Source organism: Macaca fascicularis, chromosome 13 (assembly GCF_037993035.2).
Source record: "Macaca fascicularis isolate 582-1 chromosome 13, T2T-MFA8v1.1".
Classification (NCBI taxonomy): domain Eukaryota; kingdom Metazoa; phylum Chordata; class Mammalia; order Primates; family Cercopithecidae; genus Macaca; species Macaca fascicularis.
Genome location: NC_088387.1, coordinates 56,891,156 through 56,956,566, shown reverse-complemented (window position 1 = coordinate 56,956,566; position 65,411 = coordinate 56,891,156). Strand labels below are relative to the sequence as shown.

Sequence of the window (65,411 nt, the reverse complement as noted above, 5' to 3'; positions counted from 1 at the left end):
CTAAGATTTTCCTGCCAGGGCAGTCAGGACATCCTGATCAAATTCCTTATATTCTAGTGTGGCAGGATCTTGTGGAAAACCCACCACCCTGGATAACTCCATTCATCCCTGAGCCCTGCAAAGTCCTAGTAACGTGACCTACAAGACAAAAGACTCCCTCTGCTCCCTCGGCCCCTGTGCTGCCGGACAGCCAGGACCCCCTAACGTTAGAACCCACATTTCCCCCACCATATCCGCACCTTATCCCGCAGGACCCAGTCCCCCAGGGTGGTGCTTCCGTAGAGGGAAACCAAGAAGCGGAAGCAGCCGAGAGCGAAAGTAACCTGGGGGGGCCGGCCGGCCGAACACGAGGCCGCGTACAGCGGGACCAAGCTTCCCGACTCCCTGACTCCACTGTAGCCCTGCCTCTCAGAGAAATAGGATTGCTCGATGATACCGGGCTCTCCCGTCTCATGTATTGGCCTTTTTCCACCAGTGATTTATACAATTGGAAGTCCCAAAATGCTCGGTTCTCAGATAATCCCAAAGATCTAACCTCGTTGTTAGACAGTGTCATGTTTACTCACCAGCCGACCTGGGATGACTGTCAACAGCTCCTCCGAATCCTGTTCACAACAGAGGAGCGGGAAAGAATCCAAGTTGAGGCCAGAAAACTGGTTCCAGGAGATGACGGCCGGCCAACTGCAAATCCTGACCTCATTAATGCGGCTTTCCCTTTGACCTGGCCCAGATGGGACTACAACACGGCAGAAGGTAGGGGACGACTGCTCATTTATCGCCAGACTCTAATGGCGGGTCTCCGGGCTGCAGCTCGCAAGCCCACCAATTTGGCTAAAGTATATTCTGTGTTACAAGGTAAGACAGAAAGCCCCACTGTGTATTTAGAGAGATTAATGGAAGCCTTCAGACAGTTTACCCCTATGGACCCGGAAGCACCGGAAAATCAGGCAGCGGTAGTAATGTCCTTTGTAAACCAGGCAACACCAGATATTAAAAGAAAACTCCAGAAATCAGAAGGTTTAGAGGGAAAGCAGATTCAGGACCTCCTTCAGATGGCCCAGCGAGTTTATAATAATAGGGATACTCCAGAAGAAAAACAGTTCAAGGCAACCAAAGAAATGACCAAAGTCTTAGTAGCAGCTTTCCCCCAGGCAGGAAATGGCCAAAACAGAAAGCAGAAAAAGCAAGGCCCTAGGCAAGGATTAGAAAAAGATCAGTGTGCTTATTGCAAGGAACGTGGCCACTGGATTAAAGACTGCCCAAAGAAACGGAGACCAGCTAACCCTACCTCCGTACTCGTTACCCAGGACTCTGACTAGGGAGGACGGGGTTCGGACCCCCTCCCCGAACCCAGGGTAACTTTGCAAGTGGAGGGGTCCCCAGTTCGCTTCTTGGTCGATACTGGGGCGGAACGCTCAGTCCTAACCAAACCAATTGGAAAAATATCTAAGAAAACATCCTGGGTGCACGGGGCCACAGGCATCAAAAAATACCCCTGGACAACCCAGAGGACTGTAGACTTAGGAACGGGAAAAGTCTCCCATTCCTTCCTAGTCATCCCAGAGAGCCCCTGCCCTCTACTAGGGAGGGACTTGCTGACAAAGATGGGGGCCCAAATCCACTTTGAGCCAGAAGGGCCCAAGATAACTGATTCCCAAAACAGGCCAATATCTATCCTGACTGTCACCTTAGAAAATGAGTACCGACTCCATCAAGAGCAAAAGCCCCCCGATCAGGGAATTGACTCTTGGCTCCAGCGTTTCCCTGAAGCATGGGCAGAAACTGGGGGCTTGGGGCTAGCTAAACATCGACCTGCCATATTTGTGGAAGTTAAGCCAGGGACGGACCCGGTTCGGGTTCGGCAATATCCTATGCCCCTGGAGGCAAGAGAAGGAATTACGCCCCATATCCGCCGACTCCTAGACCAGGGAGTCCTACGGGCTTGCCACTCATCCTGGAATACTCCACTGTTACCTGTTCGTAAACCCAACAGTACGGACTACAGGCCAGTACAGGATTTAAGAGAAGTTAATAAAAGGGTCATGGACATACATCCCACTGTGCCCAATCCATACACCCTTCTGAGTGCCTTACATCCCAAAAAACAGTGGTATACTGTTCTTGATCTAAAAGACGCTTTCTTCAGCCTTCCTCTGGCTCCCAAAAGTCAAGAACTCTTTGCATTTCAATGGACGGATCCTGAGAGGGGCATCAACGGTCAGCTAACATGGACCAGACTGCCACAAGGGTTCAAGAACTCGCCAACCCTGTTCGATGAAGCCCTTCATGAAGATCTGGGTAAGTACCGGCGGCAACACCCTGAAATAACTCTTTTGCAATATGTTGATGATCTCTTAATAGCGGCCAGGTCCCCGGAAACTTGTGTTCAAGGGACTGAGGACCTCCTGAAGACTCTGGGGGAGCTAGGCTACCGAGCCTCAGCAACAAAGGCTCAGATCTGCAAGTCGGAGGTAACTTATCTGGGGTACCTATTAAAAGGGGGGCAACGCTGGCTAACCAAAGCCTGAAAGGAAACAGTCCTATGCATCCCTAGACCCCAGTCAACACGGCAAGTGAGAGAATTCCTGGGGTCGGCAGGGTTCTGTAGGTTATGGATACCCGGATTTGCTGAGTTAGCCAAGCCCCTATACCAGGCAACAAAGGAACGGCAGCCCTTCAATTGGACGGAAGAGGCTGAGCTGGCCTTTCAGCAAATCAAAACTGCCTTGTTATCAGCCCCCGCGCTGGGGCTCCCTGATGTCTCCAAGCCCTTCCACTTATACGTGGATGAAAGTAAGGGTGTTGCAAAAGCCGTGTTAACACAGTACCTAGGCCCCTGGCAGAGGCCAGTTGCCTATTTGTCAAAAAAATTAGATTCAGTGGCTGCTGGCTGGCCACCCTGCCTCCGGATAATCGCGGCGACCGCCCTAATGGTCCGAGACGCTGATAAACTTATCATGGGGCAAGAGTTGCGCGTTATAACCCCGCATGCCATTCAAGGCGTCCTCCGGCAGCCGCCGGACCGATGGATGAGTAACGCCCGGCTCACCCACTATCAAGGACTGCTGTTAAAACCCCTCAGAATAACTTTTCTGCCCCCAACCTCTTTAAACCCTGCTTCACTGCTGCCAAATCCAGACTTGGACGCCCCGTCCCATGACTGCACTGAGATACTGGCTCAGGTGCATGGGGTGCGGGAGGACCTGCAAGATCGTCCGCTCCCCGACACAGAACTCACCTGGTTCACTGATGGCAGCAGCTACGTCCACCAAGGCCAGCGGTATGCAGGAGCGGCTGTAACGTCAGAGACTGAGATACTTTTTCAGGATGGACAGAAGCGTTCCCAACTAAGAGAGAAACTGCTCAGGTTGTAGCAAAGAAAATTTTGGAAGAAATCCTCCCCAGGTATGGCTTTCCCGTCCAAATAGGGTCAGACAATGGACCAGCCTTCGTTGCTAAGGTAAGTCAGGATTTGGCTTCCATTCTGGGGGCAAATTGGAAATTACATTGTGCTTATAGGCCCCAAAGCTCAGGACAGGTAGAAAGGATGAATCGGACTCTGAAGGAGACCTTAACTAAATTGACCATGCAGACTGGCGCTAATTAGGTAGTACTTCTCCCCTACGCTCTGTTCCGGGCCCGAAATACCCCTTACAGACTAGGCCTCACACCATATGAAATCATGTATGGCAGACCCCCACCCCTGGTCCCCAGTCTAAAAGATGACTTACTCAAACCTGAAACTGAAAATGTCTCTGAGCTCCTGTTCTCCTTACAAGCCTTACAGAAAATTCACCAGGAAATTTGGCCCAGACTACGAGAACTGTACGAGGCAGGACCTCCGCCAACGCCTCATCCGTTCCAGCCGGGAGACTGGGTCCTAGTCAAGCGCCACCGGCAAGAAACTCTTCAACCCAGGTGGAAAGGACCACTGCAAGTACTCCTGACTACTCCCACCGCTCTCAAAGTAGAAGGCATCGCTTCGTGGATCCACTACACACACGTCAAACCAGTGGACCCAACATCCGACCTTCTCGAGCCGTCTGGAGCACCGGTTACATGGACTATAGACAAAGCTAAGAACAATCCCTTAAAGCTAACCCTGCGCCGTCATCCCCATAGCCGTAACCATGTCTAGCTTACCTATGCTTTTATGCCTTATGCATCTGACTCTCCTCACTGCTGCGCCGTCTAATCCCTATGTCTGGAGGTTCTGGCTCTATGAGAACAAAACTCACCCCGGGGAAACCCCCCAAGCAGGTAAACTGCTAGCTAGCGCAGACTGCCCCCCCTCAGGGTGTAATACTATAGTTTACCTCAATTTCACTAGGTTCCAGATTGCCCAACCAGCAATACCCATGATCTGTTTTGAATATGATCAAACTGAATATAATTGTAAAAATTATTGGTGGCACCAGAGTGCAGGTTGCCCATATAGCTACTGTAAGACGCACTCTGTCCGATACTGGAGAGAACGACAAGGGTGGTATTTTTACAAAACTGAGTCTCCCGTCACTTACACTTGGATAATTAGAGACCCATGGGACTCTCGGTGGACAACCCCACAACATGGGGGAGTATATTACTCATCAACTAGTACCTGGCCCAGTAGCCATTTATATCTGTGGAGAAGTCTAGTCCAGATTCAACCCTTAATCCACACACAAATCCACAGGCAAGAAACCAAGCTATCACAAGACTTGCAGCCCTTCTCCTGGCTAACTCTATTACGGGAAGGGCTAGCATTCGCCAACCTCACTGGTTTAGGCGACCTGTCCTCTTGCTTTATGTGTGCAACCCTAGGAAGACCACCATTAACGGCTGTTCCTCTATCCTCCCCTCCCACAAACTATACAGGTTTTAACTCATCGATAGTCACGATACCCGATGTGGCCCTGTACCGTGACCCATACTAAGAGAAATACCCCTATTGTTATTCGGCATTTAGCAACAGCCTCTGTAACCAATCGGCTACATACCCTAATAGTCCCATATATGCTCCCCCTGGTGTGTTCTTCTGGTGTAATATGACTCTGTTAAAAACTCTGTCCAAAAGCATCTCTGACAGACAGTTGTGTATCCCTGTTACCCTAGTTCCCCGACTGACACTGCTAACCCCGGCAGAGTTCATAGGCTGGGCAGGGACCGCCCCAACTAAAACTGCGCGACATAGACGAGCAGTTTTTCTACCACTAATTGCCGGAATATCCTTAACCACCTCTGTCGTCGCAGCGGGGTTAGCAGGAGGGGCCCTACAACACTCCATGATAGAAAACGACAAGCTGTTACAACAATTCTCTGTTGCTATGGAAGACTCCGCCTATTCCCTAGCCTCCCTTCAGCGGCAGCTCACCTCCCTAGCACAGGTCACCCTTCAAAACCGCAGAGCCTTAGACTTACTCACGGCTGAGAAAGGAGGTACCTGTATGTTCCTCAAAGAAGAATGCTGTTTCTATATAAATGAGTCAGGGTTAGTTGAGGAAAGAGTCCAACGCCTACACGAACTAAGCTTAGAAATGAAAAAGCAACAATTCACTACAGCCACTAACAATTGGTGGAGCTCTTCAATGTTTTCCCTTCTGGCACCCCTTTTAGGCCCCCTAATGTCTTTACTACTTCTATTCACTATAGGCCCCTGTGTGGTAAATAAAATTTTACAATTTGTCAGAGAAAGGTTTGATACCATCCAACTAATGGTCCTCCGTAGCCATCACCAGCCTCTCCTGCACCCAGAAAGTGAGGCTATATTATAAGACTCTGGAAATCCAAGATTGGACATCCAGTTACTTATGAGAAGGGGGAAATGAAAGGACACAAAGATAGATGTGTACCCGCCCCCCACCCACTACACCCTTGTTCTGCTCTCTAATCTTTGCACATACCAGAGATTTCGTAAGTTCTGTGAGTACCTGGTTTTCTGCACGTACCAGAGATTTTGTTTTGCACATACCAGAGATTTTGTAAGTTCTGAGGCAAGGTCACAAGACGTGTTTAAGTAAGATAAACTCTTGCTGCCATAAACCTGCTCTCCTGCCTCAAAGTTTGAACCAAAATATCAGAAATGGCAGGAACCAATCATAGTTAGCCAAATCGCCTTGTTCAAACACTAGCCAATCATATATCTGATTTGTATAATAACTCTATGCCCACTTTTCTTAGACTATATAACATTGTTCGGAGCTGAGTGGGGGAGCTCTCCTGCCCGTCTCGTTTCACGAGCGAGGGAGAGTTCCAGGTTCGAACCTGTAATAAAGATCCTTGCTGCTTAGCTTTGACTCTGGACTCTGGTGGTCTTCTTTGGGGAATAAACGGTCTGGGCATAACAAGGGAAGTCTGCAAGAGGGTTTTGAGGAAGAGTTTCCTCACTTTCAAAAGGGAACATGATAGGCACAGTTCCTTTTTCTGTGTGGGGATGCCATTCTATGAGTATGTGATGCTGCAGCCATCTTACAACCAAGAGCCAATCGCTGAACATGGCAGAGCAGAAAGATCGGGAGAACCAAGGTCCTTGATAGTATCACTGAACTTCTGAGCTAAGCCCAGGACTACCTTTACCCCCAGACTTCTTGTAATGAGAGACAGTAAAAATTCTTATCTTAAGCCAACCTGCAATGGGTTTTCTATTTCTCATGGTAAAAATGATCCTAACTGATACATTATTCAACTTGCCAAAACAAAGTTGTCTCTCAAGCGTAATTCTGAAAATTTTCTGACACAGAACAAAATGTTCTAGAACCAATCATTACTCAGAAAATCGGTCTGTTCTGATACCTGATGCTTCAAAATTAGTTAATACCTAGATCCCAGCAAATTTATTTCAAGTTTAAAAGACTGAAAGCATTCATCATTTGGAGTGAGATGCAGGACTGAATACCCCTGTATCCAATGTGGCATTGGCCAATTCTTCCTTCAAACCCAAAGTCCCTGAGGATAGGACAAATGAAAGAGAAAGTGATAGCCGGAACTAAGGTGGAGGGAAGGCACAGAACAGCTCTGCTAAGTGAGGCTGAGGAGGACACTGCATGTTAAAACACTAAACAGAGCCTCTGAGGGCTTTGTTCATTTTATGTATTCTTTTGCCTACTCAAAGATCACTTTATTATAAAATATTGAATACAAAGAGAAAAAAGAGTTGAGATCTGAGTGCTTATACTAACTCTTCTTTTAAAACCAACAGGGAACAATATTGCTGACAAAAAGAATAGGTTAGCTTAATTTAAAAGTGTATCAATGAGGCGGGGCACGGTGGCTCAGGCCTGTAATCCCAGCACTTTGGGAGGCTGAGGCAGGTGGATCACCTGAGGTCAGGAGTTGGAGACCAGCCTGACCAATATAATGAAACCCTGTCTCTACTGAAAATACAAAAATTAGCCAGATGTGGTGGTGGGCACCTGTAGTCCCAGCTACTCAGGAGGCTAAGACAGGAGAATTGCTTAAACCCGGGAGGTGGAAGTTGCAGTGAGCCGAGATCACACCACTGCACTCCAGGCTGGGCGACAGAGTAAGACTCAATCTCAAAAAAAAAAAAAAAGTATATTAGTGAAATGATCCATCCAAAGGAATTCTATAAAGCCCCAAAGTAACAATGTGGGTCTTTACATATTAATATGAAAAACATGCAAGATATATTAAGTGAAATAAAAGTTGCAGAAGTATCTATAATGTAGGGGCAATAAATGGTTCAGGTTTTCTAGGGACTAACAAGGTTCCTGGGATATGGGACTCTCAGTTTTGAGACCTGAAAAGCCCCATGCAAACAGGGACAAACTGATCAACCTAGACAATGACATTTCACTTCTATAATGGTGACAAATATAGTCTATCAATTAAGATTTTTTTCAGGTGCAAAACACAGAAAACCATGGCTTATTTAACTTAAACAATGAGGATGTTTGCCATCATGCCCTTATAGAAGTCCACATTCAACATGTCAGCTTGGTTCTCTGGCTCACTCCCTCATAGATACAGATGGCTGTCATGGTTCTAAGTGTCCAGTTCAAATAAGGTGACATCCAGCAGAGGAAGAAAGGTCAGAATTGCATTGTGGGCCCTCTGTTAAACCAGCCTTTGGCATAGGAATTAGCTTGGATTTCCTGAACAAGATGGGGTTGTTTCGAAAAGAACAAAGGTAGGTGTTATATAGACAGCCAACAATGTCCTTTATGTATACATTTTTACATATCACATATATATGCATTGAAAAATTCTGCAAGAATATAAATAATGTTAGTAATTACTATGAGAAGGAACTTGTGCTAGTTGAGACATAAATATTTGTGATTTTTTTTTTACAATAAGCTTGTATTATCTTGGTAAGTAACAGGCATTATTTTTTACATTTAAAAATGAAGCCAACTGGGCATGGTGGCTCATGCCTATAATCCCAACACTTTGGGAAGCTGAGGCAGGAGGATTGCGTGAGGCCAGGAGTTCAAGACCAGCCTGGGCAATATAGCAAGACCCCTGTCTTACAAAAAAAAAATTTTTTTTTTAATTAGCCAGGCATTGTGCCGCTTGCTTATAGCCCTAGCTACTTGGGAGGCTGAGGTTGGGGGAGAGATTGCTTGAGCCCAGGTTCAAGGCTGCAGTGAGCTATGATCTCACCACTGCACTCCAGCCTGGCCTGTGCACAGTAAGATACTTTCTCCTAAAAAAAAAAAAAAAAAAAAAACAAAAAAAACCATCATTCAGAATTGAGTGCAGGAAAGAGGATTAATTTCACTCCAGATGTGGATGAGTGTAGATAGATAGAATAAAAACTGATGGTGGCAGGAAGAGGCCTCCATCTGTAAACCTAAGTCAGTACTGAGGTAAACAAAAACACTCCAAGATGTCATTTTTGTTCTCAGGTCAAATCACACACTGTTGAAACCATATGAGAATACCAAAACAGTGAAGCGGATACTAAAAAGATTCAGGTGAACAAATTATCATTTTTGTTTTCAGAAGAGTTATCCAGAAAATGTACAATTTTTTACTACTTATCCATTTGGAATTTGGAAATGAAAATTAGTAGCCCTAAGTAGGATACAACAGGTTTGGCACCGAGATATATAAATAGGTTTTTCTTTTCTTTTTTTTCTTTTTTTTTTTTTTTTTTGAGACTGAGTCTCGCTCTGTGGCCCAGGCTGGAGTGCTGTGGCCGGATCTCAGCTCACTGCAAGCTCCGCCTCCCGGGTTTACGCCATTCTCCTGCCTCAGCCTCCCGAGTAGCTGGGACTACAGGCGCCCGCCACCTCGCCCGGCTAGGTTTTTGTATTTTTTAGTAAAGACGGGGTTTCACCGTGTTAGCCAGGATGGTCTCGATCTCCTGACCTCGTGATCCGCCCGTCTCGGCCTCCCAAAGTGCTGGGATTATAGGCTTGAGCCACCGCGCCCGGCCTTTTCTTTTCTTTTCTTTTCTTTTCTTTTTTTTTTTTTGAGATGGAGACTCGCTCTGTCACCCAGGCTGGAGTGCAGTGACGCAATCTCGGCTCACTGCAACCTCTGTCTCCTGAGATCAAGTGATTCTCCCGCCTCAGACTCCTGAGTAGCTGGGTCTATAGGCGTGCACCACCACGCCTGGCTAATTTTTGTATTTTTAGTAGAGACGGGGTTTCACCATGTTGGCCAGGCATCTCAAACTCCTCACCTCAAGTGATCCACCTGTCTTGGCCTCCCAAAGTTCTGGGATTACAGGCATTGAGCCACTGCATACAGCCTATAAATAGATTTTAAAATTTAAAGTTAAATTAGATTTTTAAATTTAAGAGACTTATTTAAAGAAATCTTTAAGTAAGTTTTGGGGTTCTTTTTTTTTTTTTTTTTTTTTTTTTTGAGACAGAGTCTTGCTCTGTCGCCCAGGCTGGAGTGCAGTGGTGCAATCTCGGCTCACTGCAAGCTGCGCCTCCTGGGTTCACGCCATTCTCCTGCCTCAGCCTGCCAAGTAGGTGGGACTACAGACGCCCGCTCACCAAGCCCAGCTAATTTTTTTTTAGTTTTTAGTAGAGACGGGGTTTCACCGTGTTAGCCAGGATGGTCTCAACCTCCTGAGCTCGTGATCTACCCGCCTCAGCCTCCCAAAGTGCTGGGATTACAGGCTTGAGCCACCGCGCCCGGCCAGTTTTGGGTTTTCTTAATATAAAATACAGCTGTCATTTGGAATAAGTTATTTCTGTGACTTAGGCTGGAGTTTCCTAATCTGTACTCTGAAGAAATTTAATACATGTTCCATGAAAATAACATGCCAATGCTAGTTTTTCCTACCAAAATTTATTCTAGAAAAGCACATATGTGAAAAATATTGTTATTTTAATTACGTAGTAGTCTGCCTTTACCAGAAAGAGCTGGAACAATCCCTGCAGGACGTTTGCTCTGTACTCCAAGGAAGGAGCAGTGTTTACCAAATGCCTTGTAAGCTGACGGCGGCCGGCCCTGAGAGACACCTACACAGCATTCACTCTCTCTGCCTTCCTTTACAATAGAACCACGATTTTGTTCAAGGCGCCCATGGGACCAGCTACAGGACTTGTTTTTTCTTAGCTCCTTTGCAGCTAGTAGTGGTCACGTAACAGCATTTAGGTCAGTGAGATGTAAGGGGACATCTACCAAGTTGGCTTTCAGAGAAATGTTTTTCTGGTGGATAAGAAGGCACGTTTCGCCTCTTATCCTTGTCCTCCTTCCTCCTGCCTGAGATGCAGACTTGACACTTGGATGTGCAGTAGACAACTAGTGACCATGAGGACAAAAGCCACATGTTAAGGATAGTCACCCAGGGATCCAGATGAAGCTGGGGTCATTGATGACATCATAGAGTTACTGCATCTGCCTTGGATTGCTCACCTCCAAATTTTTTATCATAGGAAAACAAACACCCCTATTTAGGTAAACCATTGGTGTCAGATCCCTGTTACATGCAGCCAAATGCAATTCTAATGTATATGTACCTTGTCACATAATTTTAGCATCTGTTTTAATATCTGTGATACTGAGCAATGCATGTTGAACACTAAACAAATATATGGCACTAACTTGTTCTCCTTAGATCCATGGCTAAAATAAGAAAACTGTAAATGAAAAGAAGGGTCTTCAGGTGCTAGATGACATTTGAACCAAATGCAAATACAGAATACTTTAAAGTGGAGATGAGCAGTTGAGCTTGAACTTTCTAAAAGGAAAAAAAAAATCTAGTTGTAAATTGCCCAAAATGAAACAATGAACAGCATTCGAAGTAGCCTAATTTAAGAGGGCACAAATATCACACAGCATACAGCTCGCATCCTTGGTCCCTTGGCTGCAGTGTATCTGGGCAGAGTGGACTTTTCCCAACACACTGCACTGAAAGCATAGATCCAAAGCTGTGCCTCATACACCTCTTGGTCACAGTGATGCTGTTTCCAACATGGAGATAAGTGATTTCTAAAAGAAAATATTCAAGAAATATATAAAAGACACAAAGTAGATTAAAAACTCATTTTAAAAGTTTTATAAGAACATGTGAAATAGCAGATGTTCTGATTGAATTTTTTTCCTTAAGGAAATTTATCTAGGTGGCCCTTTTCCTGGCCTTCTTTAATACAAGTTTGCATTATAGCATATGCATATCTGCTGTTGTTCTGTCAATATTGTATTATTTTTAATGTATTCTATGGTCAAGATTAAGTAAGTTTGGGAAACATCATTCTAAACTGACAGAACTCTAGTCTAGACCTAAAAAGAAATTTAAAAACCATAGTCGAAGAATAGGTAGCAGCGCGTCCAAGGAAATCTGATCATTTTTTTTTAATTTTAATTTTTTGGGGCCCTGTGCTTCCCTCCCCTCCCCTCCCCTCCCTTTCCTTTACCTTTCCTTTCCTTCCGTTTCCTTCTAATAGTCTCATTCTGTCACCCAGGCTGTAGTACAGTGGCTTGATCGTGGCTCACTGCAGCCTCAAACTCCTGGGCTCAAGCCATCTTCCCACCTTGACCTACTGAGTAGCTGGGACTATAGGCATGTGCCACCATGCCTGGCTAATTTTTTATTTGTGTAGAGATGAGGTCTCCCTAAGTTGCCCAGGCTGGTCTCAAACTCCTGGGGTGAAACAATCCTCCCACCTCAGCCTCCTAAATTGCTGGGATTACAGGTGTAAGTCACCACATCCAATCTATGTTAACATTTATAAGGAGACTCTGCTCTTTCTCACTTTTATTTGGCTTTATGTTGTACTTTTTTTTCATAAAAAAAATCAGATTTTGAAAGTAGGTCATGTCCGTGGGAGAAAAATTCAAATAATACAGAAGTATCAAAAGCCCTTCCTTGCTGGACTCTAAATACTGTGAGAGCAAGCGTGTGCCTTTCATTCTCCTCAATCTCTCCAGCCCCTAACCCTGCACACAGTAGGGGCTCAAAGTGGCAGCTCCCCACCCGCACCCCTTTCCGCTTCCTGGAGACAACCTGGGTTAACAGGCTACGGTGTATTGCAGACCTGTCTTATGCAAAGTTTTAAAAATAAACATTTTAATTTTAGATTCGTCTTAGACTTACATAAAATTTATGGCAATAATACAAAGAGCTCTCACATTCCCACACCCACTTTTCCCTATTATTAACATCTTATGTTAGTATGGTACATTTGTCACAATTAATGAACCAATACATTATTATTATTAACTAAAGTCCACACTTTATTCAGACTCCCTTAGTTTTTGCCTAATGTCCTTTTCTGTTCTAGGATCCCCTCCAGGAAGCCGCGCTACATTCGCCATCATGTCTTCTTAGGCTCCTCTAGGCTGTGACAGTTTCTCAGACTTCCCTTGCTTTTGATGGCCCTGAGAGTTTTGAGGAGCGCTGGTCGTATATTTTGTAGGATGTCCCTCTATGGGGATTTGTCTGCCGTTTTTCTCATGAATAGACAGGGTGAGGGGTTTTGAGGAGAAAAACCGCAGAAGGAAAGTGCCATTCTCATCACATCATTATCATGGTACATATTATCAACGTGGCGTCACTGTTGATGCTGATCTTGCCTCCTATGCAGAGTTCACCATTCCTCATTCCTGCTGAATGAAGTCCTTTGCCTTTCATATCAAGGTGGGGATCTTGTTCCAGTTCTGACAGTCAGTCTCCCTAGTTAGCTTGGACACAGGCAGCCTAAACACGGGGATGACTCAAAAGAAAGACATGTGACCTTCACACTGGCCCTGGGCATGGGAGGAGGGTGTGGGGTGGAGAAGAGTCAGGATGACCCACCCACTTCTGCCACTTGCCAAACTCACAATGGATGCTTGCCAAGGGCCAAGATTGGCTGCCAAGCAGGGACGAATGCCCATTCCTTTTCCTGTTAACTAGCAATGACCTTTCACAGTGCCACTTGGATTTTTATTCCATCTCATCTACACGTGCCTTCTTGCAGATGGTGACTTACTCCCCTGCACTCAGCAACAGCAGCAAGAATCCAGGAAAGCTGCACCAGAGTACAAGAGAAAGGAAAAAAGAAAACAAGAATTTGATCTGAAAAATTCACCAGAAAATGCCTAACCTTCCCCCATGACACAGCAAGGTTTTGCTTGGATTCTTCTTTGTATTATTCAAACATATAGTAAACAAAAATTCAAATTCTTTTTCCTTAGATGGAAGTAGAGCTTGGAGTGTGTTTTTCTTTATTCTGACACATTAACTAGTTAAAGTAACAAACTAAACCATGCACAACAATAACAAATTTTGTTATATAATTGTTGTTTCAGTTAATGTTCATGAAGCATTTTATAATGTATCAGGAATTGTGCTAATTATTTTGTGCACAACATTCATTTGGTTCTCAGCAACACTATGACGTCATTACCCCCATTTTACAGAATATAAAGTGAGGCACAGAAAGGTTAAGTAACTTGCCCAAGATCACAAGGCTCCTAAGTGGCAAAAAAGAGATATACACATGTCAGACTTCCCACTTCACACTGCAGAGCCATTCGAAAAACTGCCATGCCATACTGCTACACTATTCAATAAGCCTGTACATCAGACTGATGTATCATTCAACAAACCACAACACCATTCTGCTGCACCATTCAACAAACTTGGCCATACCGCTAAGCCATTCAAAAAACCCCTATATCATACTGCTGTACCATTCGGCAAACCTCTGCACCATACTGTTACATCATTCAACAAAACACTAAACCATACTGCTATGCCAATCACACTACTCCATACTGCTGTCTCATTCAGCAAACCACTACTCTATACTGCCACACCATTCAAAAAACAACTTCACCACTGCTCCACTGTTCAACAGACTTCTATATCATACAGCAGTGTCTACAATGCCCCAGCAAATTGCAAGGTGCTGAGGATAGGAGGGTAAGTGAAACAGCGTCCGGGCAAAAAGAATCTCATTGTTGGTTCAGTTATCCCCAGAAGGGCCGGGGATCCAGAAGTTCTGGCACAACCATGAGCAGACTCAGGGGTGTGGGAGAGTTGGCTGTCTAGAGGAGTCTTCAAGTCAGGATAAAGAACTTCAGCATGTGTTGACTTTGAGACCAAAGGAAATGGCACAGAACATGACCACAATCCGAAATAACCAGTGATATTTAAAGTGTCTAGTAATGAGTTTGGTTCCAACCAATCAGAAAAGACATCCATCCACCAGGATGAAGGACCAGACAATCTTTCAGTGACAGCTATGGACAACAGGGAGGGGCTGAACATTAGTCCTGAGGCAGCCCCCAGAGATGAAGCAGTCAGTGCCCGAGAGGCCTGCATCACCACAGGATTACCTAGGTGCCTTCCCCAGCCCATCATGAGGAGGATGGTTGGGTGAGTTTTCAGCACCCATGGAGTGCTATTGTGTATGGAGAATGCTAGATGTTACTAATGTTTTCATTAATATCAAATTAGCTTGTAAATCTATAAACCTAATTCCTCCCTCCCTCCCTCCCTTCCTTCCTTTCTTTCCCGTTCCCCTCTCCTCCCCTCCCCTTCCCTCCCCTCCCCTCCCCTTCCCTCCCCTCCCCTCCCCTTCCCTCCCCTCCCCTCCCCTTCCCTCCCCTTCTGACATGGTCTCACTCTGCCACCCAGATTGTAGTGCAGTGGCTTGATCGTGACTCACTGCAGCCTCAAACTCCTGGGCTCAAGCCATCTTCCCACTGCACTCTAGCCTGGGTGATAGAGCAAGACTGTCTCAAATAAACAAAGAAACAAACAAACAAAACAACCCAAAAGCAAAGAGCTCTTGCTCCTTTCAGTAGAAAATAGAGCCTGAAATCTAATTGCTATTGGGATCCATACCAGATTCTGCCCTATGAGTACAGGTAGAGGCAACATCACTACCGCACCACTTTGCTGACAGAGAAATGTGTATTTTTAAGAGGTTTCTTTGGTCAGTGTCCAGTCAGGAAAACAGAAATCACACTAGGAATTTCCAACAGAAGAGATATAATATAGGTAATTGATTACAATGGTGTTAGGGTATCGGGGAAAAAAAGCAAAAAGAGAATGCTGAGGCAAACCAGAGATTAATTACCGAAGGGAGAAGCTACTACCTCTAGGACTGGGGAGCAAAAGGGAAGTGGTGGTGTTACTAGAAACCAGGACTTCAGAGGACAGGCTCTGCAGGACTGATGTTCGGACACCTCTCCATACATCTGGTGCTCAGTTTTCCAACGAAGGGTGAAGCTTAGTGTGATCTTGGGCTACTGAGGAAGGAGTGTGTATAGATTGTTTTGTTTATCCATTCATCTGTCAGCAGACACCTGGATTGCCTCCACTTTTTGGCTATTGTGACTAATGCTGCTATGAACATGTGTGTACATTTCTCTTCTCTTTTATAATCTTTATATAGCTTTTTAACCCCCATTCTACAAGAGTAGTTCTGCGCTATGGGAGACCTAGCATCTTCTTTCATCCTAAAATGAAGTACTTAAGTAAAACAGCCTACCAACCACATAATTTCAAGAAAATCAATATAATAAAATTTGTTTCATCATCAGTGCCCAGGAATGATCATAGAGGGCAATTTAACAAAAGAGCCAGGCCAGGCGCGGTGGCTCATGCTTGTAATCCCATCACTTTGGGAGGCTGAGGCAGGTGGATCACCTGAGGTCAGGAGTTCAAGACCAGCCTGACCAACATGACGAAGCTCCGTCTCTACTAAAAAAATATAAAAATTAGCCGGGTGTGGTGGTGAGTGCCTGTAATCCCAGCTACTTGGGAGGCTGAAGCAGGAGAATTGCTTGAACCAGGGAGGCAGAGGTTGCACTGAGCCAAGATCATGCCACTGCACTCCAGCCTGAGCGAGACTCTGTCTCAAAAAACAAATAAACAAAAACAGAGCCAGATGCTCCACATTGCACATGGTGGCCACTGTCACAAATGCAGACTGTCCCGGAAGCACTGCATTGGTGACTCATACACCACAAGTAGTGATGCTTTCTGGCATGATTTCCTAAAATAGGTAACTAACACTTAATAAAGTTTCAAACAAAGCATTTTTCAATATGCATAGCAATTGCAATCTTAGAAATTCAGTGCATATTCATATTAAGCAAGAAATATTTGATGTTTCTATATAAAACAGAATCAGATTATTGTCTCGGATAATTTTCAACAGATTATTTCCCTTGTGGATTTCATTGGAAACCCGCAAAGGACACAGAAAGATTTGCTGTGCAGGACGGTCCACTGCATTGCAGGACATCTAACATCCCTGGCCTTCAAACGTTATGACAGCTAAGAGACTCCCCCAGACACTTCCAAAATGTCCTTTAGGAGGCAGTACTGCTCATATTAAGAATCTTCTACAGTAAGTAGTCTCTGCCTATATCAGTTGTCTTCCCATAATAATGCAGTGCAACTGTGGCAGCCATGAGAAAGACCCTGCAGACTAATTAGCCTAATTCACCAATTAGTGTGCTCTGAAATCCACTGCAATGTTTGTGTCAAGGCCATGCCTCCCACAAGCAGCTCCCAGCCAATGGCTGAATGCAGTGGGGATTCAGCTGTTCCTAGGAGGCTCAAAACTCCTCTGACAGCTGGCTTTCACTTGAGGTTCCCCAATAGCTTTGCTACACCTTCCTGCTATTGCAGGACAGTCTAGGACATTTCCATTCAACCTTCCTTCCCTGTTTCCTTCACCCGGGGTCAGACTTGCATTGCCTTCTGACAGCATTCCTAGCCCACAGCTCCCTCTCTATTTTCTTACATAAGAAAGTCCCTAATAAAATCTCCTGTACATTTTATTCTATCTTTTTTTTTTTTTTTTTTTTTTGGCGGGGAGAGACAAGGTCTCCCTGTGTTGCCCAGGCTGGTCTCGAACTCCTGAGCTCAAGTGATCCTCCAGCCTCAGCCCATCAAAGTGCTGAAATTATAGGCAGGCATGAACCACTGCACCCAGCTGGCATCTGCTTCTTGGAGAACTTGGACCAATACAGTGAAAAAAAACAACAAAAAACCATGAAACCTCTGTGGCATATAATAAGTGTCTCTTGCTCATGTTTCAGGAGGTGGGGTGGGGGGCAGGAACTAGACAGCTCTCCTGACCTGGCTGGGCTTGCTCCCATATCCGCTGGCTAACTGGTTGGTCATTGGTCTGGAATGACCTCTACTATGATAGCTGGAGGACTCAGTCATGCTCCAGGTGACTCTCATCCTCTATCAGGCTAGTCCAGGCATGGTCTTATGGCAATGGCACAGGCACAAGAGAAAAGCTCAATGTGTAAGCCCATTTCAAATCTCTGCTTGTCTCAGTCAGCCATATCCACTGGCCAAAGGGAAGCATATAACTGAGCCCAGATTCAGAATTGGAGGGCCTTGAAAAGCAACATGACAAAGGGTCAGGACACAGGGAGAGGTGAAAAATGGGACTATTTTCATAATCTATCACAATATCCATGCATTTGTCTTACAAGTGAAGCACTCTTCTTTCTCAATTTTTAAAAAATTGTAACTGTCCTTACAACCTTCTATAATCACATCATTGTAGAGTCACTTGATAGAGAGGAAGCTAAACCACTGTGTATTTACCAAAAGACTCAGAATTATTCACATGAGGCTCTCTAAGCAGGAAAAGACTTCCTCTTAGCATTGCACTTAGTTGGAAGGACTTGATTGGCAGGCTTTAAAGACCTAGCTCTAGATCTTATTTTGTTCTTTTCCAAAGCTGAACTCTGTTAATTCAATGCCCTTAAAAATTCTTCTTGATTGAATAATACGGTGGGGGAGGGATTGGCTTGTTGAAATGCAGGTTCCAAGGCCCTGCTCCAGGCTCAGGAATATGCATTTTATCAGCTGCTCTAGTAATTCTTACTCCCCAGTTTTGTATTCATTCTATGAGCCTTGCAGAGTGATTTATTCTTAGTAGGAAACTACATAAACATCTGGTTGTGTTGTTGAATTAAATCCCTAGCCTTAGAACTGCCACCCACAAAACCCAGACACCAACCTAACTGGTGTTCCCATCTTCTAACTTGTCTTCTTTGGTGCTCTTATTTCACCAGACCCTTCCACAAAGAAAGTGTCAGTTATTTTATCTTTAGCTAGTCTCTAAAACCATAGAGACAGACACCTTACTTCAGTTTCATTCTGACTTTTACTCCCATTCTGACCAAATTCCTTTTTTAGTATTGACTCAAATTGTTTATCTGAGTCTGCGACTGACCTTTTGGTTCTAGGGTCATTTCTATGGCCCCTTTTTTTTTTCTCTCTCTCTCTCTTTTTTTTTTTTTTTTCTTTTTGGTTGGTAGGGATTATACTGAGGGGAGCCTAGAAAAAGGATTACTGATTACAAAGTCATCAGTACTTTGATGCCAGTATGCCACTGTATACTAAGTTGTTCACCACAGGAGAAAAAGAATTTATTTATTACTTTGGATTTTTTCTTTGCTTGCTCTGTTTGCTAAGTACTCAGATCTATTTGGAGAGCAAATATTCTTTTAAAAAAATCACATTGTACTTCCTACAAAGTTGTGTTTTGCTGATATGGAAAGAACCAAACTGGCATTTAACCTTTTTGATATAATTGTTACTTAAACTCTCTGGTATCTCTTAGGAAAAGTAAAAAGTACTCCAGAATCCAAATTTGCCTGTGATGAAGGATACAATTTTCTTTTTTCAGTCCATTCATGGCAGAAAAATAACTCCTGCTTTATGATTTTAATGATGTTCCTGATGACTCTAGTGAAATAGTGTGAAAAATATGTAATGGTCATCAGATGTGAGGATAAAGCTGAGACAACCTTTTTGCTAGCAGAAGCCGGTGTGTGAGTACAATACACTATTTGTGGATACATAAGTATATTGGGAGTGGCAGTCACTTTGACAAGAAAGGAATAAAACTATTGTTATCACTCTGTAAGTAAAAAAATCTATAGCCATTCTTTAATGAGGGAAATTGAGTCTCCTTCATGATGGATGATGCAGTCATGGTTTTAAGAACATGACTAAACCATGCCAAAAGAACTTTCTTTTCTTTTATAAATTGTATGTATTTATGGTGTAAGACATGATGTTTTGATATATGTATACATTGTGGAATGGCTAAACTATTTAACACATACATTGCTGCAAAGACTTATTTTTTTGCGGTGAGAACTCTTTAAAACTACTCTCTTAGCAACTTTCAAGTATACAATATATTGTTACTATCTACAGTCACCATCATGTACAATAGATCTCATGAACTTATTCCTCCTATCTAATTGAAATTTTATTTCCTTTGACCAACATATCTCCAATCCCCCCAATCACCAGCCTCTAGTAACTACCTTTCTACTTTCTGTTTCAATGAGTTCTACTTTGTACAATAAATTCCACGTATAAATTAGATCATATGGTTTGTCTTTCTGTGCCTGCCTTAACAAAATATCCTTCAGATTGATCCATGTGGTTGTAAATGACAGGATTTCCTTCTTTTAAAGGCTGAATAGTATTCCATTGTGTTTATGTACCACATTTTCTTTATCCATTCATCCTGTGATAGACAGTTAGGTTGTTTCCATATCTCAGCTATTGTGAATAGTGCAGCAATGAACATGGGAGTGCAGATATCTCTTCAACATACTGATTTCATATTCTTTGGATATACATCCAGGGATTGCTGTTTTCATTTCTAAGTTTTTGAGGAACTTCCACACTGTTGTCCATAATGGCTATACTAATTTACATTCCCACCAACAGTATGCAAGTGTTCTCCTTTCTCCACATCCTCTGCAACATTTGTTATCTTTCTTCTTTTTGTTAATGGCCACTCTGATAGGTGTCAGGTGATATCTCATTGTGGTTTTAATTTGCATTTCCCTGATAATTAGTGATGCTGAACATTTTTTATATACTTATTGGCCATTTGTATGCTTTCTTTGGAGATACGTCTATTCAAGTCCTTTGCCCATTTTTTAACCGGGTTATTTGTTTTCTTTCTGTTGAATTGTTTGAGTTCCTCATATATTTTGGATATTAACCCCTTCCTTATCAGATGTCTGGTTTGCAAATATACTCTCCCACTCTGTTGGTTGTCTCTTCTGTTGATTGTTTGCTCTGCAGAGCTTTTTAGTGTGACGTAATCCCATTTGTCTGTTTTTCCTTTTGTTGCCTGTGCTTCGGGGTCGTATTTTTAAAAAATCATTTCCCATACCAATGCCATGATGCTTTTCTCATATTTCTCATATTTTCTTCTAGTAGTTTAACAGTTTCAGGTCTTAAATTTAAGTTTTTAATCCATTTTGAGTTGATTTTTGTATATGGTGTGAGATGAGGGTTTTATCCAGTTTTCCCAGCACCATTTATTGAGAGACTGTACAAAGCAGATTTCTAATAGAGTTGTCTAAAGAGACACCAGAGCTAGGGCAAGTAGTGACTTATGTGTGCTGCTCTGGCCCACAAAACATGAGTATTTAAGCAGGAATGTTACTGTGGATTGAAGATGGCTGCAAATTCTTGGTTATTCCCACCATTAAGTGGTGGGGTCTAATTCTCCTCCTTTGAATTTGGGCTGGCCTTAATGATTTGCTTGACTGACAGAATGAAATAGAAGTAATGTTCTGGGACTTCTGAGGCTAGGTCAGAAGAAGTCTTGCAGCTTCTACCTACGTTTCTTAGACACTCACTTTGGGGGAAGTCAATCACTACATAAGAGACTTGACTTCACCAAGATTGCCATACTGTGAGGAAACCCAAGCTACCCACACTGAGAGAACAAGAGATGGCCAGCTAGCCCCAGCAGATCCAAACCCACTAGCCAAGGTGCCAGTCACGTGAATGAATGAGACATCTTGGACATTCCAGACTCAATAGTTGCAATGTGGGAAAGAACTGATGATCCTAATAGATAGCCACAACCTAGGCCACAAGCAGACGACCCCAAGTGAGCTGTCCCAGCCATCTCTAGCCATTAAGCCACCCCAGCTTGGGATTTCAGTCATTGTGAAACAGAAATGAGACCTCCTGTTATGCCCCATCTGAATTTCTGGCCTATAAAATCATGAGCATAAAAAAATTGGTGGTTGTTTTATGCCACTTCTTTTTGAGTGGTGGTTGTTTTATGCCAGCGTGGTTTAGGCTGGTTTGTTATGCAGCAATAGATAACTGGAACAGATGCTGAAGTTATCATTTATACTCAGTTATTGCTAAAATAATGCAGTATAACACATGACTCCGGAACTCAGTGGGTTTCAATAAGCATTTATTTTTCTCACACATGGGTCTGTGGGTTGACTGGGGTGTTCTTCTTTAGGCTGTGAGGCAGTTGGGTTTGGTCAGGCCTGCTGGCTAAATTCAGGCACACTCCTGTCTTCGTTCTGGTGCCAGGCTGAAGGGGCAGCATCTACCCAAGGCATGCTGGGTCACATGTATGCAGGAGTCCACACGCATTTGTGTGAAAACATTTTGATGCCTCTGCTTGCAGCAGATCCACTTAGTCCACTAGCCAAGGAGCTCAATGGCAAAGCTCAAAGGCAATGGGGAATGCAAACTGTTATCTAAGTGGGAGAAACAAGGGAAGAAATTTTGGCTGAACAATACTTTAGCCTATCACGGGATCAGATGATAGTAGTAGTAATGCTGTCAGGCTGGATCACTTGTAAGGTGTTGCTATAATTCAGTACTTATGCATCTAGAAACCAGGGAAAACACATATAAGTACTGTGGGGGAAAGGATCTAACACAGGAATCAACTTTGTTTTTTTTGTTTTTTGCACAAAATACCTACAAACATGAGGCATGTAACATTATCAAAAGACCAAAAAATGCAAAAGGAGAGGAAGAAAGAGGGAAAAAGGTGGCACAAAGTGAAACCCTTTCATAGAGAGATATAATAATACCACCAAATGTTGCTGAGGCCAGAAGAGGACACCTATTTCTTGGTTTGCCTCACAAGTAGGCAGAGTGGCTACAGGGCAGCCCTCTGGAGATAAAATGCCCCAAGAGACCAACTCTTTCCTAAGGAGATTTTTTGCTAATTCAATGATAGATATATGGGCATAGTATAAGGCACCCCCAAACAGTGCTCTCACACTCAGCACCACACAATAGTTCAGGGAGTTCCCCACTCCTAGTTGAGGATTAACTGACTATTATTGCAGCTTTGGAGTGCACAGGTACAGCACAAAAAGCTCCAGGCAGCAAGCAGAGTTGGTGCAAAGGGGATTCAGAAAAGCTATGGGAGGAATGTGGTATCTGAACTGGGACTGGATGGAGAGGCAAAACAATGTGGAAGCAGCACACAGTGCCACTTTTGCAGGAGGCATAGAGGGCACAAGGCTAGAGAGCAGGCTGAGGCGAGATCATGGCAGGCCTCGAATGCCAGGATGAGGAACACATTCTTAATTCAGTAGGAGCCACTGAAAGCTTTTGAACAAGAAGTGATATGAAGGAGTTGTCCTCCAATATCATTTTTCTGTGTTTCTTTAGTAACAGAAACTCCAATTTTTTAACTGGGTGCATGCCTGTGTAAAACAAAAATTACATTCCCTAACTTTTCTTGCAACAAGGTATGGTCATTTGACTCAATTCTTATCGATGAAATATAAGAGAAATAATGTGTGTGACTTTCAGGAAGTGTTTTTAAAGGGAGAAGGCATGCACTCATTTCTCCTTTTTTTCTGCTGGGTGAAAGCTGAACTTTATCCTAACATGTATGTTACTCATTAGGAAGATTAGCCTGGGGCAAGGCAAAATAAGGATGGTTGGAACAAGAGGAGCATTGGAGGTGGGAAGACTAATTAGGAGAACATTTCAATAGCCCTGATAAGAAGTGAGGAAATAAGGGCCTGGGGCTTGAGAGCCTGAGGCAGGAGAATGGCATGAACCAGGGTGGTGGAGCTTGCAGTGAGCCCAGATCGCACCACTGCATTCCAGCTTGGGCGGCAGAGCGAGACTCCGTCTCAAAAAATAAAAAATAAAAAAAATAAAAAGAAGTGAGGAAATAAGAACTGAGCCAGGGTGGTAGCAGTGGGAATAGATGGGATGGGCAGATGTGATAAATATTGTGAAAGGAGTCTCTGTGGGACTTGGCAATTGATTAGATGAGAGAAGGCGCCACAGAGGGAAGAATCAAAGTTCACTTTGAAGTTTCACACAGAGGTGACTGGGTCGTCAATTATGTTTTAACAGAAAGGATGAGCAGACTTGAGAAAGGCAACCATGAGTCTAGTTTTCAACATTTCGAGTTGGGATGACTGCTGGATATTCAGGTGGAGATGTAAAACAGGCAGCCGGAGACTCATTTCTGATGCATTATTTGAGAGTCTTTTGCATAAACGTGGTAGTCAAAACAAAGGGAAGGGCTGATTGGCAAAACACAGTGTGTGTCTGCAGGAATTACTCTTTCTTCAGTGCACATAGAGAAATGAACTGCATTCTGGAAAGCCAGATACAATATATGCAGCTCTTCATCTGACATTCCCTCCTCCCCGCCACCACACACACACACACACACACACACACACACACACACACACACACACAAAATCCCTACAAGTTCTAGCCAATAGCTGGCTGGCTCCAAGCAATAAAATACTCACTGTCTCAAAATTTGGACAGCTCCTTAAAGTTCCTTATGAAGGCATTTTGATTTGCACAAATATGTCACGACATGTTTTAAGATGACTCCTTTTTAGCAAGAAATCTATAGTAAATTGCCTTCCTCCTTAATTGAGGTTAGCCACAATTAAGTCTTCCCTTGCCTGGCACAGTGGGTGGTGCCAGCTACCAAGGAGGATCCCATAAGCCCAGGAATTGGAAAACCAGCCTAGGCAACACAGCGAGACCTTGTCCCAGAAAGAGAGGAAAGAAAGGAAAGAAAGGAAAGAAAGGAAAGAAAGGAAAGGAAGGGAAGGAAGGGAAGGAAGGGAAGGAAGGGAAGGAAGGAAGGAAGGAAGGAAGGAAGGAAGGAAGGAAGGAAGGAAGGAAGGAAGGAAGGAAGGAAGGAAAATAAAAAGACTTCACTCACGGAAGTCTTTAAAGAACAATTCACAAGCAGAATAAGAAAATATAAAAATACAATAACTGTGACACAGTAAAAAGACTCAGCAGAAGTTTCCCTTGTAACTCGCGTGGCCAAAGCAGATATCAAATAAAAGACGAAATAAACAGGAAATCCACAGAACATGAACAATGAGGAACCACTCAGGATGGCCAAACCGCCGTCTGGCTGTTTTCGCGCCAGGACTCAGGCCTGGTAATGGAAGAGATTAAAATCCAGTGGCTTGTGTTTCAGCTTGGGTTACGTGGCAGAAACCAACTGGAAGAGGTGGCGTGAGAGCTCTGTTTCTTCTAGAAGAGTTTTGCGTCTTAAACGCCCATACTGCAGACAGCTGCCAGGCGGGCGACCCAGCCCCAGGCCACACGCCCAGGAGCGCCCCAGTGCGCGGGGTGGCGCGGCCCAGGTGCGCTGGGTTTGGTGGCACCTCGAGCCCCCTTTCTGTCGCGGTACGGCTGCGTTACAGCCCTAATGAACGCGTGCGAAGGCTCCCCTCATTCATCCATCCTCCGGTCAATCCTTTGTCTCAGAGCCGGGCCTTGCTGGACACCATGGCGTACTTTACCGCACGAGCCCCTGAGGACCCCTGGAAGAAGGGATTTCCGCAGGAGGGGACGCGGCGGCAGGACCGCCCTGGGCCCCCTCACCGCGCGCGGCCCCCTGGCGGGAGAGGCCGCGAGCTCTGGAGAGGAGCGCGGGCGGCGCGGAGGCGAAAGCACCACCTGGGAGGGAGAAACCCTCCCCTCCCCTCCCACAGTCCTCAGGAGGAGGAACGCCGCTGCGTTCCAAGTTCTCCCGGGCCCTCTGGCCCCGAGGACTCAGATCCCGGCCGCGGGAGGGGGCCCGGCAGGTGCCAACGAGCCCCGGCGGGCCTTCAGCCCGCACTTCCCCGCGGTCGCCCGGAGCCGGCCTCCGTTAGCCGGGTGAGGAGGCGGCTTTTGGCGCCAGGATTGCCCGGCGCCGCCCGCGCCCCCGTGGCCTCGGGTGGAGCCTCCTGCCCGGCCGCCCCCCGCGGCACCCCCAACCCGGGTGGGGACCAGAGGCTCCCGGCGGCGGCTCCCGGGCTGTGATTGGCCAGCGCCGCAGGGGGCGGGACGGCGGGCGTGAAGTGGGCGGGCTGGGGCCGCTCACGCTCACCCTCCCGCTCCCGCTCCCGCTCCCTCCTCCTTCCCTGTCTGCGTCCTCGCTTGCGGCTCCCGCTTGCATCATCTCCAGCCGGCCGCTGCACCGGGGAGGCTGGGCGCGGCGCGATCCTCTCCGTCCGCGGCTCCAACCCACACTCCGCGCTTCTCCTCGCCTTTCTCGCACCTGTTCCTGCGCCAGGCCGGGAGACCCCCGGGGCGGCTTCCCAGAACCTGCGAAGCACAGCTGGCCGACCTCACCATCGCCGACTCACCATTCATTGGGAGCCCCGTCTTTTGCCAGAGCCCACGTCCCCTGCCACCTCTAGCTCGGAGCGGCGTGCAGCGCCATGGAGAAGAGCAACGAGACCAACGGCTACCTTGACAGCGCCCAGGCGGGGCCTGCGGCCGGGCCCGGAGCTCCGGGGACCGCGGCGGGACGCGCGCGGCGTTGCGCGGGCTTCCTGCGGCGCCAAGCGCTGGTGCTGCTCACCGTGTCCGGGGTGCTGGCGGGCGCGGGCCTGGGCGCGGCGTTGCGCGGGCTCAGCCTGAGCCGCACGCAGGTCACCTACCTGGCCTTCCCCGGCGAGATGCTGCTCCGCATGCTGCGCATGATCATCCTGCCGCTGGTGGTCTGCAGCCTGGTGTCGGGCGCCGCCTCCCTCGATGCCAGCTCCCTCGGGCGTCTGGGCGGCATCGCTGTCGCCTACTTTGGCCTCACCACGCTCAGTGCCTCGGCGCTCGCCGTGGCCTTGGCGTTCATCATCAAACCGGGATCCGGTGCGCAGACCCTTCAGTCCAGCGACTTGGGGCTGGAGGACTCGGGGCCTCCTCCTGTCCCCAAAGAGACGGTGGACTCTTTCCTCGACCTGGCCAGGTAACACTCTCCACCTCGCCCAGGGCCCAGTGGGAGACGCCAGCTCTCGGATGCCCTCCAGTTCATACACACATATGCACATACACTCCTAAGAGTTAATTCTTAGTTGGCTGCTGGTGGCGTTTAACGTTTTAAAAATATCAAAATGACGTCTGGAGTCTTTGCGTGCTGACCACACCTTTGCAAACAGCTGGGGCGCACCGCACAATCGAAAGAGCAGGCCGCATCTTTGAGCAAGAACCAGTCCCCACCGTTAAGTGGGCGTGTGTTAGGGAAGAGCCCCACCTGTTCTTTACTCATACTCTCGCGCTGCTCTCCCCGGTAAAAATGTTCCGACCACGCCCCAGTGGCTTCCCCTCATTTTCTCCCACATGGTGCCTAAAAGCTTCTGGGAGCATTGGTTAAGTTTTGCCTGTTGGGTCATCCGGCTTGCAATCTTTGGCCTTCTCTGTTACAGTCCTTGGCTGCGAAGGAAGCTGACAATTTTCTGCAGTTATCAGTGGACCCACAGATAGTAGGACTGAGGTTAGTTGAGTGAGGCATATTGCCCAGAAATATGCCTCTCCTGAAGGCTTGGGGCTTGGGACAGGTTGCTGTCCACCTCAGTAAAGACCACTGCAGAGTGTTGTGTTTCTTTTTTTTTTTTTTTTTTTTTTTTTTTTTTTTTTTTTTGAGACGGAGTCTCGCTCTGTCTCCCAGGCTGGAGTGCAGTGGCCGGATCTCAGCTCACTGCAAGCTCCGCCTCCCGGGTCCACGCCATTCTCCTGCCTCAGCCTCCCGAGTAGCTGGGACTACAGGCGCCCGCCACCTCACCCGGCTAGTTTTTTTTTTTTTGTATTTTTTAGTAGAGACGGGGTTTCACTGTGTTATCCAGGATGGTCTCGATCTCCTGACCTCATGATCCACCCGTCTCGGCCTCCCAAAGTGCTGGGATTACAGGCTTGAGCCACCGCGCCCGGCCAGAGTGTTGTGTTTCAAAGGCCTTTCTTTGTGCCGAAGTGTGAGTTCTAGAGGGGAGGGAGAGAAGCATCTTCACTTAGCTTTGCCTGCTTTTTGTAATTCTTAGAAGTTGCATTTTGTCCTTTGAGATGATGTAGTATCCTTTCTGTGACTTATCCAAAACCTTGGTCTCTCCTGGTTTCTCCATTAGCCCAAACTTCACAAATGGGAAAACTGCAGCCTGGAGGCATTTACTGATCTAACCAGGTTCAGTTGAGTGAGGAGTCCAGCTGGCTCCCTCTCCAGGTTTCTGATGATTTTGGATTCTGAGCCTTGGAGTTATTAATATATTTTGTCTTGAGTTATTGAGGCAAAGCTCCTCATTGCTGAGGTTGTGAAAAACAGCAAACCCTGGGCAAAGTGACTTGCCTTTCCACTGTTTCCATTTCTCCTTCTGGAAAATGTGATGGCTGTCTGCACTTAAGAGAGAGATTGTTCATTTAAATCAACAACAAAAATTTAGGACATCTGTATTAAAAAAAGAAAGAAAGAAAAAGAAAAAAGAAAGAAAGAAGACAAAAAAACACTCTCATGAGGGAGACCAAAAGTTCTTGACAAAAGGGCAGATAGTGGTGGCCTCTTAGGACTTTAAGTGGATCACAGCTTTTTTTTCTTTTTAGAGTCTGGATCTTGCTCTGTTGCCCAGACTGGAGTGCAGTGTTGGGATCCTAGCTCACTGCATCCCCGAACTCCTAGGCTTCAGCGATCCTCCTGCCGCAGTCTCCAGAGTAGCTGAGATTACAGGTGCACACCACCACACCCAGCTTGTTTAGAGATGGGGTTTCACTATGCTGCCCAGGCTGGTCTAGATCACAGCCTTTGTTCTGTGACTGGCGGCTAGATATTGCAGTCCAGACACTTTAAGTTTGGGAACTAACTTTTAGGTGAGTGCTGAAAGGAAGTCTCCTGAGGTTGAGAGCACCTTTAGCTTATTACCTGCAGGATGTCGGTCAGCTCTCTCAGGGAGGGAAGGCAATTCTGGGGTTAAAGGATTATTCTTTGCAGGGATCTGTGACCCAGGGAGGGAGAATGGATGTTCAGCCCTGCCCTGCTAGTGGTCCCGCACTGGGAGCCTCAATAGGATCTTTTATCTCCAGAAGAGGGGGCAGTGGTGGTAGGGGGGTACCTCATTACCTCCAGCTCCAGAAGGGACTTCTTGTTTCCTGATCATCATTTTCTAGTTTTAGACCCAAGCCCCTTCAGCTCCTGCTTCTGACATGAATGGTGTACCCAGCATCATAGCTTAGTAGTGTGGGTGCAACTTTTCAATGACTTGGGCCGCACCTGCTTGGAGGGCTAAGAGAGGCTTTGTTGTGGCTTGTTGGGGATAGGTAGTGTTTCACAATTCTTCCAACAGCCAACTGCATCTAATCCAGCAGCTCACGGATAAAGGTAGGACAGGTGGTATATCCTATTTTGCGACTGAGGAAACTGAGACAGAGATTAAGCGATTTGCTCAAGGTCATGGAGTGGCTTACAAAGAGATTAGAAGGACTGTGGGTCTCCTACCCCACAGTGCAGGATTCTCTCTATTTCTCCTAATCCCTCTTCCTACAAGTCAACATGCCTTAGTAATGTCACCTGCCTAGTCTAGTGCGGCTATCTCGGAAATGCTTTCTCTGGGTCCAGAGAGGAACCTGGTAGGCATATGACTGGGTCAAGACAAATGCCCCTTTCCTCCAGCCAGCATGGAGGCTGAGCTCCTCGGGCGAAGGAAAGTATGTGTGCACCTGCTGAGGTTTGGTCTTAGGCTGAGCAGCTTGTGAAAGGAAACTAAGTCCCAAGCCACCCGGAAATGCTTCCTGAGTTTGGAGAGTCTCTGATGTCAAATTTTAAAAATTGCTTCCTTCAAGGAAACCTCATGGATGTGGATTTCATGTGACTCTGGGCATCTTCTTTGGAAATGCAGTGCCCATTCCTTTATTCCTAGGGGCACATGAATGAAATGAGACTCTGCCAGTAAACACCTCAGTTATCCAGCAGGCCCTCTCCAGGTAGCTGCTCAGAACTTAAACACCTGGAAGAGTGGGAAAGGCCTCTGATGAGTCAGCATAGCTGCTGCCAAGGCTTTGTGCTAAAGTCCATACCCTTTCCTGATGGTAAAGTGCCCCAAAATTCCCCAGGGTCTCTCTGTCATGATTTCTAATTTGGTTTTTAAAGCTGGAACTACAAGTCAGAAAGAGATGAAGCTAGTAGGTGTTCATTACATGTGTATACATATTTTTTAATTCAGAATGTCATTGCTGAGTGGTTTGATCTCCCAGCACACAATGGATTATAAATAACAATGTAGAATAGAGAATTGGGATGAGAAGGCTGGTGCTAGAAGCACTGAGAAGGGATGGCCAACAGTAGCTGGCAGGTGGAAGAATCATAGTCTCTTCCTGAGCAGCCCGGAGTTCTGTGCCTGGGAATCCAGAACAGTATAGGACTTTCAGAATCATGTGTGACCTAAGTGGTTGACTTGTGGCTTTTCATCCAAAATGAAATAGTTGGGCACCAAAGAGACAGAAACAGGAAACTAGCCATTGTGGAACTTCTTGATCCCTAACAATGCTTACTGGTTGTGGGATATGTCCATAACTTTTCCATTCCTTGGTTTCCTCATCTTTATCATGGGAATCATGATGGTACCTACCTCGCAGGATTGTTCTGAGGGTTAGCTGGGTTGTGTCTAAGAGCTCTAAAGCTCCTCTGGGTTCTGAAGCTGTTAGAATAGTGCTGGCCCAATACACCTGTGCTCTTGTTATAACTAGAGTGATTGGGGTTTCCAGTTCACCTGAGCTAATGGGGATGGCCCTCTTTCCATAACCTGAAATAAAGGAGGCTAGATGGGAAGAAAAGGAATGTTTAGGGGAACTCAAGATGACTTGAAGCTAATGTAGTCTTTTTTCTTTTTTTTTTTTTTTTTTTTTCTTTTTTTTTTTTTATTTGAGGTGGAGTCTCGCTCTGTCGCCCAGGTTGGAGTGCAGTGGCCGGATCTCAGCTCACTGCAAGCTCCACCTCCCAGGTTCATGCCATTCTCCTGCCTCAGCCTCCCGAGTAGCTGGGAATACAGGCGCCCGCCACCTCGCCCGGCTAGTTTTTTTTAATTTTTTAGTAGAGACGGGGTTTCACCGTGTTAGCCAGGATGGTTTCGATCTCCTGACCTCGTGATCCTCCTGTCTCGGCCTCCCAAAGAGCTGGGATTACAGGCTTGAGCCACCACGCCCGGCCGCTAATGTAGTCTTTAGGTATATTGGGAACCACATGGCATCTGGAGGAGAAGTGAATAGTAACTGACTATGTTTTAGACTACTAATTAATAGATTCACACTATGGAAAATTTGGAAAGTGGAGAAAAGTCAAAACTAAACATGGAAGAGCCTTCCGTTCTGAAATGGGACAGAAGTCCCCACAGATCCTCACTGACATTCCGGTTTCTTTTTCCCCTGCCTTACATGCTTATGATCTCCAGTTCACCTCTGCTGTAAATTGAAGGGATTGAGGCAACTGGTTTCTAACATTCGTTTGGGCTCTAAAGTTTGTAGTTTTCGAATGGAGAACCAGGGCGTAACTGCCAAGGAGGCAGGTAGGGACAGAGCCTAGGCCCAGGGCCTAGGCAGCCAGAAGAATGGCCGAGGGCCACCATCTTGCAGTAGCATAGTAGGCTGTGGCCGTGTATATAGTAAATACAATTAGGATTTTATCTGTTGCCCAGTTTTCTAGGGTTTTTTTTCTCCGCTCGTGCTAATTTTCTTAATAGCAAACCATGCTCTGAGCCTTTCCCTTCACAGAGGGAGGTGTGCTGGACTTACATCCTTCTCAAGGATGGGTGTGAATAGGTATGGTGCTTCTCAAGCTGCAAAGAACACATTTCTTGAATAGGTGCAAAAAAAAAAAAAAAACTATCAGAGACTGAGATTTAATATTAGCCCCCTGTGCTTGCCTTGGCAGCACATATACTAAAACTGGAACAATACAGAGAAGACAAGCATGGCCTCTGTGCAAGGATGACACACAACGAGATATTCCAACGTGAAGCATTCCATATTTTTTTAATTAAAAAAATGGTAATATTAGCCAGCAAAGTTGAGGAGTGAGTTGTGAACAATTTCTTTTCATTATTGACTGTGGCGGGTTGTTGTAACTATGCCCGTGTCTCTCTCTTCTATAGGCAAGATGAAGACTTAGCACATCTAACAAGGATCCAAATTAATTGAGTATGTGAGAGTCGGGGGGCGGGTATAGTGTGGATGCCATAATGTAAAATGTATTTCTTATGGTAGGTCAAAATTAAAAACATGTGTGAAACCTCTAAGATACACTACTTAAATCTAGAGGCCCAAGTCAGTCCAAACTAGGAGATAATGAATGAACAAGCTTTTCCAGCGCTATCTAGTGACGAAAGGAAAATAATAGCAGCTTGTAATTTTTTTAAAAAGAAAGATTTTAACGCTTGACCATTTCTTTTACCACCCAGGAGGACACCTGAATAGTTTAGAGACAGAAAAAAGCATCAGTCTAGGGAGGTGGGTAGTGCTGAAGAGCAGACACTAAAGCCAACCACCTGGATTTGAAGCCCAGCTCTATGACGTACTTGCTGTACATGAAGAGTTGTTTGTCCTCTCTGTGCCTGAGTGTCCTTATCTGTAAAATGAGGCTAATGAGATCTACTATCTAGAATGGTTGTGAGGATTAAATGAGTTAATATATGAGTGCTTTGCTAATATTCTAGTGTGTCCCAGCTTCTCAGGGACAGCTGAGGGCTATTTGATACTGAGCATGAGTGCTGCTCTTAATCTAATTTCCCCCAAAAGTTCCCCACTCCAGGGGTTCAGCCCTACCCTTTCCAGCTGGAATCTAAAACTGGATGGAGGCCTTAAAGAGAGGATAGATTCACACCCCCATCATCAGAGTGCAAGTCCACCAGTCCCAGCCCTTCCTCAGCTCAGCCTTGTAGGGGGTACCAAGATCTGAAGGGGCACATCCCTGTTAACTGGCTCTGTAACAATAAATACTAGGGATAATAAATATTCATCAGGTGTACATACTGTGCCATATCCTGTTCTGAAGAGTCTTTGAAATTTTAATAGATTTGGTAAAGAATTTTTGAACTTAAATAAAAGGAAATAATTCTGGAACAAAATATACCCAAGCAAAAGTAAATTGTTTTGCATTCTTTTCATATAGAACAGAGAAATGTATACCACCCTTGACAATAGGATCAGAAGAACGAACAGTATCAGATGTTACAGAAAGAATGTCTTTGAAGTTTTTCACTGTGTGAATTGCATGGGTCTGCATAGCACCTCCCACCGTGGTTCTACACTGGCCAGTTCAACCTCATTTCATACTAGTTTTTCTGTTTGTTTTAAGTAATGTATTCAAAGATAGCACTGGAAAAGCTTGTTCATTCATTATCTCATAGTTTGGACTGACTTGGGCCTCTAGATTTTAGATTTAAGTAGTGTATCTTAGAGGTTTCACACATGTTTTTAATTTTGACCTACCATAAGAAATACATTTTACATTATGGCATCCACACTATACCCTCCCCCCAACTCTCACATACTCAAACCAAAACACAGGCTCCACTAAACAATATTTTAAGTGTGATACATGCTGATATTTTTGTCTAATGTATTTCATCTTTTATAAAATACTGGTTAAAGCCAATACATTGATTTAATGGTCTACTGATATTTGAGAAACTTTGGCCTAACACATATGTAATTCAAGTAGATCTCTCAGGATCAAACAATGGAAAAAGGAAATATTTGCAAACTTGAATAAGATGAGGAGCTCAGTGCTTAGAAGCATCCTAAACCCAGTGAAAGTGGGTGATGTGCGGAGGTGAACACAGGATGACCATTTGGTCCTCCTGACTTCTGGACTCTGGATTTCAGTACTGTACATCTGGGCTATCTAATACAATAGACACTAGCCACATGTGGCTACTTAAAATTACGTCAAGTGTAAATAAAACTTAAAAATCAGTGCCTTGGTAGCACTGGCCACATTTCAAGTGCTCTATAGCTGCAAGGCTGCCATATTGGACTGCACAAATGCAGACATTTCAGTTGGATGGTGCTGGCCTAGATGGAGCAGAAATGGGAGATGCTCAGTGACTGGGCATTGGTGTCTCTATGTGCTAAATGAGGGGATAGAACTGGATCACCTCTAAAATCCCTTCCAGCTCCATGTCTCTGATTTCAAAAGCCCAGGAAGCTACTGTGTGAATGTGAGGAGTTGGGAAAGTGCCTGAAGACAGAGCTCTGGGAAGAAAAATTGTTTGCGGGAGAGGCAACTGATCCTGGATTAGAAGAGAGCTCAAGAGTAAGAACCAGAGTTTACTGCAGCATCCGTGTCTGAAAGCCAAAGGAGAGAGGGAAAGCAGAGGACAGAGAAACATGTTGCTTTACTCTGGCAGCCTCGTCTCCTTGCCCTTGGTGACAGCAGGAGGGCACTGCTCCTGCTCCTGGTCTGTGGCAAGCAGATGATGAAAGTGAAGGAAGATGCTTTCTATCGTGCTTCAGCTCACTGCCACCAGGAGAGTCCTTCCCAGAGACTGTTATCTGAGAAATGAGCTGTATAATCTAAAAAAAAGTTCAGCCCACCCATTGAATGTACGTATTTTTTAGTTGGAAAATCTCTATCAGTTATTACCATATTTTTATGTTAAGTTTTTAAACAATTTCAAGGTATGATTTATATACAATAAATGCACTCACTTTAAATGTACAGTTCCATGAGTTTTAACAAATGGATAACTCATGTGACCACCACCACTATCAAGATACTGAACTTTTCCATCACCTATAACTCTTCTCAGCAATCCCCATTCTCCACCCCTGGCCTCGGGCAACTGACCTGCTTTTTATCACTATAAATTAGTTTGGCTTTTTCTAGAGTTTTATATCAACAGAATTATTCAGTATGTACTCTTCTTTATCAGTCTTGTTTTGCTCAGCACAGAGTTGCTGAGATTATCCATGTTGTTGCGTATATCACTTGGATTCCTTTTTTTTTTTTTTTTTTTTTGAGACGGAGTCTCGCTCTGCCGCCCAGGCTGGAGTGCAGTGGCCAGATCTCAGCTCACTGCAAGCTCCGCCTCCCGGGTTCACGCCATTCTCCTGCCTCAGCCTCCCGAGTAGCTGGGACTACAGGCGCCCGCCACCTCGCCCGGCTAGTTTTTTGTATTTTTTAGTAGAGACGGGGTTTCACCGTGTTAGCCAGGATAGTCTCGATCTCCTGACCTCGTGATCCACCCGTCTCGGCCTCCCAAAGTGCTGGGATTACAGGCTTGAGCCACCGCGCCCGGCCACTTGGATTCCTTTTATTGCCAAGTGGTATTTCGTTGTATGGATATTTTATAATCTGTGTATCCCTTCATCTGTTGATGGACATTTGGGTTTTTGACTATTATGAATAATGCTGTTATGCATACAGGTCCTTTTTGCAGGCATATGTTTTTATATTTCTTGGCTAAATATCTAGCAGTGGGCCAGGCATGGTGGCTCGCGCCTGTAATCCTAGCACTTTGGGAGGCCAAGGCGGGCAGATCACTTCAGGTCAGGAGTTTGAGACCAGCCTGGTCAACATGGTGAAACCCTGTCTGCATTAAAAATACAAAAATTGACTGGGCGCAGTGGCTCATGCCTGTAATCCCAGCACTTTGGGAGGCCGAGGAGGGCAGATCACGAGATTAGGAGATCGAGACCATCCTGGCTAACACAGTGAAACCCCATCTCTACTAAAAATACAAAAACAAAATTAGCCAGGCATGGTGGCGGGCGCCTTTAGTCCCAGCTACTCGGGAGGCTGAGGCACGAGAATGGTGTGAACCCGGGAGGCAGAGCTTGCAGTGAGCCAAGATCACGCCACTGCACTCCAGCCTGGGAAACAGAGCGAGACTCCATCTCAGAAAAAAAAAAAAAAAAAAGATTAGCCAGGCGTGGTGGTGCACACCTGTAGTCCCAACTACTCGGGAGGCTGAGGCAAGAGAATCATTTGAACCCGGGAGGGAGAGGCTGCAGTGAGCTGAGATCTGCCACTGCACTCCAGCCTGGGCAACAGAGTGAGACTCTGTTTCCAAAAAAAAAAAGCAAAAAAAAAAAAAACTAGGAATGGAATTGGTGAGTCCTATGATAAGTGTCTGTTTAACTTTATCAGAAACTGTCAAAACACATCACATTCTTCTGAGGAACTTGATTTTTGGGGGATAGAAGTTGCTCTTTTGCTTCTGGACCCCTCTGTTCCCATTGGATTTTGTAGACTAGATACTGTAGACAGTCTGAAAACAGGTGGGTGTGCTAGTGGCTGTTAAGTGTAGATGTTCTGGGTTAAGGACAGGGCCCGTTCTGGGTAAGATGGTACTGGGTTATTGCTTGTAAGAAGAGATTGGGCAGGACAGATAGACGGAATTAAACAAACAGTGTTGTGCTCTTTAGAAGAGAATGCATTTCAAGGCTGTGGGAAAGGCTGTGCTTGCACCAATTGAGGAAACAGCTAATCCCTGAATGATGTGAGGTATTTGCCGGGGAAATTGTTTCCCATGAGGAGAGTGGAGGGCTTCTAACCCAACTCTTTTCTGAACTTCCTGGTCCTCATGGAGAGAGAACCTTAGAGCAGCTCAGTCTGTCAACAACTGAGGATTGTTGTGTGGTGGACAGAGAGACGTTGGCACAGGGCCCCTTGCTGCTTCTGACTAGGGCAGAAAATGGAAATGAGATGCCAAACGTAGCCCCCAAGACTGAAATATGTAAGAAAGTTGCTTTGTAATGGAAATAATAACAAATGTAAGTTGTTATTCATCTATGCTCTGAAAACTAGCCAATATAAGTTGCCAGTCTGTTTCTACTTTTTAAAAAGTAAATCTAGCTGTGATAAGAATCAAACTTCTGGTCACAGTTTTGCAACAACTTAATTCAGCTAAAGATTAATTTTTTCTTCTTAAATGCAAGCATGTACTCTGGTATTCTCTAAATATACTAAAAGCAATTCAGGTTCTGTGGACAAGTTTGGGAAATGCTGTGTTGCAGGCTATATATGCTGGCCGTCCTGCGAGAGCACCCTAAGTGTTCTAATGCAGTGATTTTTGCATCTTATTAACTTTATTGGCTGCTTTATTGCTGCATAACAAACTACTACACATTTAGCAGCTTAAACAGCTTAAAATCTCACATATTTACTATCCTACAGTCTCTCTGGGGTCAGGAATCTTGGCACAGTTTAGTTGGGTCCTCTGCTTCAGAGTCTCTTACAAGGCTGCAATTAAGGTGTTGGTCAGGGCTAGGTTCTTATCCACAGGTCCACCTGGGGAGAGATTCACCTCTGTGGTCATGTTGTTGTTGGCAGAATTCAGTTCCTTGAAGTTTGGACTGAGCCTCAGTTGGCTCTTGGCTGCAGACCACCTGCAGTTTCTAGTCTCATGGGCCTTTCCAACATAGCAGCTTGCTTCATCAAAGCATGCAAGCAGAAGACAATAAGAAGAGTCAGCTAGCACAATGGAAGCTACAACCTTATGTAACCAAATCATGGATGGGACATCCCATCACCTTTGCTGCATTTGTTCATTAGAAGCAAGTCATAGGTCCACCCACACTAAAGGGATTACCCAAAGGTGTGAATACCAGGAGGCCATCTTAGACTCTGCCTGCCACAGCTGGGTTGCAGCCAGACCTGCCTACCTCTGAAACCCAATGCACTGCAAATGGTTACCTGGAGATCCGGGTGAGCAACCCAGCTTCTTATAGAAGTAAGAATTAGTGGATAAGTTTGACACAAATTGTTAAGAATGATTCAGAGTCTTTTGCTCTTCTAGACTTACTCTTCTTGCAGGAAGTGAGAACAAATGGACTGTCAGCTGGAATAGAATTTCTTGTATATCAAGACCAGCATCCTACACAGAGCCCTCAGTAAAACTATTTGCATGAACAGATTTTGGGCTCCATCAGGTCGATTGCCCTCCTTTCACAACAAATGTTTATAATATCCTTAATTCTAAGATGAAATCCATAAATAAAATGTCCCTGCCCACATAATTTCAAAATATCAATATGATGTAACTGTAATATACAAAAAAAAGGAAAATAATTATAATAAAACAATGTGTTTCAATATATGCATGCTCTAAGATAAAGTGGTTGAATGCTTGCTCCTGAACGCAGAATCATTGCTAATGAGATAATTCTAAATGCAGACTGTTACTTGACACTGGGTGTGAAATTAAGGACTAAGATTCTACAATTTGCCCTGGTGGTGTGATTTTCCAGGAAGACGAATAACATTTGGAAACATTCTGAACAAAACAAAACAAAAATCATCCCATAATTTGCAAGTCATTACATTTCTGGAAAATTCAGTGTATGTTCAAATTGTGAAAAAAGGAACCTTGTTTTGGAATTAGTTTAGTCTTCAGTAATTATAGATAAGGTTCTTATCTACAGGTATGTCATGAAGGACATGGGAAGGCCTTGAGACAATTCATTATACAGGACTCTACTGCACTGAACAGGACAAATGTGTGGGACCTGGCATTTGTCCCCACACACTCCCCCCAATTCAGGAATGCCTCAATTTTGTAACAACAAAAATGCCCTTGGATTTCACTAGTGGGCAGCACCACTCGACACTGCACACCACTGCAATGGTACCTAACCTCTAGGTGAGAGGAAAGCAATGCAGTTATAGACTTGGTTGGACACAGTTAAGCTCAGATATCAAGGAATACCATGAGAAAGACAAAAACGAAAATCAGTGGCTTCAAAGTATCTACTGTGGCCCAGCACCGCAGGCACAGTTAGGGTGCTTAAATCAAGCAAAAGATGCAGTGTCAGCTGAGGGTGGAGAGAGAATACCGTGTTAGGGTTTTAGAAGTGGACATCTCAAAGCAGATACTTTGTACACTGAATTTTAAGAATACTGATGAAGCCAGGTACCATGGCTCATGCCTGTAGTCCCAACACTTTGGGGAGGATCACTTGAGCCCAAAAGTTCAAGTCTGCAGTGAGCTGCAATCACACCACTGCACTCCAGCCTGGGCAACAGGGACCTCATCTCTAAAAAGTTGTTTTAAAAGAATACTGACAGAATGCTTTCTTTTCCAACAGAAACCTGTTTCCCTCAAATCTTGTGGTTGCAGCTTTCCATACGGTAAGGCTTGATACTTTGCTAAAAATATGAAACCTTGTTGGAAGAAATATTTAAATTACTGCTATGGAGTTAGGTCAGGTAGAACAGGGAGAGACGGTGGTGTTAACAAAACTTGGTAAGATTGGCCTAAACTTTAATAAATGGGTACCTAGAGTTAAAAAACAACAACAAAATAAATAAAGACTGAACAAATAAAACTTTCCAAAATGTCCCACTGGTTCCAAAATTTTTTTACATCACCTAAGAAATACCCTCAAATCACATTTTGGGGATGTCTTAAATATTATAGACTTAAAAAAATACACTTTTATCTTTTTTTCTGATTATAAAGATAATATGTGCTCATTGCAAAAAAAAATTAAAATACAAAGAAGTGTAAGAAAACAAAAATTGGCCGGGTGCGGTGGCTCAAGCCTGTAATCCCAGCACTTTGGGAGGCCGAGACGGGTGGATCACGAGGTCAGGAGATCGAGACCATCCTGGCTAACATGGTGAAACCCCGTCTCTACTAAGAAATACAAAAAAAACTAGCCGGGCGAGGTGGCGGGCGCCTGTAGTCCCAGCTACTCGGGAGGCTGAGGCCGGAGAATGGCGTGAACCCGGGAGGCGGAGCTTGCAGTGAGCTGAGATCTGGCCACTGCACTCCAGCCTGGGCTACAGAGCGAGACTCAGTCTCAAAAAAAAAAGAAAACAAAACAAAACAAAAATTATCCACAGACACTGTCTAGAGCTACCCATTCTTTTGGTATACCTCTTTCAGATGTGTATTTTCTATGACTGTATACACATACATTTTAAAAATAAGCATACCGTCTGGGTGCGGTGGCTCATGCCTGTAATCCCAGCACTTTGGGAGGCCAAGGCGGGCAGATCACTTGAGGTCAGCAGTTCGAGACCAGCCTGGCCAACATGGTGAAACACCATCTCCATGAAAGACACAAAAATCAGCCAGGTATGGTGGCATGCGCCTGTAATCTCAGCCACCCAGGAAGCTGAGACAGGAGAATTGCTTGAACCTGGGAGGTGGAGGTTGCAGTGAGCTGAGATCACACCACTGTACTCCAGCCTGGGCAACAGCTAAACGATGCCATCTTGCCTCACGTCCCTGGCTTTCAAGAGTGGAGGCTCAAACCAGATTAGAAACAGAGTGAGACTCTATCTCTAAATTAATTAACTAATTAATTAATTAAAAGCATACATAGTATATACACACACTACACGTGTCGCTTCATAGCCTGCTGTTTTTTTAAGGCAGTATATTGTGAATATTTTCTCATGTCGGTAGCTACCCTTCTGCATGACGCCATGGCTGTAGAGTATTCCGCTATAAGAGCATAACATAATTCTCCTCTACTAGTCCCCCGCTGATGGATGTTCAGGTTGTTTCCGGTTTTCCCCTATTTTTTGGCAATGCTGCAAGTAACATCCCTGTGACAATTCTTTATACAGAGAAGGAATATAAAGGCCTAGATTATGTGGTCTAATCTTACAAGCAAACACTTTTCTGTTTCGACTTAAACCTCTCATTTTTGTTTTGTTTTGTTTTTTGATCTGCATATAAGCACAGGAGTGACTTGTATATATAATGTGAGGTAGGAAAAAAATATAGGTGTATGGGACTTTTTTTTAGTACCTGTCACAGAGGAGGTGGGTGGGTTTGTTTGAACACCTCTGCCTTTCTGTAACACTGATAAAGCTGAGAGAAACCAGAGCCCAGCAAAAGCAGGCAGAAAGCAGGCCTTTGAGTCTATACTTCCTAATTGCCTCCTCCTGACAGTTCAGGGACCAGGTGCCCTTCAAAGGGGCCGGGAAGGACTGTCCTAACAGATTCCACTTGTTAGTACATACTGCCACAGGGAGACACCTATGTGCACCATGCAGAAGCATGTGAAATCAACCAGGGGACCAAAGCTAGAGAGACACCTCACTTCTGTTAACTGAGTCCCCCTGAAGACTCAGCTAAACGATGCCATCTTGCCTCACGTCCCTGACTTTCAAGAGTGGAGGCTCAAACCAGATTAGAAACAGACAGTAGAAGCAGTCATGCTCAAATACATTCTAGAACAAAGTGGGGCGTAAATAAATGAATGAAAATAAAATGATACAATGAAAAATGAACTTTGACATTATGGAGTTAATGCCAAGGTTATTCAAATAATATGACATATAAGGCTAAGGAAATATCAAACTATCAGCATAAAATTGTGCAGCCTTTCTTCTCCAAACCATTGCCCAAAGAACATAAGCAAATTCTCCCTGTTTCCGTGGGACACTAAGCAACCCAGAGATGTCTTGAAGTATCTGCTGGCTTGGTCCTAATGTAGCTTTTGTACAGTTCTCAGAGGCTCTTGTCAGGCCAGCCAAGTGAGGAATGCCCAGGACACTCAGTGTGATTAGTGACAGAAGTAGCGAGAGCACAGCAGTGCCCTTGGTTCCTCTAGGTCAGTCTTCACCTGTGCACTAACAGTGGATTTTTTTTTTCCTCTTGATCACAGTATGCAACCGATTATAAAGTCGTGACCCACAACAGCAGCTCTGGAAATGTAACCCATGAAAAGGTAAAGCTTTTTATAAAGTCACTTGTAAAAATATGTCTAAAGCAAATCTTATTTCTTAATTGAAGGAGCATACAGGATGTGTCTTTTTCCCAGCTGGGCCGAAAACTTTGGGGTTTGAATGGGCTATTTGGAGCGAACAGGTTAGGTTTGCTCCTTTGGTTGTTTACCAACACGGCCAAACACCGTGTTGCTCTCAAAGCACTGCAATCCTCAGAGGATCCGTAAAACATTTTGTTTGTTGATTTATTCATTGTTTGTTTGTTTGAAACAGGGTCTCGCTCTGTTGCCCAGGCTAGAGTGCAGTGGTGTGATCATGGCTCACTGCACTGAACTCCTGGCCTCAACTCATTCTTCTGCCTCAGCCTCCCGAGTAGCTGGGACTACAGGCGTGTGCCACCATGCTCAGCTAATTTTTTTTTTTTTTTTAGATGGAGTCTCGCTCTGCCACCCAGGCTGGAGTGCAGTGGCCGGATCTCAGCTCACTGCAAGCTCCGCCTCCCGGGTTCACACCATTCTCCTGCCTCAGCCTCCCGAGTAGTTGGGACTACAGGCGCCCGCCACCTCGGCCGGCTAGTTTTTTGTATTTTTTAGTAGAGACGGGGTTTCACCGTGTTAGCCAGGATGGTCTCGATCTCCTGACCTCGTGATCCGCCCGTCTCGGCCTCCCAAAGTGCTGGGATTACAGGCTTGAGCCACCGCGCCCGGCCTTTTTTTTTTTTTTAATGTTTTGTAGAGATGGAGTTTCACCATGTTGTCAAGTCTGGCCTTGAACTCTCCTGGCTTCACATAATCCTCCCACCTTTGCCTCCCGAAGTGCTGGGATTGTAAGTGTGAGCCTGTGCCTGGCCCCAGAAAACATTTTATAAAACCTTTTCTACCATCTGGAAATGTAATTAATGAGTGATTTAAACTACCCCTACACCTATTACATTTTTTAAAAATCAACATAATATAAGGGAGAAATAAAAATAATTTCTAATAAAATGATCCATATTTTACCATGTAAATATACAACTATACTAGAAGACATAATGAAGTTTTCAGATGCTTGCATTACTTAGAATAAATAAATTGAGATTTAAAAGCAGTGAGATAGAAGTCAACTCAATATTGTTGGCACATTTTTTGCTATTTTTCCACATATTTTGAAATACATGCTAAATAAATATTTTTGTATATGTATACAGAATTACCCCAAAAGCAACAGCTACAAGTGCAGACCAACATTATGTCTCACACTAGTGACTTGGATATTATTCTAAAATGGCAAATAACACTTGTTGAAGTTCAGAACAAAATAAAGTCTTCCTTCAGTTTACATCCACTTGATATTCTTGGAAAATCCAGTGAATACTAAAACTATGCAGAAAAAATATTTATGGGTAAAATGGAGTTAATTCTAGCTCAGTGTATTTTTTTTTTTTTTTTTTTTTTTTTTTTGAGACGGAGTCTCACTCTGTTGGCTGGAGTGCAGTGGCGCGATCTCAGCTCACTGCAGGCTCCGCCTCCCGGGTTTACGCCATTCTCCTGCCTCAGCCTCCCGAGTAGCTGGGACTACAGGCGCCTGCCACCTAGCCCGGCTAGTTTTTTGTATTTTTTAGTAGAGACGGGGTTTCACCGTGTTAGCCAGGATGGTCTCGATCTCCTGACCTCGTGATCAGCCTCCCAAAGTGGCTCAGTGCATTTTAAACAGCTTTTTCTCCCTATATGACTGTCTGATAGGATGCTCTGAGGCCTGGGGGATGTAGGAAAGTCTGCATTTTGTTGCCTGAACATTTCAGAACAGTTGGCATTCTTAGTACCCTGCCTACTATTTCCCACTAAGACACCACAATCATTATGACAACCAAAGTGCCCACACACATTCCAAAAGTCCCCTAGTGAATGATATCCCCCCGTTCATAAATGTGAATCCAATCAGTGGTTCTTGATTTTAAAAAATGGAGGTCACTTCCCTCTGTCTGGCCAGAGGACGTGGCTGGAAGTCCAGCTGGGCCCGTTCTGACAGGCCCTGGATTCCACAGCTGGGCTCATTGGGATGTGGGTATCAGCTAGGCCTGCTTTCCAGATAAGTGGCTCACTTCTGCATGCCACCTTCTTGGCACAGACACTTTCCAACGTTATTTCATTTGAGCCTTAGGACGACCTGATCGGGTAGGATTTCATATCCCCACTACAAATTACTTGAAATTATGGTCTTCCAAGGTTGATCAAGGCCATTTTGGCCAGTTTTTAAAAAAAAAAAAAAAACTAATTATTGGCCGGGTGCAGTGGCTTATGCCTATAATCCCAGCACTTTGGGAGGCCAAGAAAGGAGGACTGCTTGAGCCCAGGAGTTCATGACCAGTCTGGGCAACATAGTGAGACCCCATCTCTACAAAAACTAAAAAATAAATAAAAATTAGCCAGGCATGGTTGGCACATGTCCATAGTCTCAGCTACTTGGGAGGCCAAGGTAGGAGGATCACTTGACCCTGGGAGGTCGATGCTGCAGTCAGTCACGATTGTGCCACTGCACTCCAGCCTGGGCAACAGAGCAAAACTATGTCTAAATAAATAAATAGAAAGAAACCAAGAGTGATGAGTAAATGCTAGAACACTAATTGTCTCTGCAATAACTTTAAGTTCTGGCAAATATGGCTGCTGTGACTTCTCCAGTGGAAATGCTGGTTACCTGTGAGCATCCACCTCAGCTGACATACACTTGCCTCCACTGTAAATTTCACCCAGGCATTTAAGGAGTCAGGCTTTAAGAAAGAGGCTGGGTGCACTTTGGGAGGCCAAGGCAGGCAGATCACCTGAAGTCAGGAGTTCCAGACCAGCCTGGCCAACATGGTGAAACCCCATCTCTACTAAGAATATAAAAATTAGCCAGGCATGGTGGTGGGCACCTGTAATCTCAGCTACTTGGGAGGCTGAGACAGGAGAATCATTTGAACCCAGGAGGCAGAGTTTGCAGTGAGCTGAGATCGTGCCACTGCACTCCAGCCTGGGCGACAGAGCAAGACTCCGTCTCAAAAAAATAAATAAAAGAAAAAAAGAACGAAAGAAGGCGGAGCAGTGTGTCCTCGCTGGTTCCAGCCTTTCCTAAACCCTGTGGCAAGAACACTGTATAAAGGCATAGCAGGTGTGGGCCTTGTCCCCAAGGATGGGATGTTGGTGACAGAATGAAAAGTCAAGGACCTAGCCAGGCATGGTGACTCACGCTTGTAATGTCAATGACTCAGAAGGCTGAGATGGGAGGATTGCATGAAGCCAGAAATTTGAGACCAGCTTGGGCAACATAGTGGGACCCCGTATCTAAAAAAATATATTTTCTATACTAGCCAGGTATGGTGGTGTGTGCCTGTAGTACCAGCTACTTGGGAGGCTGAAGTAGGAGGATCCCTTGAGCCAAGGAGTTTAAGATTACTGTACTCTAGACAGCAACAGAGGGAGACTTTGTCTCTAAAAAGAACTAAATCAATCAAGGACCCAGAGGCTCAAGGACACTTGGAAGGGTGCCTCTGACCCGTGGCTCTATCTTCCCTGCCCACTTTGATCCCATGTAATAACTTGCCACAGACACACTCCTCTTAGGCTTTAGTTGAATCATTAATTCATTAAACAGTGATTTACTGGCAACAGCCAGGTGCCCTTCCCAGGTGCTGGACTCCGGTAGTGCTCAATACAATCAAAACCCTGCTCTTACAAAGCTCATGTTCTAGTGGAGGGAATCATGTAATAAATAAGTATATGTCAGCCAGTGATAGGCACCAAGAAGAACATTAAAGCAGGGCAAATAGACAGGAAGTGTGTGTGTGTGTGTGTGTGTGTGTGTGTGTGTGTGGTGATGGGTACTATTTTAGCAGAGTGGTCAGGGAGGTCTTCTGATCGGGTGAGGGAGGAGCTATGGGGTAGATGTGGGGGAAGAGTGATGTAGGCAGCAGGAACAGAATCTGCAAAGGTGCACCAGCGAGACTGCCCGGGATGCAACTCTGGTTGTTTGTAGTCCCCTCGCCCCACCCAATGCTAAGTTTGCCCAGGTGTGTTACAGCCAGCATACCTTGCTCCAAACCCTCCTCTACAGAAAGGGAGTCATTTCATTGGAAAAATTATTGTAATTGTCCTCAAATCTGAGAGTTGGTTCGAAATCTGGAACTGCCTGACCTCAAATGCCACAACTTAGAATTGCAGACCTGCTAAAACCAGCTCTCTTTTTTAATTGTTAAAACAATTTTCTTACTGATGTAATAAGTTACATAATAAATGTGCATAGTTTGGGGGTACATGTGATAATGTAATACATTCATATAATTTGTAAAGGTCAAATCAGCATACTTGTGATGTCCATCACCTTAAACATTTGTCCTTTCTTTGTGATAGAAATATTATAATTATTCTAGCTATTTTGAAATATACAGTAAATTATTGTAAAATATAGTCACCCTACTGAACTATCAAACACTAGGTCTATTTCTTCTATCGACCTGTACATTTGTATCCATTAATCAACTACTCTTTGTCCCCTTTCCCCCCTACCCTTCCTGGCCTCTAGTAACCACCAATCTACTCTTTGTCTTCATGAGATCCACATTTTTAGCTCCCACATATGAGAACATGTGATATTAAAACCAACTTTCAAATAATAATTGAATTCTCTGGTTTCATTGAATCTTGACCAATTCCAATTAGGACTTGGGACATTATCAAAAAGCGTGAGTTGACAGCCCCAAGGTCAACACCAGGTGTTAGCCATCCAGCTCATAGAATCCTAGTAGGTCAGTAACAGAGCCAGCACTAAATTCCCCAAATCGTCTCTCTCCCCCAGCTTTCAGCTGTACCCACTGCACCCAGCTTCAATAAATCAAGTCCCAGGAGACAGTAGTGATATTCAGAAGTCTTGGCCGGGTGCAGTGGCTCACACCTGTAATAATAACACTTTGGGAGACTGAGTTGGGAGAATCACTTGAGCCCAGAAGTTTGAGACTGGTTTGGGCAATACAGGGAGATCCCATCTCTACAAAATCAATAAATAAACCTAGCCTGGCATGGTGGCGCATGCCATGGTCCCAGCTACTCAGGAGGCTGAGGGAAGAGGATTGCTTAGACCCTGGAGATCAAGGCTGCAGTGTTTGCGCCACTGCACTTCAGCCTGGATGACCCTGTCTCCAAAAAAATAAATAAAAACAGTCGTCTTATTGTCTGTGGAATTAAAATAACATTTTAAGAGGAAGACACTCCAGATAGTGAGCCTAGAATGATCTCCAAGATATTCCATTAATATAATAATAGTTGTTGGTTTTCATTTGCCAGACACAGCCTAAGTACTTTACATACATTAACGTATTTATTCTTCATAGCAGTTTTACATATTAGCTACTGTTACTATCTCCGTTTTATAAATGAGGAACTGAGTCACGAAGAGGTTAAGTAATTTACCTAGGTTAAGTAACTTACCTAGACTCCCACAACTAGGAAGTAGTGAAAGTCAGGCTCCAAAGCCAGTGCTCCCTAATTACTATTACTGCTGCTCCTCTATAAGTGATATCTATCAACATAAACAAAAGCGCCCTATACGGTGAACATTGTCCTCACAATGAAAAGTTGGAAGAAAGGCTGGGCGTGGTGACTCACGCCTGTAAACCCAGCACTTTGGAAGGCTGAGGCAGGCGGATCACCTGAGGTCGAGAGTTCGAGACCAGCCTGACCAACATGGAGAAACCCCTTCTCTACTAAAAATACAAAATTAGCTGGGCGTGGTGGCGCATGCCTGTAATCCCAGCTACTGGGGAGGCTGAGGCAGGAGAATCGCTTGAACCCAGGAGGCGGAGGTTGTGGTGAGTCGAGATCGCCCCATTGCACTCCAGCCTGGGAAACAAGACCAAAACTCTGTCAAAAAAGAAAGAAAGAAAAGTTGGAAGAAAATGAAAAGCTACCCCATCACAATTTTTATGATATATATGAATCCATGGCTTTTGGTACATTTCATGTGAATCACACCAGCCACCTAGGTATCTCCAGTTATGGAAATTAGAAAAGTATTTAGAAAGAAATTTGTGATGATTTTGAGTACCTATCATTTGCCAGACACTTGGGCTAGGGCCCAGCCTTTGCGCTCAAGCTATTAAGAGCTAGGGAACACCAACGATTATTTCATAACGTGTGTTGGTGGGATAAAATGTTTGTCTAATATATGCTTGCAGTAAGGAGATTCAGCATTGCCTGAAAAAATTAAGAATACAGTATGTCTATGCATTTTAAGTCAGTGATTTAGGAAAGAGTATCCTGAAAAAGTTCATGTTGATCATGAAAACCTTCTGTGAAGTTTATCGGTTATGAGGTCACTGTAAGAGCCTCACAACAAAACTCTGGACATTTAGGAGTCAAAGTTACAGTCACTGATTTGTTATCTGAAGGAATTTTTTTTTTTGCGGGGGCGCCAGTGTCTCGCTCTGTCGCCCAGGCTGGAGTACAATGGCATGATCTCAGCTCACTGCAACCTCTGCCTCCTGGGTTCAAGTGATTCTCCTGCCTCAGCCTCCCAAGTAGCTGGGATTACAGGCACCTGCCACCATGCCCAGCTAATTTTTGTGTTTTTAGCAGAGACAGGGTTTCACCATGTTGGCCAGGCTGGTCTCAAACTCCTGACTTCAGGTGATCCACTGGCCTTGGCCTCCCAAAGTGCTGGGATTACACGTGTGAGCCGCCGTGCCCAGCCTGAAGGAACTTTTGACTAACCAGCTCTTCTTTTAAAAGCAGCCCTGTGAGGTGGCTGTCCAACCCCTACTTGAATATATCCCCATGACAGGGAGCCCACTACCTTCCACTTTAACCTATGCCATTTTTGAGCAGCTTTCAGAGTTAACAGCTAGATGAAATTTTTGCTTCTTGGCTTTCTGTGTCCTCAGACTACATCTCCCCTTAAGTTTCCTACCCCTTTATTTGCAGAGTTGCTAACGGTTAAATAAAATATGAGCCTTTTCTCATTCTGGGCACAGTATTTCAGTCTGGTGGGGACACCAAGCAAATACATCTTTAATTCTCACTCATCTGTTGTAAACTTGTTCTATCCTCTTTGATCCTGCAGATCCCCATAGGCACTGAGATCGAAGGGATGAACATTTTAGGATTGGTCCTGTTTGCTCTGGTGTTAGGAGTGGCCTTAAAGAAACTAGGCTCCGAAGGAGAAGACCTCATCCGTTTCTTCAATTCCCTCAATGAGGCGACGATGGTGCTGGTGTCCTGGATTATGTGGTGAGTGCTGCCCTGCCGTCTACTGTCTCTCTCCTTCCTCCTGCCATCCAGAGAAGAGTCCACCTTGCTGTTCTAGGTGCCTATGTGGGGCCACCTGGCACAATGCTGTGTATGTGGTTGATGCACCACAGGCCAGGTTTGGTACAGGGGATGATAGAAGTGGAGACAGTTTCTCCTCTTGTCCAGGACCTCAGAGAGCCAGGCATGCACCACAGTTACCAGTCATTTCCTCAGTGTCCACACTGACCCCTTGGTGTTTCCATCACCGGGATCCGTTTATGGGTTCCTACCACCAGCCAGTTCATGTGGGTTGCCCTTGTCATCTTGTGGGGCAGTGAATTCCATTAGTTTGCTATCTGTTGCGTGAAATAAGGTTCACTTATCTGAAAATGATAGACTTCAAGCTTCAAAGGGACCCTTTACTATGGTAGTTCACAGCATGGAGGACGAGGACAAGTCCATCTTCACCCCATGCATATATAAGTTGGAATGCTCTTCTTTTATGCAGGCTTTTTTTTGAAACAGAGTTTTGCTCTTGTTGCCCAGGCTGGAGTGCAGTGGCACGATCTCGGCTCCCTGCAACCTCCTCCTTCTGGGTTCAGGCGATTCTCCTGCCTCAGCCTCCCGAAAAGCTGGGATTACAGGCATCTGCCACCACACCCAGCTAATTTTTTTTATTTTTAGTAGAGACGGGGTTTCACCACGTTGGCCAAGCTGGTCTCAAACTCCTGACCTTAGGTGATCCACCCGCCTTAGCCTCCCAAAGTGCTGGGATTACAGGTGTGAGCCACTGCGCCTGGCCCTTTTATGTAGGCTTTTAATTTGTAAGTGTTTCTTTGTGTGATATCAATGAAAGCATGATTGTTAAGTAACAATTCTTAGATTGATTCTTGGCTAAAAGGTAAAAATTTGACCAGCTCCCTCAAAGCAACTTCTCAGAAATCACACCAATTCCAGTATCAATCTCTCATAAGCTTTATCCTGCTGTTTTACCCAAACTAGACCTCTGTGGCTTCTACCTAATTTTTTTTTTTTTTTTTTTTTTTTTTTTTTTTTTTTTTTTGAGACAGAGCCTCTCTCTGTTGCCTAGGCTGGAGTGCAGTGATGTGATCTCGGTTCACTGCAACCTCTGCCTCCTGGGTTCAAGTGATTCTCCTGCCTCAGCCTCCCAAGTAGCTGGGATTACAGGCACCCGCCACCAAGCCCGGCTAATTTTTGTATTTTTGGTAGAGACAGGGTTTCACCATGTTGGCCAGGCTGGTCTCTAACTCCTGACCTCAGGCAATCTGCCTGCCTTGGCCTCCCAAAGTGCTGGGATTACAGGCGTGAGCCACTGCACCCAGCTGCTTCTACTTAATTGTTAAGAACTAGTTTCTCCTTCCATGCACAAAGCATTTTCCTTATTTTCAACCCTTAAAGATCCCAGAACTTCTCTCTGTCAGATAGTGCTGGGTGACAGCTGGACTGATTTTAGGAGAAGTTTGAAATGGAATGGGAGGCTACGTTTAGACCCCCTACCAGTGATGTTTCTCTTGTTCAATCTGAAAATTCCAGAGCCTGACTCTATCATTGCCAATGCCATTTTATGTGATTGTTGTTCTAGGGAGAGAACTGACATTTTCAGAAAAGAAAATGTGTTCAGATGTCAAGTTCTTTTCTTGGCTTTTTTTAAGTCTAAAATATTAATATTTTCCAAAGTTTAGACTAAAAAAAAGAAATTGGGGCAGGCGCAGTGGCTCATGCCTGTAATCCCAGCACTTTGGGAGGCCAAGGCCGGAGTATTGCTTGATCTCAGGAGTTCAAAACCAGCCTGGGCAACAAAATGAGGCCCTATCTCTACAAAATATAAACAACTAAATTAAATTTAAAAGTAAAAATAGAAACTGTATTAGTCTATTCTCACACTGCTATAAAGAAATACCTGAAACTGGGTAATTTATAAAGAAGAGAGATTTAATTGGCTCACAGTTCCACAGGCTATACAGAAAGTATGGCTGGGGAGGCCTCAGGAAACTTACAAGCATGGCAGAAGGTGAAGGGGAAGCAGGCAGGTCTTCACATGGCCAGAGTAGGAGGAAGAAAGACAGGGGGAAGTCGAGGGATTACAATTCGATATCAGATTTGGGTGAGGACACAAATCCAAACCATATCACTGATACTCCTATGTTAGGACATTTGCTTTTTGTTTTGTTTTTGTTTTGTTTTGTTTGTTTTTGAGATGGAGTTTCACTCTTGTTGCCCAGGCTGCAGTGCAATGGCACAATCTCAGCTCACCGCAACCTCTGCCTCCCAGGTTCAAGCGATTCTCCTGCCTCAGCCTCCCAAGTAACTGGGATTATAGGCATGTGCCACCACGCCTGGCTAATGTTGTATTTTTAGTAGACACAGGGTTTCTCCATGTTGGTCAGGCTGGTCTCAAACTCCCAACCTCAGGTGATCTGCCCACCTCAGCCTCCCAAAGTGCTAGGATTACAGGCGTGAGCCACCGCACCCAGCTGGACATTTGCTTTTATTCTGGAAACCAATTTAGTCTTTCCTTCAATTTGATGTACCAGTCACATAAGCAGGTATTCAGTAAGGCAGATCCTGCTGAATGTCTAACTGCAGCAAGAGAGCGAGAGACCTGTTGCTCAGAAATGTATATTACACAGAATTGAAGTTTAAAATGCCTTAACTAGTTAAGGGATCTCAACCAAGTGTGGGAGACACTGTCAGTATTACCACTTTCTTCATGAAGTCTTTCCTTTACTAATTACCCACTCCAAAACCCTAGTACCTGTCTACCCTACACTATTCACAGAAATAACTTTCAGATGTATTAAATCCAGAGTCAGCCAACTTTGCAAGCCACATGTTCTCTATTGCAACTACCCAACTCTGCCACTGTAGGAGAGAAGTACCTATTCACAATTCGTAAATGAAAGAGCATGACTATGTTCCAATAAAACTTTATTTACAAAAACTCACACTGCTAACTCCTGGATTAAACTATTCAGGGAGGAAGCAAGAAAAGAACAAAAGAAAGAGAGGAGTCTTCTGAAAATATTAGAAGAAAATATAGAGGCAGGAAAAGTCTTCCTAAACAAGATATAAAAAGCAAAAGCCATAAAAAGCTGCTAAACTTAACCACATCAAAATATAAAAAGTCTGCATGCAAAAGATAATTCGAACAAAGTTAAAAGTCAAGACATTCATTTCTAAAAACTGATATATATATTTGCATACTGTATATATAGAAAAAAAGAGTTCTGATTACTGAAAAAGAAAAATCACTGAACAAATGATCAGAAAATGGACAAAGTATATGAAATATCAGAAAATGGACAAAGTATGTGAAACCTGATGACCAGTAAACGTTTTAAGGGATGCTCAACCTCATTAGAAACAGGGAAATGAAAATTTGGTTTTATCGGGCATTGATAACAGTGAGGGTGAGGTTTCTCAACCATGACACTATTGACATTTTGGGCTGATCAGTCTTTGTGGGAGGCTGTCTCGTGACTGTAGGATGTTTAGCACTATCCTGGCCCCCACCTGCTTGATGCCACTAGCACCATGCCCCGAAAGTTGTGACAACCCAACTGTCTTCCAAACAAAATCATCCCTGCATAAGAACCACTGTTGCAGAGGAAAGATTATTCTCCTGGACTGCTGGTGGGAATGTGATATGGAATAACCACTTTGGAGAACAATAGGGCAGTATCTACTGAAATTTAAAATGTACACATCCCATAACTCAGCAGTTCACTTCTTAGCATCTCTACCTAGAGAACAAAGGCATGTGGGCACCACGAAGCATGTTTGCAGTGTTGTTTGTAATGACAAACCTGGGAACAACTTAAACGTCCACCAACAGGATGATGATAAAGTAACCTATGGTATTTCCATTCTGAAGACAATATTTAAAGACAATGAGGTAAAGGTGGAAACAACCCAAGTGTCCATTAGTGGATGAATGGACAAACAAAGTGAGATACAGACATACAATAGAATATTATTCAGCCTTAGAAAGGAGTACAATTCTAACTCATGCTCCAATGTGGATGAAGTCCGAAGACATCATACTAAGTGGAATAACCCAGACACAAAAGGACAAATACTGTATGATTCTACCTTTGTGTACCTAGAATAGTCAAATTCAGAGAGATAGGAAGTAGAATGGTGATTCTCAGGAGCTGAGAGGAGGGGAAAATAGGCCATTATGTTTAATGATTTCAAAGTTTGGGATGATGGAAAAGTTCTGGATTTGGATAGTGATGATAGTTGCACAAGAATGTGAATGAGCTTCATGCCACTGAACTCTACACTTAAAAATGATTAAGATGGTAAATTTTATGTTATGTATATTTTACCAGAATAAAAAATGAATGGGGGTAGATTTCCATGTATTGATATGAAGAGATTTCAAAGATATAATATAGGGTGAAAAAGAAATAAACACACAGATTTAAATACATACCTATGTATCTAATTGCATAGGAGGTAGGAGTGGTTATTTGAGGAGGGTCCTGATTGAGGATGGTACTTAAAGAGGATTTTGGTGTCATCTATGTTTTAATTTTTTGAAAGGAGAATGTATTCATGTATTACTATCGGGTTTTTAATTAATAATTACTGCTTAGAATATCTCTAGAAAGAAAACTCAAGAAACCAGTGACATTGTCTCCAGGGAGGGGAAATCTGGGTGCTTGGGAGACAGATGAGACGGAGATTTCACTCTATTCACTCTTTTGTATCCCTTGAAATTTGAACTATGTGAAATTATTACCTACACAATTAAAATTTACAAATAAAGTCAGCAGTTAGAAAGTTCTTCCTGAATTTATATTAATTCAAAACAACTGACTTTTGTTCTTTGTAGCTCCCACAGTCCATTCCTTCCCATCCTGCCTTTAAAAAACTCTCACGCTCCAGGCGTGTTCCCAGAGTGTCATTGTTAATGACTTTTTCCCACGGAATCATGTTGTCTAAGCCACAAAGACTTTAAAACTTCACAGAAGTCCTAGCTTTGGCTCAATTTTGTATCACAGCCACTCTGTGAAATAGGTGTTAGTCTTTTGTGTTTCTAAGTTCTCAGAACAAGCCTGAGCAAAGCCAAAAGTCAGGCTCACAATCCTGGAGGCTTTGATCTCGATTTCCTTGCCTTTCCTCCTGGGAATCCCTGTGACTGGTAGCATCCTACTGCATCCAAGGGGAAAGACGTCTGGGTTCTGGTCCTGACTCCGTTACCCTTGGTAAGTGGTCATCCTCATTTTACCCAGTCTCACGGCCTATAAAATGGGGATGGTATAACCCTGACCATTTCGGTTCCTCGGGGTTATCCCAGGGAGAGATGAAGATGGCCTGGTTGAAAGTCCCTGTCTTCTGCATCAGGAAGGGCCTGCATCTCTCACCCCGGCCTTATCCCCTACTGATGAGTACCCTGTGCTTGTGCCCTAGGTACGTACCTGTGGGCATCATGTTCCTTGTTGGAAGCAAGATTGTGGAAATGAAAGACATCATCGTGCTGGTGACCAGCCTGGGGAAATACATCTTCGCATCTATATTGGGCCATGTTATTCACGGAGGAATTGTTCTGCCACTTATTTATTTTGTTTTCACACGAAAAAACCCATTCAGATTCCTCCTGGGCCTCCTCGCCCCATTTGCGACAGCATTTGCTACCTGCTCCAGGTGAGTGGGTTTTGGGTCTCTTCACTGCTCTAAGCCATATCAACATGGAAGCAGGTGAGCCCAGTGGTAGATGCACAACCAGTGTCTTGATATACTTCAATTCCTGGAAAACTCTAAATCGGTCTTCTGTTATTTATTTATTTATTTTCTTTTTTAAGAGACAATATCTTCCCATGATTGCCCAGGCTGGTCTCAAACGCCTGGGCTCAAGTGATCCTCTCACCTCGGCCTCCCGAGTAGCTGGGATTACAGGCATGCACAGTCACACCGAGCCTCACGTGATTTCTTAAAATGACCAGCCCCACAGCTTTTCTGTATTCCCCTGGGGTGGGTTTTTGTTTCATTTACTATTCTACTGAAGTGACCTCATTCTCTTCTCCCTCTTATGCCTTAGAGGTCAGCAGATCATTAGTTAGCCCAGCTGCCGGTCCCTCACCCTAATTAGGAAGACCTTTGCCTCAGTAAAAGAAGGCAGCCCACCTAACTCAAAATGCATTGCAGGGAAGTTTCTAGAATGGTTCCTGCCCAATTCTCCCTTTCTGGATGTATGAATTAGAAAACGAGTCTTGAGGCACTGTGGTGAGGGATGTATGCTCAGCCCTCTAGGAGACCACAATAGTGTGGGATTATCTAATTTAGCACAAGAGATGCATCCTGTCATTCACTGGAAAACCTTCAAAAAAAACACACTGGGTTTTCCACATATGTAAAAATTTTCAAAGGATGGCAGCACGTCGTTTCATACACACATTTAGTTTTGCCTCTACTGCTCATTTCCTCCCAATCTGGATGGCTATTTATATAACAAGGAAGTGGGAGTAAAAAAAAAAAAAAAAAAAAAATTAGGGAAGGAAGTTCCTCTGGCCTAGACAAAAAACCTCTTTCTCAGCTGCACCAACTAACCTCTGCAGAGCCTGCAGAGCCAGCTAGAGGGAGCAGGTGCTGTTCTTATGGTTATCTACTTATTCTTTCCAAACTCGCCGAGCCATTTCTGGTTTTTGGCCTAAAAGAAAAAAAAAATGATAGTTTACCATTTACTTTTGGGAGGGGAGCACTCAAGAGAGGAGGTGCACATGTAAATAGTTGTTTGTTCTCTTGGGAACATTTTACACCAGGAAGCAATATGCACTTAAGAAACTTGGAACACGTGAATCCAAGTAAATAATAGAACAGGTAAATGAAGGCAGTCATATTTTAAGTATTTCGGGAGTTGCCAAAGCCTCGTGTTGTGACAGAAGTTTTAAAGTGATTCTGTTTTTTCCCTTATTTCATGAGAAGAAAGCCAGAAACGAAGATGGTGCTAATTGTTCTGTTCTGGGGCCTGAGACAAGACACATGTTAGCCTGCCTGGGACTGTTGTCATGTCTGGTGGTTTGTTTTTCCCATTTCTAGCTCAGCGACCCTTCCCTCGATGATGAAGTGCATTGAAGAGAACAATGGTGTGGACAAGAGGATCAGCCGGTTTATTCTCCCCATCGGGGCCACCGTCAACATGGACGGAGCAGCCATCTTCCAGTGTGTGGCCGCGGTGTTCATTGCGCAACTCAACAACGTAGAGCTCAACGCAGGACAGATTTTTACCATTCTGTAAGTTCCTCATTCTTTCCCTGGTCCAAAACTGAAGGTTTTTCTTGTGATTTCCTTTGAAAAACCAATCTCACCACGACTTGGTGTCTCGCTAGTAAAATGAGGACAGTGGGGATTCGTTACTTGAAGAGCGTATGTTGACTCTTAAGGGCATAGCCAGCAGCGCCTATGGTGGGATGGTTTTTAGTTTCCAGTCACATTGCAGCTGCATGGTCTGCATTTCTCTGTGTCCACTCCATGCTCTATGTTAATGGCTGGCCCTGCTCTGCTGTCCCTTAGAGTGACCGCCACAGCGTCCAGTGTTGGAGCAGCAGGTGTGCCAGCTGGAGGGGTCCTCACCATTGCCATTATCCTGGAGGCCATTGGGCTGCCTACTCATGACCTGTCTCTGATCCTGGCTGTGGACTGGATTGTGTAAGTAACAAGTCCCAAGAACACCAAAACGAGTCTGCACTGAGTTCTCTGGGAGCTTGACACTGCTGGGCCTGGGGCATGCAGAGAAACTTCAGATACACTCCAGCCTTCTGAAGGAGCCTGCAGTGGAGCTGGCACAGCAAGATTTAGAGCTAGGAAAAATTAAACAATATGAGAGTCACATGCCCGTGAACATCCAGGAATGACCATGAGATGTCATTACCAAGAACTTGCTTATAGCATCTAGTAAAGTAGGGGTCCACAGCTGAGGCCCTCAGTACAGGCCCAGGGGACACAAGGGTCTACGGAGTTGTTGACTGCATTGGAGTAATAAGTCGATGGAGCAGTGATCCTTTGGGAATGATTGTCCCTGGCCAGGAAAATTCCAAGGAGCTATTTCTGTGAGGGGAGAGAGGATGAACCATGCCAATGTGAGTGACCTGAGCTCGGGCTCGGGCTCAGCAGAGGAGGAGGCAGGGACGAAGGTGTGATCCAGCCCACATCTCTGGGGCCGCTGTGAAGACACAAAACAGTTTCTGTGCATGGATTCCTTGAGTCACGTGATACCTTTTGCAGGCATGAACAGTATCTGTTTTATAGGGAAGGTTGGCTGAGGTACTAAAGTTCAGACAGAAGAGCCTGTGGGTAAGAAAAAGAGCCCTGGAGCCCAGGTGCCTGGATTGAAATCCCAGCTTTGCTATCTATAGTTGTGTAATGTCCACTGTGTATGCTTTGGTCTGCTCATCTGTAAAATGGGAATGATCATAGCAGCCACACCAGGGTTGTGGGGAAGATTGAGCGAGTTAGCACAGGAACAGCACACAGAATAATGAGCATGTGGTAAAACATTCAATTCATGTCAGCAAGGAGAGACACTCCAGAGGTTCGTCACAGGCAGGGCCTGGCACTGGGCTCGTGGACTGGCCTGCTGTAGGGGGGAATGGTAGTTTTTCCAACTTGAAGGAGCTTCTCAGGGCAATGAGGGTGAAATCTGCAAAAGAGACCTGCATTGCCCAGACACCTCATCAGAGGGAACTTTGTGCCTGAGCTGGCCAGCTGGACAGGACCAGAGCTGACAGAAGCCCCCTCTCCTTCCTCACCCAGCCACCTCCTGTGCATGGAGAAGAGGCATCCAAGAGGTGCTTGGCCAGGAACAGGGAAATAGGGCACCAGGCCAGCTGCCCAGCAGAGACTTGAAGTCACACAGCCCGCCAGCCACCCCATCCCCTCTGATTCTGCAGACAGCAGGACCACACTCTGCGGGGAGTCAGCTCCCCAGTGCCCTCAGGGAAGATCACATTTTCCCCTCTCTTCAAAATGTTCACAATACTTCCTCTGAGCTCCAGGGACAGGGGAATGGTATTGGTTAATCTATAGCACAACAAGCTAGCTTCTGAAAAGGACAGTGATATTTTCTCTGAGGTAGTATTTATATTTGCCGACGGGAGCGGAACACATATGAAGATTAACATCCACAGTAAAGCAGCGTTGACATGAGAAAAAGAAGGGAAGCTCCCACAGTGTATTATTCAGTGGAAGAAAAGCTAGACACAAAACTGTATCTACACTATTATCCCAATATGTTTGTTTATTTGTTTACTTATTAGAGACACGGTCTTACTGTGTAGTCCAGGCTGAGTGCAATGGTGTCATCATAGCTCACTGAAGCTTTGAACTCCTGGACTCAAGCAATCCCCCCACCTCAGCCTCCTGAGTAGCTAGGATTACAGGCACACACTACCATGCCCAGCTAATTTGTTTATTTTTTGTAGAGACAGGATCTCACTATGTTGCCCAGGCTGGTCTCAAACTCCTGGCGTTAAACAGTCCTCCCACCTCAGCCTCCCAAATTGCTGGGATTACAGGCATGAGCCACTGTATCTGGCTTATGTGTGATTTTTAATGATGGTATCTAATACATATAAAATACGTGTATAGAAAGGTGACCGGAAGGAAATAGATTAAAATGTGCACACAGATTCACTCAGTTGTGGACTAGGGGTGAGTGGCTTGTTTGCTTCTTTATGCTCTTTTTTATTCTTTCTATAAAAATAAAAAGTGTTTAAAGAAAATCAGTTTAGAACAAGGTAAAGCCTATGCCTTAGAAGCATGCTCTCCAGGAAGCAACAGGGCCGCTCACAATCATGACTTTCCCTCGGCATCCAGGCTGCCTGTGACAGGACCCGATCCCCCAGCAGTAGATGTAATAGCTGCCTCTTCTTTTCCCGCCAGGGACCGGACCACCACGGTGGTGAATGTGGAAGGGGATGCCCTGGGTGCAGGCATTCTCCACCACCTGAATCAGAAGGCCACGAAGAAGGGCGAGCAGGAACTGACGGAGGTGAAAGTGGAAGCCATCCCCAACTGCAAGTCTGAGGAGGAGACGTCGCCCCTGGTGACACACCAGAACCCCGCTGGCCCCGTGGCCAATGCCCCAGAACTGGAATCCAAGGAGTCGGTTCTGTGATGGGGCTGGGCTTTGGGCTTGCCTGCCAGCAGTGATGTCCCACCCTGTTCACCCAGCTACCAGTCATGGACACAGGGCACTGCCCTTGCCAACTTTTACTCTCCCAAGCAATGCTTTGGCCCAGTTGCTGGCCTGAGGCTTACCTCTCGGCACTGGCATTGGGCTCCCCAGCTGGAACTGGTTACCAAGGACAAGGACACTCTGACATTCGGCTTGATCCACGTCCAGGTGCAACTGTGTGTACACCAGGGATCTGTTTGGAAACAACCCCTTGAGCTGCCAGGCTCAAGAAATCATGGACTCACAGGGTCCTGTGGTTATGCCTGAGAAAAATGTAGATGTATTTCACTGTCCCCAGTCAGCTCTGCATCAGATGTTTTCTGAGCAAACCAAGGGAGTTTATGGTCATCTGTTGCATTGCCTCGAGTTGTAGTCATTGAAAAAATGCTCAAATTCTTAGCCATGGCTGGACTTTGCTGAGCTGGGACTCAGGTGTTTAAAGAGTCTGTGCTATAGCGAGGTGTGGGTAGCTTCTGATCCCTGGGTTCTGGGAGACTGCAGGTGCTCCACAATGTCAAGTTAGAAATACTCCAGGTGGGTGTTAGCACTGTGGGCGTCTCTGGTCCACAGCCTTAGGTAAACAACTTAGATTCTGAGGTCAAAGGAAAAAGGAGAGGGGGCGAAGAGGGGCACAGCTTTCTCTAATCTAATCAGGACAGGACAGGTTGCACACACAATTGTCCCAGTTCTCATCCCAGCCCTGGGGCACTTTTCTGCTTCCTTCTGGAGGCCTGGGCCTCTGACAACACTGTAGCTTTTTCTCCATTCACTCTGATTTGGCAACAGGCCAGAGAGGGGCCTCCTTCACTGGGGAGGTGTGATGTAGTCATCACATTCAGGATGCTTGTTGATTTCTCATCTATTATTTGAATTCAACTGGACACTCTGTAAAATGCTGTGCTGCAGCAAATACAAAACGACCACCACCCCAGAGAAAACCATGTACTAATTGGAGTGGGGTACCCCCATTTGCAGGTTCCCAGGTCCCCTGGCTTTGGCTGACTTCAAAATATAGATCCCTTTCTTGCCAGTACATCCAAGTTTAATATTATCAGCAAAATGGTCCCTGTTTTTCCAATTATCTGCTGACGCGGTTCTAAGCTAAGTGAGGGGGAAGATCTGAGAGCCTGCTGTTTGTGGCTGTTGACGCATAGTCGTGATGTAACAGGTCCTGGGGCCTCACTTTACCCCATTTGTAAAATGGGGCTAATGTCACCTGCCTCTTACCTACCTCAGAGGGATTTGGTGAGGCAAACTGTTAATCTGTGAAGACGACCATTTCACGTCTTGGATATCAAGTGCTAACCCAGTATGCTCTTCTTTTTTATGTAAGGGACAGCTTTCTCCATGGAGTCCTTCTGCTGGTCAGGATAGCGTTTCTGAGCAGGGCTTTGTTCTCTATGTGCGTTAGGACTTTTATCATGCCCTCGTTCTATGTGTAGTTACTTGATAGCATCAGACACAGCCTCTTCCTAATGTCCTTCAAGTTTTCATGAACTAGAGACCCCACCTTCCACCACGGTTCTGGGCACCTGATTTTGCTGTGAACCCCAGACCCAGGCACTGTTTCTGCCACCCTGTAACAGGCCATTAACGCTCCCCAGTGTTCAGCCTCCTTCATTCCCTTGTTTTCCCTGTTGCTATGTGTCACCTGGGCCCTACAGCAGGGGCACACGCTTATGGATGTGTGTACCATTGAGATGAGAATGGGCAGATGGAATGGAGACCATCGAGCCACACCCCCTTCTTAAAATTGGGGACATGAGCCTGAGCAGAAGGGGTGAAGAAGAGCCATGGGACACAGAGTTGACCCAGCCAGGGGGAAAACCCAGCTCTCTTTAAACCAGCTAAGCCATTCCAGTCTCCTGTGAAGCCAGGAGGGACGAGGAACCATGCAGAGGAAACTGGAAACTTTTCTCCGCTGGGTAGAGCATGTTGCTGATACTCTTCTGTTTTCAAGGGAAACAATCACATTGTTTGATTCCAAATGGCAAATGAACACTCACTATTTTTCAGGCTTCAGTAAATCTTTTTTCTTCTTTCATATATATATATATATATATATATATATACACACACACACACACACACGTATATCTATACACACATATGTGTGTTATGTGTATGTGTTGTATATATGTGTATGTGTATATATAGTTTTAGCTCCAAGCCAAGCAAGTTTGTGTTTGGATAGAGGTGAACTTAACTATTAACTACAAGTTGAACGTCTTTGGTATCTTGATTTTCCCATTTCTAAAGATGAATTTCACAAAGCCATAAAGCGTGAAATTAGAGCTGGACTTAAGACTCACTGGCTGACCATCCTGTGTCGTGGCCTGGCCCTGCAGTAAGAAGCGTGTCTCAGTCTGGAGAAGGGTGCTTTCGAGGAGTGTGCAGGTGGCCGTTCCCCTTGGAGGCGAGAAGAGAGAATGTGCCTTGTATCGTCCTGGTTTTCAGTCCACAGAGTCGGTAGACCAAGGGTTACCTGACTGGGGAAAATCTCACATCTCCTTGTCCGAAAACATTTCCCCTGCTGTTCTCTTTCTAACATGTTGTCATAAATCTGTTCAGATACTGTTTATCTGACTGTTTTGTATGTGTGACAATTGCCTTAAAACATAGCACAGTCCTCAGAAATGAATACAGTGTTTCCACCGGAATCTGCAGTTCCTTTATTCCCTTCTCGTGTGTTGAAGCGGCACTTGCTGATGGAGGAGCTGTTGCTCTTCTAGGAGATGGGCTTTGGGTGACTAAAGGGATTTGTTTTCCTTGCTCCTTTCATCAGGCACGAGCCCCTGAGGCAGGGCAAGCATGCTCAGGGGGCAGCGCTACTGCTGGAGCTGCTGTCGCTGATCCTTCTGCGGCCACCAGATTGCAACTGGGAAGTGTCAAGCTGCTCAGGGGCTTCCCAGACCACACCAGCAGGGCTCTTGCAAAAAGTGTGTGGTTTTGCTACATACTTCCATAAAGTTATGTCTTGTCAGAACAACTAGGTCAACAAGCCTTAACTGAGCAACTGCCGTAAGGCAAGCATCAAGTAGGAACAACAGGAAGAATTTGCCCCAGGCCCTAGGATTCTGGGAAAGTCCTTGAAAGACAGCAGTTGCCCATGCCTCTACTATGGCACCACCACACCTAGCCCATGCTTTTATATAATCTTGTTTTCAATGACACCACATTCCAGCAACCTTAGGGAATCTAGACACCTCTTATAATAGGATTATCCTGCAAACAGAGTGGAAGCCTCTGAAGAAACAGATCCCCTCTCTGACCTGAACATTTCCAGCTCTTCATATAATACAGGAACCAGTTTTCATTTCTGGTTAAGCCCCAAAGGATGAGGAGTTCACACCAATCAGGGGCCTGATGGGGCCTGTTAGGAGTAACAATTTGGATTCTTACCTGAAATGTGGTTGCCTTGATTCTCTGTTGTGGAGAGTGTTTGGAGGTTGGGATTAGTACTTGGTGAGTCAGTTTTCTGATGTAACCAAACCAAGATGAGCAAATCTACACTCTCAAACCATCTCTTCCCTGGGGATCAGAAGGAGTGCTGATCTGATGAGCCACTTGAACCTGCTCACAGGAACTGTAAATCGTGTCTGAATAGCACAGACAATGTAGCAGGCAGGACCACAGGCTGTCTGGGTTCCACTCCCAGCTCTGCTGTTTGCTTGCTGCACGACCCTGGGCATGATAACCTCTCCATGCCACAGTCTCATATTTAAAATGGGGAGACCGAGTGCAGTGGCTCACACCTGTCATCCCAGCACTTTGGGAGGCCAAGGCAGGAGGATTGATTGAGGCCAAGAGTTTGAGACCAGCCTGGGAAGCAAAACAAGACCCTGTCACTATAAAAATTTTAAAAATTAGCTGCACGCCTATAGTCCCAGCTACTCCACAGGCTGGGGTAGGAGGATCACTTGAACCTGGAGGTCAAAGCTGCAGCAAGCCCATGATCATGCCACTGCAGTCTAGACTGGGTGACAGAGAGTCTGTTTCAAAAAATACATATTCTTTTTAAAAAGTGTTTTCTTAAAAAAAGAAGAGCCTTAGCTGGGCACATTGGCTCACATCTATAATCCCAGCACTTTGGGAGGCCGAGGTGGGAGGCTCACTTGAGGTCAAGAGTTTGAGAGCAGCCTGGCCAACATGATTAAACCCCATCTTTACTAAAAATACAAAAATGTAGCCGGGTGGGGTGGTGCGTGCCTGTAATCCCAGCTACTTGGGAGGAGAATTGCTGGAACCCGGGAGGCAGAGGTCTCAAAAAAAAAAAAAAAAAAGGCCTTTTACCCAAACATGTGTAACTGATGAAGTTCAACATTGTAAGTTAAAGTGTGGTCTGGATCTAGGAAACTGATTCTGTTTACATTGGCAGGGCTGCCTCAGCATGCAGTTCCACCACCATTCATCTATTCTGTGCGAATGGAGCTTGCAGGAGTTGTGCAGTAGGTAGCCTTCATGGCTATAATGTGACAGCCCTGAACTGTGCGGGTGAGTTGCAGTTAAAAGCTTTGACTCTCAACTCAAACATAAAGCATGTTGAATCTGTCTTCCCTATAAATTGTTTCCCTTTTAATAGTTATGGTCTAATCAGTTTCAAAGCAATAGGGCTGCAGTCTAGAGGAACTTCCTTAATCAGCTTCATTAGTCATGATTTTTCCATTTGTGGTGTTCCTCTAACAAAGCATCTGTGTTTGTGGCTACGCGCTTTGTAGTATTAATGAACCCTTTCTCTCTCTAGTCCTCAGAGCACCCTGGGTTGGCTAGCTGGATTGCTCCCAGACCTTCCTCACCTCCAACCAAGCACCTTTAAGAGGACCAATCTCGTGACAAAAGCATGGCCCTGAGATCTTTTGAGTGGTAGCCCACTCCATTCAGTCCTTCCAGAAACGCAGTACAACAATGGTCAGGCCTGAAAGAGCCCAGATGCCAAAAAGCACAGTGTTATAAACCCAACAAACTGATGTACAGGGGAGAAGTCAGTTTCGTAGTTTCCTTCAGGTGCGGGGAGAGGGGCCTGTGAAGTGCTAGGAATGCTCTATTTCTTGATCTGGATAGATGTTTGCTTTGTGATAATTCATTAGGTTATACACTTATGTGGTTTGTCTTTTTGGGGATGGAGTCTTGCTCTCTCACCCAGGCTGGTGTACAAAGGTGCCATCTCGGTTCAATGCAACCTCCGCCTCTCGGGTTCAAGTAATTCTCCCTGCTCAGCCTCCCAAGGAGCTGGGATTACAGGCTTGCTCCACCACACTCGGCTAATTTTTTGTATTTTTTTAGTATAGACGGGGTTTCACCATGTTGGCCAGGGCTGGTCTTGAACTCCTAACCTCAAGTGATCTGCCTGCCTCGGCCTCCCAAAGTGCTAGGATTACAGGCCATTTATGTTTAATAAGTGTACGCTTTTACTTTTCACAAAGTGAGAAGAAAGCACCAGGGGTGTAGGAGGTGGGTGGTAATTAGGGCCCAATGGAAGACCCGGTAGCGGTTACCAGTCACTTTGGATGACCATGTTTTTTCTCAGCTGTCCTGTGACCCATCAGAAATCCCCTCAGCTAACTGCACCTTGGTCATCTAGAGCAATGGTCAGCAAACTATGGCTCACAGGCCAAAGCCAGCCCATTGCCTGTTTCTGTATGGCCCATGGGCAGTGCCCCAGCATATGAGCAGCATGAGCCACAGAGGCCAAGCCTGGGTGTTTCCCTCCACCCCTGTCAGGGCCGACTTGCCCATAAGGCACAGGACTCGCAGGGCCTGAGGCCCACAATGCTTTTAGGGGTCCACAAAATTTTCTTTATTATTATTATTTTTTGAAACAAGGTGTCGCTCTGTTGCCCAGGCTGGAGTGCAGTAGCATGATCACAGCTCACTGTAGCCTCCACCTTCTGGGCTTAAGCGATTGTCCCGCCTCAGCCTCCCAAAGTGCTGGGATTACAGGCGTGAGCCACTGCTCCAGCCCCACAAAAATATTTTCATTTACTTTTAAATCAGAAAAATGTCCCCAGGATACTGGGATGACGTGAACAGGTGGCTTGACGCTCACAGCAGGGACACATGGATGATTTTCCTATTATCAATTTTTGGTCTGCAACAAAATGAGGTACTGAAACTCTGGCAAGTCTTTGCTGAGCCCTAGGATAAGCTGGGCTTGTAGGGCTCCCCAGGGGAGCAGCCCCCATTAGCAGAACCTACCCCCACCCCCCACGCCCCTACACACAGAGAAAGTGGGCATAGCAGGGCCTCTTCCTCAATAAAGTGCTAGCTGAGGAGACACTTGTCCAGGAATCCCTGATCTCACCCATTTCCACTTCACTAAAGCACACTGAAAAGCATTAGCCTGATACATACAAGATACCTGATGTATACATATCCATGGAGATTTAAGAAAGAAAGCAACCATCAACTGCTAAAATACTTCCCTGGAAGCTCGACCCTTCTATCAAAACCCAAATCCAGTCTGTCCCTAAGAGTGAGAGTCAAGGACAAGAGCACACCCACTTTTAGTAAATCTATGGCCTGCTGGGAACATGAGTCATTGCACCTGGGTACCCAGCACCACTTTATAAATATAGAAGATAGTATGAAGTGACAAATGGATGGAGAAGTTTAAAAATCTTTAGAGGACTGAATCGTTATCATTCCTTATTTCTAATGTTTTGTAGTGTTTTCCTTCAGACAAAATTCCCTGTGTTCCGCAGCAGGCCGCATGATGGGAACAGGACCATGAGAGAGTGAGCCAGCTGTGCTCCGGGGCTGACTCGGTAGTAGCTGTGTGTCCTTGGGCCGGCCACTTCCCCTTCCTGGCCTCATTTTCCTCATCTGTGAACTGCAGGGTTGGACTAGATGGTCCCTGAGTTC

General features: G+C 45.1%; 1 protein-coding gene, 1 long non-coding RNA gene and 1 pseudogene across 2 annotated transcripts; all 3 read left to right on the top strand.

Moving 5' to 3' along the window:
- The first annotated feature begins 2,320 nt into the window (after positions 1-2,320).
- On the top strand, positions 2,321-6,275 carry LOC135966819 (uncharacterized). Its single transcript, XR_010580435.1, has 2 exons — positions 2,321-2,471; positions 3,315-6,275. It is a non-coding gene; the product is annotated as an uncharacterized lncRNA (long non-coding RNA).
- A 19,310-nt stretch (positions 6,276-25,585) lies between these two features.
- On the top strand, positions 25,586-61,210 carry SLC1A4 (solute carrier family 1 member 4). Its single transcript, XM_015433432.3, has 8 exons — positions 25,586-26,420; positions 38,513-38,555; positions 41,051-41,113; positions 48,183-48,349; positions 53,789-54,022; positions 55,415-55,609; positions 55,889-56,023; positions 58,256-61,210. The coding sequence occupies exons 1-8, from the start codon at positions 25,894-25,896 to the stop codon at positions 58,488-58,490; spliced, it is 1,599 nt and encodes a 532-aa protein (XP_015288918.1). The 5' UTR covers positions 25,586-25,893; the 3' UTR covers positions 58,491-61,210.
- On the top strand, positions 31,340-31,456 carry LOC123568457 (U6 spliceosomal RNA; annotated as a pseudogene).
- Positions 61,211-65,411: the final 4,201 nt, after the last annotated feature.

Coding starts and splice junctions, on each gene's coding strand:
- SLC1A4 (XM_015433432.3), top strand. CDS start 25,894: ATGGAGAAGAGCAACGAGACCAACGGCTACCTTGACAGCGCCCAGGCG. Junction 26,421..38,512: donor TCTTTCCTCGACCTGGCCAG/GTAACACTCTCC, acceptor CTTTTCCAACAG/AAACCTGTTTCCCTCAAATC. Junction 54,023..55,414: donor GCATTTGCTACCTGCTCCAG/GTGAGTGGGTTT, acceptor TCCCATTTCTAG/CTCAGCGACCCTTCCCTCGA.